The 61,447-nt window shown below is 34.9% G+C and overlaps 3 protein-coding genes and 1 long non-coding RNA gene across 5 annotated transcripts; 3 read left to right on the top strand and 1 right to left on the bottom strand.

The window, feature by feature from the left end:
- Window positions 1-3,733: 3,733 nt before the first annotated feature.
- On the top strand, window positions 3,734-10,293 carry LOC130648807 (uncharacterized). Its single transcript, XR_008982964.1, has 2 exons — window positions 3,734-4,675; window positions 8,903-10,293. It is a non-coding gene; the product is annotated as an uncharacterized LOC130648807 (long non-coding RNA).
- Window positions 10,294-23,437: 13,144 nt separating this feature from the next.
- On the top strand, window positions 23,438-34,370 carry LOC130648793 (glutathione hydrolase 1 proenzyme-like). Of its 2 annotated transcripts, none has more exons than XM_057454900.1 (9): window positions 23,438-23,566; window positions 25,061-25,223; window positions 29,023-29,251; window positions 29,914-30,109; window positions 31,283-31,587; window positions 32,061-32,215; window positions 32,348-32,535; window positions 32,978-33,215; window positions 33,538-34,370. In XM_057454900.1, exons 1-9 carry the CDS (start codon window positions 23,553-23,555, stop codon window positions 33,799-33,801), a joined length of 1,752 nt encoding a protein of 583 aa, XP_057310883.1. In that variant the 5' UTR covers window positions 23,438-23,552; the 3' UTR covers window positions 33,802-34,370. The 2 variants fall into 2 exon arrangements, with proteins under 2 accessions (XP_057310883.1, XP_057310874.1); XM_057454891.1 differs by having other exon boundaries at window positions 32,016-32,215.
- A 19,734-nt stretch (window positions 34,371-54,104) lies between these two features.
- Window positions 54,105-57,105, top strand: LOC130648774 (uncharacterized). The gene is made up of 3 exons (XM_057454871.1): window positions 54,105-55,485; window positions 55,611-55,833; window positions 55,933-57,105. Exons 1-3 carry the CDS (start codon window positions 54,484-54,486, stop codon window positions 56,691-56,693), a joined length of 1,986 nt encoding a protein of 661 aa, XP_057310854.1. The 5' UTR covers window positions 54,105-54,483; the 3' UTR covers window positions 56,694-57,105.
- On the bottom strand, window positions 56,699-59,417 carry LOC130648783 (uncharacterized). Its single transcript, XM_057454880.1, has 4 exons — window positions 57,291-59,417; window positions 57,088-57,208; window positions 56,906-57,010; window positions 56,699-56,829 (listed from the first exon to the last, which is right to left on the bottom strand). Exons 1-4 carry the CDS (start codon window positions 57,488-57,490, stop codon window positions 56,764-56,766), a joined length of 492 nt encoding a protein of 163 aa, XP_057310863.1. The 5' UTR covers window positions 57,491-59,417; the 3' UTR covers window positions 56,699-56,763.
- Window positions 59,418-61,447: the final 2,030 nt, after the last annotated feature.

Here is a 61,447-nt window from a genome sequence, read left to right as displayed (position 1 = left end):
TACGCAGCTTGACACATTCGATGTACGAACGACCTGAAATAAGCGATGTGATGCCTTTTTGCCATAATTGGCCGTGGGGATTGTTCTTCAATTCGCATAGCGGCTTGCCGTCAATTGTAGCATACAGCTGGTCGCTGAAGCGGGGGTTCTTCCTCATCGCGTCTTCGGGTGTAGCCTCTCCAAGAATTCTCACGCACCTAAGTTTTAGGGTGTTGGTGGATTCGAGCGCCAGTAGAGCCTGGATCGCTGCATCTGAGGAATCAGCCATGTTCGCTATGCGTCTCAGAAGCATCATTGGTATTGTTAAGGCGCAGGATGGTAGGCCTAGGCCACCGTCTTTTGGTTTCGTATAAAAAAGGACGTTGGTGTGTCCATGGGAAGGCCAAGGAGATCCTTGACCCACATACGTACGTTAAGGTCGAATGATGTTAAAAGACCTTTAGTGACACTGCCGAGTACCATTTGATGCTGAAATCGTGGCAGGAGGTTGTTTCTCAGAAGCTCGAGCTTCTGGTAGGGCTTGAGAGGCGCAGACTTCAGTCGATACAGTAGGGTTGACAGGTGGTTTAGATTCGGTCTCATCTTGCCATTCGGGTTGAAGTGTATCCCCAGGTATTTAAATGACGTGTCATAATCAGATGTTGAAAGTGCGACGCCATTGATGGAAAAAGAAGGCTCTCTAATGACGACTGTATTGCGATCCTTCTTCGCGGTGGTCATTCGCATGGAGAAGCATTTCTTGGTGTTGATCGTCATGCCTCGATCATCGAAAAAGCGAGATGTTTTACTGAGGAGTACATCCATACCAGTCTTCGTCTCGAACAATAGAATAAGATCATCAGCGAAAGCCAGGTTTTTGAGTCTTCTATCTGGAGATAGTAGTGCGCCAATGTAGGACGGCAAGGAGTCTAATAACTCGTCCAAGACCATGTTGAAGATAATGGGTGACAATGGATCGCCTTGCTTAACCCCTCTGGAGATGATGACATTCTCGACTGTATTAGGACCGCATGAGATGTCGGTTGCAGCACCTGTGTATGAGTCGAGCACATAGCAGATTGTCTGCTGCTCGACACCATGTCGGAGCAGGGCTCTATTGATGGAATTAATGGACACGGTGTCGAAAGCTTTAGATAAATCGATGCCGACCAAAGACAGATTTAGATGACGTTTCCTCGCGTTCTGAATGATGGCGTCGAGAAGGAGGACGTTTTCGGCGCATCCATCGACGGGGATGAAGGCCTTTTGTCTTTGATTCAAATTGATGGAGGTACTGATGCGGGAAGCTAAGATCTTGTGTAGGAGACGTACGAACATGACGGAAAGCGTAATCGGTCTCCAGTTGCTCGCATTTTGGAGGTCATCCTGTTTCTTCGGGATTAGAATAGTCTTGTTCCTTTTTCAAGACGCTGGCTGGGACTGTTTCCACAGCACGACGTTTACGATGGTGAGGATGTTTCTATGGTCGACATTCTTCAGGTGGAATAAGGTCATGTTGTCCACGCCAGGTGACTTGTGCTTCATCGATTTCAAACACCCTAATAACTCATTGGCAGAAACCGGGTAGTAAGTGCTACCTGAGCGTTTGGGTGTTGTTATCTCGGCATCGTCACGAGGACTGGTTGAAGAGTACAAGCGACCATACGTGTCGTTGATGGCCTCCTTGGAGGGAAAGACAGATGCCTCTTCGGTGTTGTTGAATATCATGTCTGCCATGTGCTTTTTATTACGTCGGTACATTTGCTGGAATCGTGCAAAGCGTCGAAGTTTGATGCGGCGTCTCTATCGAGTGGTGTTGGATCGATTTAACGGCTTATTTGACCTTTTGTTGTACGTATAGTGGGACACCAAATAAGCATCGAGGTCGGAGACATCGTTAGAGCCAGCAATCAAATTGCAGACAAGTTGGTGGAGTTCAGGATTATGTTGAGATGATTCCATAATCGCATTAACGAAGTCAGCGTGTGTTCCCGGAGGGTTCACAGTAGGTGTTACTGCAGTGGTACCCACGTTAGGTTGAGGCTCGTTGTTTATAGCTGGTTCCTCGACAATTAGATGTAGTTCTTGTCTGAGTTCCTCCAGACAAGCTCGATATGCAGCGCTTTTGTTTCGTGCTCCTTTAATACTTTCCAAAGATCGTTCTGGAAATTTCGCCATTAACGCTTGATTCACGAAGCGAGTATCAGCAGGAAGATCAAGTTCGGCTCGTGCCAGGATTTTAAGCTCCTCGGTGGACCAGCGTTGTTTGCTCCTCGCTATTGTCTTATCGGATTCGAATTCCTTCGGGTGCTTCCTCCGCTGATGAACACCCAGACCGGATTTGGTCTGGCAACGGAAGTCGCACCACGGACAAGAACAGTCATCCATTAAAGCAGGTGCTTCAACGGGGACAGCGGGTTTGCAACGACTGGCATGAGTGCTGACGCTTCTGATGGAGATGAAGTCTTCTCGATTACATTTGGAGCAGTTGTAGCGAATCACCTGGTTCTTGTGCCTCGAGGACACATGTCGGAGCCACTGGGAGTGGTTATTGTACGAAGTGCCACAGCAGGTGTTGTCGAGTGACGGTTTCGCATAAAAGTACAATATCTGGTTTGTTGCCAGATCCGTTGTGGAAATATCCGTTTCCGTGCCGGGTAAAGTGCCAGTTGGGTTACCGGTTAAATTAATTTCTTGAGTACTTTTAACAACAGTTAAATTTTTGGGGCAGCTGGGATGGAATCCCCCCCAAGGACAAGAACGGGGCGTTAACCCGAGCTCACCCTAGAGTGTTGAATTTAGAGCCCACCCGAAGGTATCAACTGGGCACTTACACCAAACTGCAGCTGCAGCAGAATGGCGACACACCACAAAACCGCAAACCAGGCATAGGACATAAGTCCTTCGAGAACCGGCTGGACATGTGACTCTTCATCGTCTGAGTTAACAGGCCGCTGACACGCAACCCCACTTAGGGACAGAACAGCCTTATCCACTACACGTGATGCCAAAAGACGAGTAGCACTCCGCAGTAGAGACTAACTTAGAAAAACTCTAAGTCACCAACTTAAGGGTTTCGCTCTCTCACGAAGTTTCTAGCGAGACGTAACAAGAGTCTGATGCACAACTCCAAGAGAACTTTCCTCAGGAAGCCGTTTGAGACTTAGACTTTACAACTACCCCGTTGTAGTTATTTGCGCATATCGGAATGAAAAAGCCGCAGACTCCAAGTCGCACCGAAGTGTAACAAGGAGCCCGCGGTCATCCCAACGACGCAACACTACAACAAAGCAAAAGTAGAGCTAATACGAAACGCCTATACTCCTAGAATTGTTATCGCAATAGAACATTGCGCTCCCTAAGGAGAACTAATTACTAGAAGATTCTGACTAGCAACAACAAGGTTCCGATGCACCAAACTAATTGAACACGTTTCAAAGAGCCGGATTGGGAACTAGAGACGCACAACCAGAGGATAAACGCCCAAATGTTGCTAGCATCCTGCTGTACCCAGTCGAAAAGGATACCACCCGGCATGCATTCTTGGCCACAATAGAACACTGTGTTACCAACTCTCGCCACGAGGAGGCGATGCAACCGAGGAATTAGAGATTCACAACCGAGGAATTAGAGATTCACAACAAGGATCCGATGCACGAAGCCAACGCACCACGTGTGCGAAGGAACGATTGGGACCTGGGAGAGGGAGAAGGAGCAGAAACATCCCATCCCAAAACCAATGTGAACTCCTTAAGAGAGTCATAGTTACTCCCGCCGTTTACCCGCGCTTGGTTGAATTTCTTCACTTTGACATTCAGAGCACTGGGCAGAAATCACAATGCGTCAACACCGTTTCCGGCCATCGCAATGCTTTGTTTTAATTAAACAGTCGGATTCCCCTTGTCCGTACCAGTTCTAAGTTGATTGTTAATTGCCTGCCGAACTGCTCTTGTGAGCATAGCTGGGCCAATCCACGACCAGTCCCTTCCCAGTCCAAGTCCATCCCCGAGAGGACGAAATAGTCCGGGTCGGATCCACTCGCTTCAAGTCTCAGCCCGACAGACCCAATCCTTTTCCCGAAGTTACGGATCTATGTTGCCGACTTCCCTTACCTACATTGTTCTATCGACCAGAGGCTGTTCACCTTGGAGACTTGCTGCGGTTATGAGTACGAACAGACGCGAAAATCAATCTTTCCCTCGGATTTTCAAGGGCCTTCAGAAGCGCACCGGACACCACAAGAAGTGTGGTGCTTTACCGGCTGTTGAACCATATCTCCTGGCAATCAGATTCCATGGTGTCAAGCCGTTAACAAGAAAAGAGAACTCTTCCCAGGGCTCCTGCCGACGTCTCCGAGTTCAGTTGCGTTACCGCACGTCCCCCCCCCCCCCCGAAGGAATGGAATATCCACGTCCTGGTTCGGGAATATTAACCCGATTCCCTTTCGATAAACGGTCCGAGATCGGACACTTTGAAACGGAGTTTCCCTATCTCTTAGGATCGACTAACCCATGTCCAACTGCTGTTCACATGGAACCTTTCTCCACTTCGGTCTTCAAAGTTCTCATTTGAATATTTGCTACTACCACCAAGATCTTCACTAGAGGCCGTTTCACCCAGGCTCACGCCAAAGGCTGCGTCACGACCCCCACGCCCTCCTACTCGTCAAAGCTTAGCTACTTACTTTGACGGCTAAGTATATTATTATTATTATTATTAACATTTATTTGGGTTCAATTTTGTACAAAATTGTTCTTCTCCCTAAAATGAAATATAAAAATAAAAAAAATTATAGATTAAGAATAAATAAGTGTTCAAAAAATAAATTTTTTTATATACATTAAATAAAAAAGAAAACCGCGATGAGAAAAACTGAAAAGGCTTGAAAGAAATTGAAACGCTTGAATCGACGAGAAATTAGAAACGATATATGGAATCAACCTAAATTGTAACTTGACAAAAAGCAGAGGAAACGATAAATGGCCTTGAAAGTAAGGAAAATATAAATAAACTATAAATAAAGAATAAATAATTGTTCAAAAAAATATTATCTTTTTATATATATGCATTATAAAAATCGCGATGAAAAGCAAAATTAAAAATAAACTTGAAAGGCTCGAAAGAAATTGAAACACTCGAATCGACAAGATAAATAGAGACGATATTGGAATCAACCTAGATAGGAGTAACTAAAAAAAAAAAACCCAGAGAAAACGATAAATGGCCTTGGAAGTAAGAAAATATAAATAAACTAATTTGGCTAGTCGCAAAAGGAGAAAAGGCAAAAGTAAACACAAGCTGAAAATGAGTAAGGGTAGATTGTGAACAGGTCGATTGAATATTGGCACCCAAACTTCGGCGAACAGAATTCAAACAGACAAGACTCTAGCGACTGCCTTATTTAGATAAAATTGTTTTGCTTCTTTAGTAAATTTTTTTAGAGTTTCAATAATTTTTATACTATCCGGGATTTCATCGTAACACCGTGCTTGGTTTTGAAAAGTGCCATTTCCAACATTTTTAACAAGAGGCTCCTTCGTAGAAGATCTCAAATTTCGTGTTGGTACAACAAACTCTACGTTTAGATAGCTTGGATGGTTGTTATCAATTCTCGATTTGTGTACAAGTTTACTTATACTGAATTCAATATGTTCTTTTACGGGAAGCCATTTTAGATTCGTGACTTCTTGCAGATTAGCATAACGGCGGAGAACGTAACCAGCAGCCATGTTTTGGATCTTTTGTAGCCGACATATCAGATAATTAGGTATTTGCGAGAAGACAACATTACCGTAACTTATCCTTGATAAGATCAACGTTTCCGCCAAGGTTTTGCGTACATGGAAAGGTGTGAAACGACTAAACTTTCGTAGAGCACGTAGTGTTGAGTGCGAGGATTTTATAACATTGTTTATATGGCAGGTCCATGATAGATTTTGATCGAATTGAATGCCAAGTAACTTAACATTTTCTTCCTGCTCGATTGACATACCAGCACAACGACAAAGATAGCTTCGGTCAGAATCAAATGCTCTCAGTCGCTTAGAATGGAATATGATTAACTTAAGCTTGTCACTGTTGAACAAAAGATTGTTTTCTTTTGACCAAGCTAGAAGGTTATCTACATCCTTTTCCATATCTTTGATTGATTGAAATAGATCTCTGACTTTGCAGTGTTTATATAATGTTGTATCATCAGCATATTGGATACTGGCGGAGTTGATTTGATTTGATAACTCGATGACGTAGAGGTTAAACAGGACAGGGCCAAGTATGCTACCCTGTGGTACACCGTAAAACATTGATTTTAAAGATGAAATTTTGTCTTCAATTTGAACGTATTGTTTCCTATCTTTCAGATAACTTGATAATATCTTTAAAGCACGAAATGAAAAATTCATATCACGTAGTTTCAGCAGCAGATTTTTGTGATCAATCGTGTCGAAAGCTTTGGAGTAATCGATGAGGATAGAGAGTGTCACTTCACTTTTCGCCATTGCTTTTTTTATGTCGTCACGAAGCTTAAGCATCAATGTGGTAGTCGTATGACCTTTGCGAAAACCGGATTGTGTTTCATTGTAAAGTTGATTACTTTCGATGAATTCACATAACTGAGATAAGATTACTCTCTCGTAGATTTTTGACAATACTGGCAGTACTGAGATTGGACGATAGTCCTTTGTGCTAATTGGTGTGTCGATCTTTGGTATTGGGCATACACGAGCAATCTTCCATTGCTGGGGAAATATTTCTTTGTTGATGCAATTGTTAATAATATGGACCAGAGGGGATGTTATGAATTCTGATACTGGCTTGATAAATCGTATTGGAATATTGTCATGACCACTGGAGCAGTCATTCTTGAGGTTTTTTAGTATTTTATTTATTTCATTGTAAGTAGTATGTTGAATTTTGAACGATTGTTCGTTTTCAGTAGTTTTGATATCATCTGGTAATGTAGACTCGACGTTTGATTTCCCAGTTAGGTTTGCTGCTAGATTGCTAAAATATTCATTCATTTCTGAAGGATCGTGTTTGATTCGTGTTTTTTGATTGCTCAGAATACGATGAATAGTATTCCAGACAGATTTTTGATCCTTTGACGATAACGATTTCTTGAAGAACGAGTTTTTTATTTCCTTCAATGTCTTTCGATAATTAGTGCGTTTTTCTTTATAGTCATTTTTGTAATTTGGATCTTCTTGGGCTTTTTTACGATAAAATTCCAGTTGGTTTCGACTGTCTTGGATGGCAGGGTCTTTCATCCACGGAGCGATCGGGCGTGTTAGCTTTACTCGCTTCAGTGGGGCATGACGTTCAATACAGGATAATATGAGATGATTCAGTGTATCTATTTGTTCATCTGGATCATCGAATGTAAATATCAAACTAAATGGTAATTTTGAAAAATCGTCGATATAGGAATTCATATCCAGATTTTTTTCGTCATGAACGAATTTATATCGCGGTTCGAAACGTTCTTTTTTAATGCTAAGTAGAATATATGGCGTGTCATGATCACTTATTTCGTCAGTAATAATCACGTCACTGTTTGTCACTTTACCAGAAATGTTAGTAATAATATGATCAATGAGAGTAGCTCCCTTTCTGGTTGGTTTATTGACATGTTGATACAAATTGTACGAATTTGGTATGTCTTTATAACGTTTGGTGGATTCTTTTTCTTGGCCTTGAAGGTCAATGTTCATATCACCGGTTACAATAATGACACCGCTCCATTTAATAGATATTTCGATCTTTTGCTCTTCCTTTGAGCTTGGTTGATATACTGTAATTAGAAGGTAGGGTGTATTTTTGTTCCGACCACGAAATTCGACGCATAAAACTTCCATTGAAGAATGTTTTGTCAAATCATCTCTCGATTTAAAGTGTAGAGAATCTTTGGCATAAATCCCAACTCCACCCCCTCGAGATTTTCTGTTTTTGAAAAGTGTCTTATATCCTGGTATGTTGACGTAATCTAACTGTTCCTTGTTGTCTTGAAGCCAAGTCTCGCTTAGGGTTATGATGTCAAAGTCATAAAAGTTTAACATTAAAGAGAATTCTGTGAATGTCGATAAGAGAGATTGGGTGTTTATATGAGCGATAGACGTTTGATTGCGATGCTTGTTTAAAAGCTTTAGATGACTGTTCTCGGTAGTTATTGGGTCATCAGTAGTGTCTGTGTTAAATGCGATATTACGTACGCCAAAGTAGGGAAGCTCTGATAATATACATCCACTACATGTCCATTTAACAACAATTCTGGATGTCATACGATTCTGTTCGAAGATGGGAAGGTTAGAACATGATGCATGTGTAAAACATAAACACTTAATACATTGTAAACGTTTTCTACTTGTTCCAACTCCTTTATTACACTCAGTGCACTTGGATGAACCAGGTCCTGGATTCTCTTGAATATCTCCTGACAAAATTATGTTAAATGTTGATACAGAGTTCGCATAATAAACGATAGGTGATTTACCTCTCTTTATCTTTGTACGAATAACATTTGCTTTATAAACGTTTGTATTATCTTGAGATGCAACATCATTAAATGACAAAGTGTGAAAGATGCCAATTAAAGCAATTAAAACGACGATATTTCTCATGTTTATAAAGTTATAAATGCCTGGTTTCTCCGTTCGATGTTATGAGAGAAAAAATGTGTTTTGAGTGTAAAAAAGATTTCTCCAACATGTAAGCAAAAAGTACATAACTTGAAAAAAAATTCAATATTCACCACAAAAAACAAGTCAAAACCATTAAGCATGACTAGTATAACCAGTAGCGTTATTTCGATCGATTTCGTCAAAAATATTCAAGTTGAAGTAAATCGAATAAACAAAACAAATTTATAACAACTTTATAAAACCAGAACACGTCTGCTCTCTCCCAAAACGATATTCAATGGATCAAGTATAGGCACGACGCTTAAGCGCCATCCATTTTCAGGGCTAGTTGATTCGGCAGGTGTGTTGTTACACACTCCTTAGCGGATTCCGACTTCCATGGCCACCGTCCTGCTGTCTAGATCAACCAACACCTTTTGTGGGGTCTGATGAGCGTCGATTTAGGCGCCTTAACTCAGCGTTCGGTTCATCCCGCATCGCCAGTTCTGCTTACCAAAAATGGCCCACTAAGAACTCTCATTCTGTGCCCTACTTCAATTAAGCAAGTCGGGCTTCTTACCAATTTAAAGTTTGAGAATAGGTTAAGGTTGTTTCAACCCTAAGACCTCTAATCATTCGCTTTACCTGATAAAACTGTTCCGAGTTCCAGCTATCCTAAGGGAAACTTCGGAGGGAACCAGCTACTAGATGGTTCGATTAGTCTTTCGCCCCTATACTCAAGTTTGACGATCGATTTGCACGTCAAAATCGCTACGAGCCTCCACCAGAGTTTCCTCTGGCTTCGCCCTACTCAAGCATAGTTCACCATCTTTCGGGTCCCAACAGATGTGCTCTTACTCAAACCTTTCTAGGAGTAGAATAGGTCGGTCAATGATGCGCTCCTCGCCGAAACGAAGAGATCTCACCTCAGCTGCAAGCAGCCTTTACTTTCATTGTGCCCGCGGGTTTCAATCACCCAAAGACTCGCACACATGTTAGACTCCTTGGTCCGTGTTTCAAGACGGGTCGCATGAAACCATATGACCGCCAACAACCTTAGCACAATGTGTGCATTCATCCCCCCGACAGCCGGCCACAGTTCAAACGCACTGCACGCAGTCCGCTATGGTTGACAACCGACTGGGAAGAGAGAAGCCAGCCCAAAAGAGCATGTGCCGCGACGCCTCTGTCGGACCCGAGCTCGCACACCACAAGCTATAATACTGACCGAAGCCAGCTACCTTCTTGCGGGGCTCTTCGCTCGGTTCCAACAGCTGTTGACGCACGCTGCCGGGAAATGCGACAAACAACTGCTAGTGACGAACACCAACGGTCCATTCGGATCCGTAAAACGCCCGTACCTGCTGCCGATCATCTGAATCTCGACAGCGCATTGCTAATTCCATGCGCTTCCCTCCTAACGGTTTCACGTACTATTAACTTTCTTTTCAAAGTGCTTTTCATCTTTCCCTCACGGTACTTGTTCCCTATCGGTCTCGTGCCAATATTTAGCTTTAGAAGGAGTTTACCTCCCATTTTGGGCTGCATTCCCAAGCAACCCGACTCATAGAAAGCGCATCGTGAACAGTACACAGTGCCACGCACGGGATTGTCACCCTCTACGATGTGCCGTTCCAAGCAACTTGAGCACTGTGTATCCGCCTTGAAAACGCTTCTGGAGACTACAATTCGCCGTCAACGCCAAGCAACGGAGATTTTAAGAGATTTTCAATTCGCCAAGCAACGGAGATTTTAAGTTTGAGCTGTTCCCGCTTCACTCGCCGTTACTGAGGGAATCCTTGTTAGTTTCTTTTCCTCCGCTTATTAATATGCTTAAATTCAGCGGGTAGTCTTGTCTGATCTGAGGTCAAAAGTTGGATTGCGCTTTTACATTTCTAATGAACAATAATGACTCTTACTACCACAGAATTAATTTATGTACAAATAATGTAAAATAAATATTATCACGACTTGATGTTAAATGGAAAAAAGATACCGTTTCGGGAAGTATTTTCTTTAAGGGGAATAGAAAGTGCAGTATGGCCAATCATGTACTACACAAAGTCACTGTTTGAAAGCTTAATTGATGGTGGTTCATCACACTTGTCAGCAAACAAATTATTTATGATAAAATGTGAAAATGCAATATTATATTTTTTAATTCATTTTGAGTTACTACAGTATCAATTTGATAGGTACATGTACAAGACCATACCAGGTTAGTAATTCGTGTGTTATTTTACATAAAACGAAACTATATTCTCTAAATTGACCATACTAATTAATGATTTTCTTAAGGTGCAATAGCCAGTGGCAAAAATATGGGTACAACGCCAAAAGAACCTCTCAGTACTAAATGGTTCTCACCGCAATACTGGCAATGACAACATGCATTTCTTATTGATGCTGTCAGTCAATTTGGGTATCCTAATATGTTCATTACAATATCTCTATCAGATCATGGAGTTTATAGTTAGTGGTAGAGCATATATTTGAATATGGTCATTAAATAGTAATTTGTTGTCAATAGTAATTCCTAACAACACCACACTATTAGTCTTTTTGATGGAAATTTGATTTATCTGTAATGTTATCGGCTGCCTCACTTTTCTGCTTAAGATCATAAATTAAAATTTTTCAGGATTTGCTTTAAGTGAGTAAATTTTAAACCACCCCAGTAAATGTTTTGTATCGTGAAGCAGGCGGTTAGTTACAACGGATAAAATTACATCGCAAGAATAAAGGAGTTGGCATCAGCGAAGTTACATATATCAGTTTTTTCAACGAAAAAAAAAGGTCGTTAATGTAGATACTGGAAATCAATCGCTCAAAGAAGCATCGATTTTTGCTCTCTGTTTGCGAGAGGATAAATAAGTTGAAAGCTACTTTTAAATAAGTTGAAAGCTACTTTTATTTAGACCATAAGCTTCAAGTTTAGCTATGATTAAGTCATGGGGTAAGCAGTCGTAAGCTTTAGACAAATCCATTAGTATTGTCCCCACAAAGCCTCCATTATCTAATTCACGTTGCCAAGCTTGTAATAATTTAAAGAGAGCGTGTTGTGTCGAATGCGTTTTCCTAAAACCACAAAAAGGTTGTTCAGTAGGGGTTCAATATAATTTGATAGTTGTTTGCATAAAAGTTTTGCATAGACCTTCGACAGAAGAGGTAAAATACTAATTGGTCGATAATTCGATTTTACTGTCTTGTCACCCTTTTTTAATATGGGAATTATGTTTGCCTCTTTTAGGCAATTTGGAAAGCGACTATTTTTTATAATTTCGTTTATACAATCACGAAGATTTTTAAAGCATTGACCAGACTCTTATAGAATTTTACAGGAATTTCACCATTTGTAGCTTTGTTTGTAGATATATTTTTAATAACTTCTGTTACTGGATTAAATGCAAATTTATGATTTATGTAAAAATTACTTTTTATAGCTACTATACTGGGATGGTTCGCAATGGTACCTACCTCATCTGAAGGTTCGTTTTCTGGAACTATGGGCCATTTGTAACGGTCCAATGAGTTCACAATATTTTCAAGAAAGGAATCAAAAATAACGGCAACGTCTTTATTTTCCATTATAATTTTATCGTTTTCAATTAATATAATATTAGCATCACCCTTTGCACGCTTATTAGAAAAATATGGTTTTAATGTTTGCTAGAAAGGTTTTGTGTTTTTACGAATATCAAGTTTACTAAAATTGTCTAATTTAGCGAGTTTGTTAAGTTTTACCACATGGTTACGTTGTTTGTTAAAGCTTATAATGTGCGACGTGTTTTTTGTTTTATTGACACGATTTTTAAATTGAGATCGTTTCATAATGACCTGACGTAACTCCTTGTTCCTGTGTGGTTTTTGATTACCACGTATTATTTATCTTTTTAAGGAGCATGTTTATCAAGCACACTCCTTAATTTCTTGTAGCCTCTTTTTTTTGAAATGATGTTTTCAACATTGAGTAAATCATGTGGTGATGATCACTGATCAATATAGAGTTATCGTAAATGCGAGAGAGATGATCAAGTAAATTTAATGATGCCTCAAGGAAGTATCCATTGTTTTGCGAAGGAGATTAGTAAATAGATATAACAAGCCATTTTTCTTTCCTTAAATTAATTTCAAATGGTAAAGCTTGAATGTCTGAAGGTAATTTATATTCTAGTAAGGCTCGTGTAGGTAAAATAGCTTTCGCGTAGACAAGTAAACCACCACTTTTGTTACTAACGTTAAAGCGATAAGGGTATCAATGGGCATTTAAGGCAAGGGGCGCAAAGTATTTGTACCATTTACAACGTGAGAAACTCAAATACAGAACTTCAGTGAAGAAAACACTAATTCATAAAGAAACTCGAAAAATATATAATAAAATCTCCGTGTCAGCTATTAAGACTATCAGGATATGAACGAAAGTATACCATGTAGGGCATTTTGTCCAGCCCAATCCGCATGACAGGGTTAGCCACTATCCTCTGTATGCTCTTATGCTTCCAAATTTGCAAGGCTCCTTTATGCTGTTAAATTAGAAAGAGTGAATTACACCTCCCTTACGCTGTTGCATTACAATGAGTAAATAACAGCTCCACTTACTGTTGTTCTTAAACAAGTGAGTGAGTTCTCTTTTTCGATGAGTGTTACAAATGTTTTTGTTGTTCTTTAAATGAGTGATTTCAATCCCCTTTGTTGTTATTTTTCTAAATAAGTGTTTTCTATCCCTATTTTTTTTATTATTGTGCAGACTGATTCCATCTCCTCTGCTTTCTACAAATGAATTTATTTTCCTCGTATGTTTGCCAAATTAATTCTGCAGTTAAAAAGGCGTCTTTCGTTATGTCATATAACAAACACAAATCGAGAGAATATACACGAAAGTATATTAAAAATATTTTAATTCTTTTTCTTCTTATTATGTTGTTTGTTGGATAATGGTTTGGGTAGAGTAGAGTGACGTGTGGTGAGATATTGCAGTTTCAAATAAAAAGTTAGAATAGTAATCAATTACGCTCTTAAAGTTTCAAATATAGTTTATATTAAAGTGTAGTTCGTTACGACAAGTGAAAAGTCATATGAAGGCTTTAAGCAACTTTAATAACAGTCGACGGTCAAACTCGCGTTGACACTACGCTTTAAACTAACATTAAAAAAACTATTGGTTTTAAATTAAGTGTTAAAACACACTAAATCTCTAAAAATGAGGAACGAGATAAAAACTGTGAGAAAATAATAATGTTAAAATAACTTTTTCTTATGCTGGGCTACAAAAATTCAATTGATGAGAATTTGATCGTAAGATTTTCTCGGAAACAAGGCCATCCAAGAACTAACTTCTCTGGTAGCAAATTTACAATTGTGCCTTTTTAAATGTAAGAGATGATGTGAGATGTCACTTGATGCTACAAGTGACTGGTAGTGACAAGTAATAGTAGGTGACTCGTGATGCAGAGGTCCAGCAATTATGATTAACACGTTTATAATGGATTTATAGATTTATTATCATCGAAATGTTTAAAAAATTGCGCTTTTCCCACACTTAACAAGTTGCTAATGTCCATAGATGAATTTTGCCGAAAAATGCATGTCTCAAATGCAATGAAAATCGACAAGTTATACGTCACACAGTCAATTACATTAATGTTATGTTAAAGAGGCTAAGGCAATATGCACTTATCATGATCAGAGGTCTGATCGGGGTGAAGCATTCTCTCGGATGTGCTATGATAAATATTCACCTATATGGATTGTACACAATAAATTTAACGAGACTTTAGAAAGAACATTTGCGAGCGCATCCTCGAAAATGGAAATGATAACATATAACATCTACAGAGCTTACAAACATCTACGTGCTCTACAGAATGATGTAGACGAGAACGTGCTGTTTGAATGTTTTTGTTTGCTTGTTTATAATAAGTGTACATAAGGTCTTCATGAATGTTTCTGTAAGCTGTGCAGGGTGTGCAGTGATTTCCTTGAAAAATCTAGTATTATGGTTATTTTCTTTTTATTATCTTTCTATGTTGTGTTTTAATTTTGTGGTTGGTGTAAATTGGTCAATATTTTGGTACTATGTATAACCAACTTGAACCAAATAATAAATAAATAAATAAAAAACTTTTTCTGACGTCAGAAAAAGTTTTAACCCTTATGTCACCTTAACTATTCGTCAAAGCTACATGTTTCTATACATCATTTTGATCAGCGTTCTAGCTCTACACAACAGGCGCAGCGGGTAGACAAACATCTGAAAATATGTGTTAATTCTATTTATCATTGAGTTAAAAAGATCAGACGGTCCAAAGCGATGTCCTATTTGCACCTCCTAAAGAATTGTCAATGCATTATTTTGTAGAAGTAGTTTTTCTTTAATTCGCTATTTTATGACAGTCGCGTAATATTTTTACACTCTAAACGGTTGCCTAGAATCAAGACCCTATTATATTTGACGGAGGGAAAATGGAGAAAATTTGCGATAAAAGGGAAGCTGTTTACATGTCACATTTTTAAACAATAATCAACACGCATGATAGAAAATTATAATTAAAATTTGTTTATTTTTGCTTGCTTACTACATTACATGTTTGTGAATTGCAGTCTGCGCGTCAAGCCTTTTTTAATTCATGTTCGCTGCACTTTTTAGTGCAAAATGACGCTCTTATCAGATTGTCAATTATTCCATTTCACGGATGCTGTTCTCGAAACTATTTTACAGATATGCATCTGTAAAATATATTTCCTAATATATAATAAATTACTAGTTGTATGTTACGTCGACAATAGCTTATAACATATAATAATTAGTTAGTTAATGCTCAAACAAGATTTACCAATTTTGTAAACCAAGAAGTCTTTAAAAAATCTGAGAGCATGGTAAAAAAACACGAAGTGCTCTCCTAATAAAGAAATATTATACTATTTTTTAGTTGGTTTGGGACAAAAACTTCGTTTTTAAAAAATAAACACATTCACTTTTTTGTCCCAGACAGACACTTATTTTTAATTTGTGGAGAACAATTGTGTTACTTGCTGGTGTTTATTACAAAGCGTGACCAAACCATTTGTCATGGTAAAATGTTTCAATGTCATCAGAATAACCGAGAACTGTTTATCTAACACCAAGACACTATTTAAATATCGTCATGAAAGATATGGTGTGAGCGAAGCAATAATGACTTGAATCTGAATTATTACGCACAATTATCATTCGGCAAGCAGGACTTGAAATCGCTTTGCTTTTGATAAACGTGTGTGCATCAAACAACATAGAGCACTTCCATCAAATCAGGTTATAACCGTAACGTAAAGACTCTGAAACAGCTTAGCAAATTGGTCGCTGTTTGATACACCATTAATTGATCTTGAATTCAAAAACTCCGTCGTAATGTAACGCTTGCACAAATTTCCTCACAGGTTGACATTTAGTTTCTTGTACCCATAATTCTTGATATAAAATTGTAATCGTAACATATTATACTTGCAGATACACGTATTGACCATATGATCGGATCTTTGATGTCACGATATTTGTTTGTTTCATATTTTTATCTAAATAAATACAAGATAGTTTACAGATTAAGAATTGCACAAATGTTACACAGGAAATATTTTTATTCAGAAGAAACAACACATTTTCACATTTTAAAAACAAACATTAATTTCTTCTCACCTGAAAATGCTTTAAAAAAGTGAAGCATCCATGAATTGAAAACCAATCTGTTTAATGTTGAGAAAATTTTGGTGTTTAAAACAAACACAAGACGCGCAGACTGCATTTCAAAAACTTTCTTCGTATATGTTGTAGACAAGTCTCTTTTTTAAAACAAAACTACAGCTCGGTTACACAAGCAAAAGGCCTATATTCAACATTATAGGTTTTCTAGTAACTAAAGAAATTAATTTATCAGCTATTTGTTATTGTTTAATTATTTTAAAAATTACCTTATCCCATTGTTGAAACGCTGATCAAAAAATGTATAGGATCAAACGTTTTAAACAAGCGGTTTGACACCGGAACATGTCTTTTTAAAACGGATGTATTAACCCGGTTAACCCAGTTTTAAAATATTAATTTAAGTCGTTGTTATTTTTATTCGTTCCATGATATTTAGTCTGAAATGTAAATGTGCAATGCAATGATTTTGTTTTTAGCAATAGGCGTCAACAATTATGTGCTCGCCTAAATTTTTAGACCCCACTAAATTGGGGTCAAACCAAGCTGGAAAATTCTTTTTAACGGGAAAATTACTTTTAGAATTACAAACCAACAACAAATTGCACCCGTCTCTTAGTAGAAATTAAAAATATATCATTTCTTTCGTGTAGATTAACCAATCGAAATGCGAGAAGAACTCAACCATAAGATGAGTACATGATATTTTACGTAGCTAAGATTATATCTGTATAAATATTTTTTTTAAATAAATCGTTTTGAACAATTGGGTGCCATAGAATCTGATAGACCCGACGCTATCTATAATTTCTTTAACGGAATGTCAAAAAAAACAAGTGTAAGTGATTATGTTCTTATGTAACGTTTGATATCATGTTAGAGCATTAGAAATGCTTTTTATAGAATTTCCCAGTACGTTAGTGTGTATAAAGTCAAGTCACGTTGTAAGAAAACATTGTCCATGTCCTCCTGCAAGTCGCTAGAGGAATATTGTCAGGAATCAATGACTAAATGACGAAAGAAGGTTCGTGATCTTTTTCATGCAGGCCAAACAAATGTGAGTTTGATATTTTACTGATTCGAGCTCCAGAAATAGGCGACTTCACACATTCACATGTTGATTTAGGTAAAAGATTTTAAAAATGTTAACATCAATCGTTTTCACGTCAGATCAATTTCGCTGCAAAACGGATGTGCAATTATGCAATGACGGAAATATGTTGTTGTCAATCTCACCAGTTACGTTACAAAAACGAAAGAGCATGTTTTCTCCTTAAAATAATTTTTGCTTCGTTTGTGACTAGCTGCAACAATTCCTATTGCACTTAAGTGAAAAAGGTTTACAAAGAAGCACTGTACACAAACACAAAAAGTTGTTTAAGCTTCCTTTGATAAAACAGTTTATCAAACATTGTTTGTTGTAACAAGATCTATCATTGTGGAAACTTTTAAGACACATTTAAGCCCCCGAAAGGTTGAAAATAGTAAAAAAAATATTAGAGGAGTTCTACAAGTGTGTCGATATTGTTAAGGAAAGCGGGATACTTTCGTCAATTATAATTTTTGTGCGCGGAATATTAATTTTCAGGAGACATGTGAAAATATAAATAAGCGAATATACAAAGTGATTTTTTATTTTTGTAGGACCAGCTATATGCACAATTGTTCTAGAGTTGTAATGCAGGTTGACATTTAAAAAAGGGGGTTAAGTATTTGACAGCCATAAAAACGGTACATAATGATTCTATTCTACAAAGCCTGCAAGGAGCGCGCAATACTTAAATCTGTCCTAAAGGCTTGTTACGGGAAAATAAATACGCGGGTAATTTATATGTTTGAGTGTATCGCAGTTTGCTGTTTAGCGGGTAGCGGCCGTGCACGGTTTTATAGCACACGATACGTAATATATTAAAAAGTAAAAAAATCACATACAGCAATCCAGATCGTCAATTCCAACCTCTTCTGGGCTCCCACAATTGCTTTTTCCGCCTTTCCATAAAATGCTGGTAAACCAAACTAAAAAAGTGATACTGCAAGTTATAACTTACAAAGATTGTAAGATTGTTCGAATTGTAAAAATTCGACTTACCATCCTTCAGTGTGGCATAATTTCTTTTCTTGCTTCTGAAGTTTCTTTTGTCATTCTATAAATAAATTAAAAACAGATGCACCGTTCTTTGGATGAGGTAAACGAAAAAATAGATAATCAGTAAAAACGCAACTTACCATCGGCTACTACACACTTTTTAGCCAGTCATGTTACTTTTTCTCATCGTCAGAAACACTTTCCTCTCGCTCAACATGGCTTATCTCGACAAGGTGTGGAATGAAATCGTTCTGGTTAATTAATTTATTTTCTTAAAATATCGTGGGATATCAGTAACCGTATTATGAATTCCCTACATGAACAAGATACAATGTCATTATTAATTATTATTTGTCCTTACTGGGTAGTTATAATAAAACCGAAAAACCATTAAACTTACGCTTGGGAAATATGTTTTTATAAGACACAGAAATTTGAATTTCATAATTGAGGTAAGCATTCGGCGTTAATGTTGTAATACTGTCTGAAAAAGACGGTTGAGGACAATCGTCATTATCAAAGTCAAAGTTTTCATTTTTTTGTGTAAAAAGTCGTCGTGACACTTCGTTAAAAAGTAATGAAAATTTCTACAAACATTCTAATCGTGTTAAATATTAAATATACTCTTGTCTATGTGCATCTCCTAAACATAGTAATGTAATCTAATATAGTGATATGTTGAGTCAATAAATGTTTTCTTTTAAGAACGACTAAAGTTTAGCAGAGGTCAGATGTGCTTATTGTTTTAATACTTTTTCAACTTTATATATATTCTTATTGTGTTGTTGTTGTTGTTTTTGAACACATCGCGGGACGCGAATACTTAGCAGGACACGCTGCGTTTATTTTTTAAGGCATGATATTACTAATTAAGTGTGTATAACATGGTTTAAGGAGGTTTGACCATGTCCCGCTATGTGCTGGATATTGACTACAACAGACAAAATTTCCGTCATTTCTAGACCTAATTGTGCAGTCTTCAAACGAATGTTAATCATGTAAATAATAATTATATTGCAATACACTTTTCCCGAATTTATTTTCTTTGGTGTCCCGCAGCTCTTTCTCAACTTTTTAAAAGAAAATGAATGTAATTTCCGAAATCCTCACAATTGACAAATCGTGAAATTTTCATATTCACACATCAAACAAACAACCTGCTACAACATTTTTTTTTTTATTTCACACAAATATCTGAGGGGATTGCTGCAATGGCAAAATTTAATAATAGTAAGATATTTGATTTCCCGGGGAAGGATAAGATTATTAACTTATTTTTAGACCCAATATCAAGGCGAATGAAATGAATAGTATTGACCTTCGAATGTCACTATCGACTGACCATATATTGAAGCCTCGAAAGTCTATTGGCTAATATCGGCAACATGCCAATACATTTATTCCTTTTTATTATTTTAAATGATTTTGGTCAAAATATTCAGTGGTATCTTACATGTGAACATCACATGAAAACATTGCGTCGACACAACACAAATTGCATCGAAATTCTGTCAAGGCAAAACTTATCAAAGGATGTAAAATTAATATATGTGTTATACCTGTTGTGTTGAAGAAAACTTTTATCACCGTTATTTTTTCCTATGAATAAAACCCCATTATTACTTACTGATGAACGAAGTCACTGTTATTTTCGACAGAAACTTGGGCGCTATTTGGACCATGAGAACCCCTTCCCCTGCTGAAATATTGGAAAATATTCAAAACAATTAACAAGCAATGTAATGATAATCAATTAAAGTTTATAACGAATGGAAAATATGTCTGGTCAGGCGTTAAAAGGTTTTCTCTTTGAAATTACGCCATGACAAGGAGCAAAAGCAACTGAAGCCCTCCATCGATTATTCAACCGCAGCCTACTCGGAGGTGCCACAGTTATGTCTTCCGAGCTTTCTGAAATTGTGTTGACTGTAATCTTTCATAATTATAATTAAAAGAAAGTGGTTACAAACACGCATGCAACAAAATATTGTTCTGTCTTTGATAGTACGTAACAATTTTAAAAAAAGTGGTGTTGCGGAATACATTGCAGTCTTCGTCTTCATGCACATAAGTCACTCAGGGAAACGGAAATGGATCTAATAGCTGAAATCCTGCCAGTTTTTTCAAGCAAAAAGTGTAAATTGTGGAGCTTGTCATTGTTAAATTTCAGGTTGATGTACTGGAAGAGATGCAATGTTATTTCATTTTTTCAATTGTCAAAAAAAAGTTGATTCATCTGATTATTTGAAAGATAATTTGCTTATTTTCAAAAGAATAAAGGATGACAGCGTGACTGTCAAGTATTTAACTGTTTTCAGCCATTATCAACCAAACAGTATTCCTGACTTAAAAATGGAATACAAAAGTTATGTGCTGCTAATGCAGTCAGGTATGCATTAAATACTTTAGATTGTTTTCTGTGTTTATTTCAAAAATAGATTAAGAACAGCTTCTTAAAATGTTTTTTGGGAATAGTAAATTAAAGATTTTTTACCGATCTGTAGCATAGTTGTAGCTCCATTAAGTGCTCCTCCAGTTAAAAAAAAAAATTCAGACTAGCAAAGTGACATTATTTTTGTGCGGAAAACCTATACACCCTTCACGGTTCCTTATATTTGGCTGATTAATGAGGAAATGGACTTCGCTACGCTGCGTTCGCTGACGCTTTGCTCCGCAAAAAACCCTGGGGACATGAGTGCGTATTGTTTTAGGCGTGTTAACCCAACGATAAATAATCCTTGTAATAACGTTGTTTTACGCAAATTTTTCAATGTTTAAGGATGTCACAACCAGAAAAGGATTTCTACCTAAAACACAATAAACCTAATTTTATTTCGGTTTTCCACCGAACACTCCCGCGTTTCCTACCTAGAAGGTTTGAGAGGGAAGTGTATATCTAAAAATAGTAATTTGCCGAACTTTTGAAAACATTCGTCGCGAAGGCTTCATTTTTATTCATTTATTGGACCGCATTTGACCCAGCGCGTACAATATATAATAAATCAATTTAAATGTTACAGGCATCATAACAAAAAATTTTCGGAAACAAAGACTATGAATGTTTTGATATTAAAAATGTTCGTAGAGTTGAGGCCGTTTCATATTAAAGCAATATATTGCTGTAATGTAAAACAGCCTTTTTCAAAAATTTGTATTTTCACGTAAAAAAACAGTATTTTCACCTAAAACTTTGCAGAACGACAACACAGTAGACCCACAATATAAAACAGTCTGACAGATAGATATTTTTTATACAGGTTAAACTTGTCTTAGCTGAATTAAAATACAATGAAATATATTTGTCTTTATAGTGATGGTCACGGGTCAACACGCATAAAATAATGAAACAAGAAAAAGTTAAAGATCAAAATAGCAAAAATGTTAAACAACATGTGACGAACTAGCCGAGTTAACTAAGCATTCTTTAAGCATATCAAATTCACTTTCTATCAAACGAAAGATTAGACGCAAACACATGTCAAGGTAAAGCCCTAAAAATTGAATGCACCTCATAGCAAACCTTGAATTATATTCAACCAATAAACACAAAGTCGACGTGGTCACATCTTACCCTCTTAATAATGCAAGAATTAATTATATTCGTTCGGGTGAGTATATGCATTCACGCTCAAAACAAAGGATTTCTTGATATTGACCACGTGAGCAAAGAACAATAGAAATAACCAATCAAAAAGCGCGGTTAAAATTCTGACTGCAGAAAAATTGTTTGTAATAATAATTGAGCATCTCATCATCGTGTCGTAGAAAAGAAACTCAAACATGAAAGAAATATTGTTGTTAGTCATGACTACGATGAAGACTTGTCTCTATTTATATACCGATATAAAAATTTTTGACACCCTGAAATTTTGAAAAGATAACCTCGTTGTCCAGTCTACATAAAGTAATCTGGAAGACCTTGATTTGCCTAATAATGCAATTACTGTAACAGGGTGGCCTCAATAATCATTTTGATTTCGCAAGAACTCTCGTATTCATGTTTTTCTGTTTTTCTTTGTTTCCTCGTTTTCTTGAAGACGCGTTGCAGCTAAACAAGCCAAATTCGTGCAAGTTAACTCATTTTCTGTTATTTATATATCTCCCATTTTAAAACTTCTCTATTGAGACACTATGTTTCAGTAAAACTTGTCGTGTATCAATCTTCAACATATTCTCAAGCATATTAGTCATGTTACTACTTTTGAAAATGTTGCAGAAAATGTTACCCAAAACGTTATCGTCTATCAGGGCCTTAACTACGTGCTCAAAAATACTATTTTAATATTTTTGTTGTAGATTACATTTGAAAAGTGGTAAAAAATTATATTTTTGGAATGGCACAAATTTATCACATTGTCAACTTTTGTTATTGTTGAGTTATTTTTCTTGCAGAGTGATAAGAGAGAGAGGTAACCATAACATACAAGTTGATTTGCACAATTGTCAATGGCGAAATTGTTTATCTAACGAATAGCACTCAGTAAGTGTATGGTGTAAGTCTTCAAACTAATTTTAGTGAATGTCAGGATGAGACAGAAAAAATATTATTCTTTCATTGAACAAGTTTAAATAAGTCTTTAAAAAAAACAAAATAAATTTGATTAAAAAACTTCCAAGCTGAAATCTTTGGGAAAAATAAGGATAAGGCGGCAACGTTGGGAGGCAGTGTGGTGGACATGCGGCCTTTATTAAAATTTATTAAAAGTGCCTTTTCTGTTGACATGGAAAAACACCTAAAATGACAGGCATGTCAAGGCCATTTTAAAGCGTCTAAAATTTCTTTCATTTATATTGACTAACAGCTTTACTTTTTCCGCAAGTACATCACACTGTTTGACATGTAAAAACAAAACATAAACAAAAATATAATTTAATAAAAACATCTGTGTGTACTACCGGATGTGCACGTGACGCACTCATCATTAACGTATTGAAAATAAAAAGATGCCATACTAAAAGGTTATCTTAATGGATTTACAATGATGTGTTAAACCCAGCTGGAATTCTGTTTCTCTATTTATTTTCTGTTCATTGTATTCACAAATTCAATATGTAGAAAATATTACTATATGTTAACGGTTGGGAAAGCGAGTCGTTGCTAGGTTTGTTTTGATCAGCACATTCTTTAAACGTTAACCAAGTTAGTCATCTCTTTTTTTCTGGCAGACAGAAGCAGAAGTGTGTAAACATAGTAAAAATGGAAAAGAAGCAGTGAGTTTTGTTTATTCATGCTATATATTTTTTTGATTATTTGTTCCACGGCTTTAAGCTGCTAAGACTTTGAAATAGGCTCCATGTTTGTGTCTCTTTATAATACCGAGACTGGTGAACTACGAAACGGTATAATTCTTGAGTATCATGCTACGGAGACCAATAGTAGGTTTGTGTTGTAGGCCGAAAAATCTAGTTGAACAAGATACAAAAACATTTTTTTTAAATAAGTAATTTTGAAATATTATTTTCTGATTAGTTGGCTATGGAGCCAGATTTTCATTTGCCAATACAAATTTTCCGAACATTGACGATGTTTTATTTCTATTCAAAGTTCTATGAAGATATTTGTTTTCTTTATAAGAAGTTTTAAACTAGCCGAAACTCGTAGGTAACTAAACAATAAATAGTTGTGTCTATTGATTTTTATGTTTTATAAAAATAAAATGTTTAAAATCGTTTTTGAGTTTTATTTGTTTCTTGCTTTCCTAGTTGTTAAAAAAACTTCTTCTACAGCCTTTAAGCCTGTAGAAGTTTAAAATACTCTTTTTCGCCGTTTTTAACACAAAAGACTAGTGTATCAAGAAACATTACGAGTCTAGCGTAGCGGTACGGAAATTATAAGTTGTAGAGTGTTGTGGTCAAAACCATCTTGTTAAACAAGATAAAAAAACGTAAACTTTATTTTTGCACTATCAGTTTGAATTATTATTTTGTTTCGCACATTTTTCTCGGGTTTAAGGCAATAAATAACAAACTAAATTTGATAAATTTTCTTATTATTTTGTGTTCAGTCGGTTTGGCTTGTCAACATTTCAGTGATCTTAATTTTTTTAAAACTGGATTTTCTTTCATTTTGAGAAAAAGTAACTATCCCAATTTCGTTTTGAAAAAGAAATTAAGTACAAAATTTTTTTCATTGATTCTGCTTCATAAAGCAGTGGTTCACAAACTCAAACACATTTTCAATCTTTTGTGTTGCTTGCCATTTCTTAATAATGAGAACACATGTCGCTCACAAAATGGTCAAGTACAAACCAATACACTACGTAACGAAAAAGTTTATGAAAGAAATTACCGTCAAATCTCCTCAATTTTATGACGCATTCCTTTCTGGCCAGCTTTTAAGATCTGCCAGCGGCATTCTTGAGCACATCCGAGCAACGAAATGTTTATACCCACAAACGTCTCGAAATTTGGGTGTTAAGTGAATTTACCAAGATCAAAATACGTATAAAACGCTATGTAATTCCTTGTGGCACCAAGTTCAAAGTTAACTGTCTTGCTTGATAGCGACGGGCAAATCTCTGATGTCTTTTTCCTTGGCTAGTTGATTCTTATTCAGGAAATCCGTTATTTGACCAATAAACTTTGAATTGAGCAATGGTGATAAAACTTATCAGAGTTTTTACCAGATTACGTCACGTGTCAAAAAGCACAAAAACAAGCATTTTCGCTGCTGATCTTTGAAACTGTTCTCAAATTTACTTATAGTATCATAATCGCGCTAGTGGTTGTCATTGTCGTCGTAGCTGTCGCCATCACTTTAGGCGTCACACTAAGCAAAGATGACGACGGCGATGGAAACAATTATGCTGCTGTAAAGGACTATTACACAAATGGTGCTGTCGCAACAGATGCTAAAAACTGTTCAGATGTAGGTTTTATTTATTTCTAAACTTCAATAACCCTATAAGAAGTATTTTAACATAAAAAAAGAATTCAATACTTTACTTGTTTTTACACGTGTCACTGAATTTCATATTAACCAAACGGTATGCAAATCAGCATAAACTGTTAAACGGGTCTGTGTCTTTAAAGAGGGAAGGGCACTAGAAAGAGGACATGCGGTAATAAACAACAACGAAAAATTAAACAAATGGATGTTCAATATCTTTTAAATATATATTTAATCTTTAATCATTCTTTGGTTTATACTTAGTTAGAAATTACTTTAATTCTTTGTATTTTCAAATGAATGAAACGTTCAAGTTCCTCTCTTGCAACTTGATGAATTGTTGATCTATGAAAAAAACGCATTATAGGTTATAAGTAAACAAAACCTTTTGCATTTGGTATATACTTTTAAGGTAGGTTTCCATACGACTGCATTTTCCGCTTGAGCGGAAAAAGCTCGCGAGCTTTTTTCTCTCGGGATTGACGTGAATGGAAATTAATTTCCCGCTTAAGAGAAAACGTGCTTATTCAGATTCAAATGGCTGCCGTAAACAGAAGATATGTTTAAATTTAAAATTAGTTATAACTTTATGTGGCACCGTGTAAAAAGAAGCAGAACTTTAAAAACATAAACAGAAAAGAATGTGGATAAGGAGATTTTTCCAGGAAAGAAGGACCAAAGGGTTGTACAATGTTTTAGTCAAAGGTTTATGCTTATTTGATAGTGAATATTTCTTTAAATCGTTTCGAATGACACCAGTAAGATTTGAACAGTTACTCTCTTGGATAGCCCCTGTCATCGTCAAGTCATCTAAAATCAGGGATGTTACAAGTCCTAGCGAGCGTTTATGCATTACATTGTGGTATTTAACTACAGGAGATTCTCAGATTACAATTGGAAGTAGCTATAGAGTCAGCCCTCCAACTGTCTGTCGCATTATACGCGAAACGTGGGAAGCAATATGGGATCAATTGCAGAGTCATGGATTATTAGATGTTCCTGACACAGAAAGCAAGTGGAAAGAGATTCAAAGACCGATGGAACTTTCCACATTGTTTAGGGGCAATAGATGGCAAACATGTAGTAATGCAAGCACCAGCCCGAGGTGGTTCAGACTACTTTAATTACATAGCATAGTGTTGCTTGCTGTGTGCAATGCACGTTACAAATTTACGTTGTTAGACATTGGTGATGCTGGGCTTCAAAGAGATGGAGCAAAACAAAAAACAGCAAAATTGGCCAGGCCATAGAAACAAACTCAATTAATAGACCACCCCCAGCTAAAATAAAAGATGCAGGAAATAAGCTATATCCATATGTTTTTGTGGCTGATGATGCCTTTCAATTAAAACCACATATGCTAAAACCATTCGCTCGTGTGGATTCTTGCATTAAAAAGAAAATATTTAACTACCGTTTATCATGGGCCAGAAGAATAATTGAAAATTGTTTTGGCATATCAGTAGCAAGGTTTCGCATTTTTAGACGTCCCATTATTGCACAGGTTGAAACTGTGAATTTAATAACAAAAGCAGTAGTTGCTCTACACAACTTTTTAATGAAAAGCCAAGAAAACCATGGTAAGTGCAGGTACTGACCACCAGGATTTGTGGATACTGAAAATGGCGCGGACTGACAGCTTAGAAACTATAGGAATGAAACCAATGGATATACTGGCTTTTTACCTATTGGTACTACGCGATCAAACAACTACACGAAAAATGCAAAGGATGTGCGTGAAGATTATAAAGATTATTTTACCACACAAGAAGGAGCTGTAAGTTAACAGTGGGACTATGTATTCAGAACGATAGACCCAAGTGCAAACCAACAAAATTATTTGCAACTATATATAACTATATACAAGAAAAAAAATATGGAAATATATAACTATGTATAAGAAAAAAAATATGGAAATATATAACTATATACAAGAAAAAAAATATTGAAATATATAAGTATATATTTTTTTTGAAATATGCAACTAGATACACACTTTTTATAACGATTATGCTTTTTGGTTTAGTGATTCCTAAAAAATCGACATCTTCGCTCTTAAATTATTTTTAAAGTTATTTTTAGACATGTCTGAAGTAACGAGAGAAAAGCCAATTAAAGAATCAACATATAAAACAAGAAGGTAACCTCTCTTTTATAAAAATATTTACAATAATGTAACTTCTATTATCTAAAAAGTGTGTAATATATATACAAGTAAAAATGTTGAAAATATAAAATATATGTTAAAAAAATTTTAAGCTTAGCAATTTTATTCTTTCGAGCTGCTAATTTTCTGTTGGCACAATACTTTTGGCAAAAAGCATATCTTCGTCGTCTTCTGCATCGTTTGGAAGTAGGGCAGCCCTAGTCGTTGAATTTATGTCCTCCAATGTTTTTAAAAATTGAACGTCCATTTCAGTTGCAGCTTGTACGCGGGGTCTTTTATTACTCTGACTTTGTCGTGGCTTCTTTGGAATAGGTTCAATAGTGCTACTAGTACTATCCAAGTTTTCTTCTTCATCATTTTACGAAAGGCTTGAACTAGGGGTCATCATGCCATCACTTGTGATTGGTGAAGGTGGGGACATAGAAACATTACTAGAAGTCTCTTTATTCGTGACTTTGTCTTGTACGAACTGCAACTGTGAGAAATATTTACATTTCGGCAATATATGTGCTGTTGCACCAGATCGTGTCAATTCTGCACGCCTTACCACGCATCGCTTTAGGTTATCACGCAGGTTTTTCCACTGCGATTTCAGGAATTCAACTAAAATAAATAAATCTTTAAGTGTATCTAGATAGTTTGATTGAAAAACAGCATTTAAAAATATAGCTAGCTAACCTAATGCAGTAATTGTTGATAAATTGTTCTGTGTCTGCTTAGGGTTTATATCGAGTATTCAATGTACGATAATACTCTAACCTGGTTTTACAAACTTTGTTGCCAGTTGTTGCCATGCTATCTTTCTCATGTTTTGGTCATGGTGTGACCTGGTTGAAGTATTCCATAAGCATGGGAAACCTTCCATCTCGTTTATGAAGATTTCAACGTCATAATTGGCCACAGTGTTTTCTCCTGATACTTGTGAGAAGTCAGTTACAATATCATCCTCATCTTGTCGTGATGACTGTTGATTCTGTTGTTGTATCCTGATTGATCCTGTTCGTAAATTTATCATATTTTAACCTCTGGTTACAAAGTCGTTGCTTCGTCTCTGTACATCCTCGTTCACTATATCTCCTTCTTCTGCTATACTGGCTTCGTTAGTTTGTGGGCGATTATAAAATTGAGCCTATTGAGTTAAGTTTTTCTTGTGAGCTTTCAAAAGTACGTCTCTCTGCCATCTTGATATTTCCTTGAGCTTGTTATGAAAAGGAATTGCGCCAAAATTTATTTCACTAAAGGGATTACGCGATGTTTACATTTTTCTTAAATTTCATTGGCCGAAAAGCTTGAGAGAAATACGCGCTGAAAAATTTGAATGAGTTAAACTTTTTCAGAGTAGCTGGGGAGCATCTTTTTACGTCGGGTCAGCGGTCATTCTACTTCCTTGCACATGCTTGTGGAAAAAGCTCTTAAGATTTTTCCGCTCGAGCGGAAAATGCAGTCGTATGTAAACCTACCTTTATTCTTCTAATGTTGCTGTCTATTCTTCACATCATAGCCGCAACATTAGTTCAAAAAACTCTCACTAATGCATTAAATGCAATTAGTTTTAACAATCGTATATAATTCATAACGTCAACCTGCATGCCACATAACATATCTCTTAAGATTGGTTTGGAAATGTTAAAAGCAGGAGGGAATGCTGTAGATGCTGCTATCGCAAGTTTAATTTGCGTAGGAGTGGTAAACCTGCACTCTACTGGTATCAGTGGTGGAGGTTTTATGACGCTGTACGATAAAGCAAAGAAGAAAACTACAGTGTTTGACTATAGAGAAACTGGTCCAGCTGGCTTACATGCAAACTCTTATGCTCATGACAAAAACGCCGCAAAAGTAGGTATGTACATAGTAATTTAACTCTATTCAGGTCGGTTTTGTGGCCGGGTTACCCCTGAGAAATGACCATGACAACAGTCGTTTAAAAAGACAAAAGTTGTTTAAAAAAATCAGCTTTCCTGAAGGCAACTGAAACTTACAAAAGTCGCAATATTTAATTCATGCATCTTTTCAACAAAAATTTCAGAGCGACAGATTTAAAACACTTTTAATTTTAGCACTTTTGAGTAACATAAACTTCATACCATACCATTTCACTGATCTTTCAGCTTAATTTTTTTTAACTTCTGGGTATTTTTGTAAGCATGTCCAAATTTTTCAAATCTTAACTACAGAAATAACCCTGGTCAGTAAGTTCTGTAAAACTCTCTGTATACGCATATAACTTTAACGTTTTTTGTGGGCTTTTGGTGAGATTTTGTTTAATCGTCTCTTAATGATACTTATACATCAAACAACATCGCTACAAACAATTGAAATCAAGGATAAAAAGCTTTGTAAACACATATGACTGAAAAATTTGTTGTTTTTTAGAATAGCGGTTTCTTCTGGAATAAATTGGTCCACACAAACGATGTTTTCTTTCTGTTTTTTGGTTTCAAAATCTGACGTTGTTATAACACTAAAAGCTATATTGCACAACCCTCAGAATTTTATTTTAAGGTGGATTAGCAGTCGGCGTTCCTGGAGAGATCAGAGGTTTAAAGTTAGTTCATGGAAGGTATGGAAAATTAGCTTGGTCCCAATTATTTGAACCATCAATCAAGCTGGCTGAAGAAGGTATCACGATCGGAAGGCATATGGCTTCGAAATTATCAAGTTCTACAAAGAAAGCAATCATGGCGGATCCTGGATTGAAGTAAGAGACGACATATTTATATTTAGAAAGATGTACCAGAAATTTCTAAGCAAGCTGCTTCGAAATCGTAGTGTTCTTTGACTTACGTCAAAATTCTAACCAAAATCGACGAAGCAGTCGATACATAAAATTCGGATTTAGTTTCTGGTTTTTAACATGTTAACATGCTCTAACAACCTCATTGGTATTTTGATTACAGTATTTCACTTGCCAATAGGGAAAATATATCAAGATATGTTATAGATATATCATAGATAAATCATAGAACCCTGGGCAGCAAGTGTTTACTCCTAAAGATTACTCTGATTCAGTTCAGGGACTATACCCACTTCGTACCCAAGACCAAACAGTTTTCCAATGTCTTAAAAGTTCTACGATAATAACTTTAGATTTAACATCCATAAAAACGTTTATCAAGTTTAGTAAATATTCTTCAATTGAATAAAGTTAATTGCATATGAAAGAGCTTGAAGGGGTGTCTAGGAATTTGAATATTTTTTTAAAAATTCTTGATTGGTTCTTTAGAAGATTCACTAATTATGCATGATGTCATAAGTATGCTCTGCGAGAGTGTTGTATGTAACATTTCGGACAAGCCATATACAGTTAAGAAAATTCTGGCCGTTCACTTTGACGCGTTTCAAACATAATTATGCTGAATGCTAACTCATGACGTCATAATTTCGCATAATTAGTGCAACTTTTAAGACAAATATCTCGATAACGGATATAGACTTTTCAAAAAAATGAAAATATTTCTAGAGAACTTTCAAAGATCTTTCATATTTGCTCAACTTGATTTTTCGCAGGAGGTAACCTTTAAAGCCAAATAGGCTTCGCCCACACTTAGCTCGTTCTGTAAGAAGTACTGTTGGCAAACATCAAAGCGTGAAAGAATTCAACGCCTGTAAACTTATGCTGTGTTAAGTATCAAAAATCGAGTTTCTATTATTAAAAGCTGCATTATTTGAGGACGGAGAATAAAGAACTTGGCAACTAAGGTTAATTGAGGTTGTTACAGTCTCAAACAATCTCTGTATTTTTATTGCCTGTACTCTCTTATATTAAAACTAGAATTTTATTCAAAATAATAACCGAATTACAAATATGGGCCAAAGGTACACATAATGGTGACCGTAATATGTAACACGGGCGAACCGTGTTTTTTTCTAGAGAAATTCTAGTAAAGGAAGATGGTACGTTCAAAAAGGCGGGAGATATTATTGTTAACAAAAAATATGCTGATACACTCCGAATACTTAAAGACAATCCAGAAGATCTTTACACAGGAAATATCTCAAAGTCATTTTTAAGTGATGTCAACAGCAATAATGGTAACATGACGGCGGAAGATTTGAAAAATTACAAAGTTTTAGAGAAAGTACCTATAACCACAACATTGAATGGATGGACACTTCATACAACTCCTTTACCAGGAGGTGGTTCTGTTTTAATACACATCTTAAATATGGTAAAAGGTATGATTTTATTATTTATTTATCGGTTGTGTATTACGGCATTGCTAAATAAAACAACAACAAAACTTTTTAACGTTTGCGACTACGAGAAAAGGGATTTCTTTTAATTCATCAGAGAATCCAGTCTCGTTACCTGAGTAAATAAGATAAAAAACTCTTTGCAACTTTTTGTTTTCTCATCTTAAAATGTGATCGCGTCAATGTAGTAAAATATGGCTTACACAAGAATTAACGATATGTTGCAGAAAGCATCAATTTTCAACTTTCATTGCACTCTCCAGGTTACAGCTTGGTTTGTGTAACTGTTCTGGAGGTTAAAAAAATAACAACTGTGCCTGTCACCGCTAATAAAACATGGTTACGGTCATAGGAAAAAAATAATACGAGACAGACAATAGGAACTAACTGCGGTGTTTCTTTTTTTCTAGTGCCAAAGTGTATTAGTTTGGTTGCATTTCCTTACGTTTGCATAGGGTATAAGTTCAACGCATCATATTTGGACACAGTTGATGAGAAAGTGTTAACATATCACAGAATTGTGGAAAGTTTTAAATTTAGCTATTCGAAACGTCCACATCTTGGTGATCCCGATAAAGTACCTGTTGAAAGTAAAACCGAATTCGATAAAGTAAACATTCAGTTGACTTTATACATATTTTTGCGGTGGAAGTTTTTATTTTCATTCCTTAAACAATTTATCGCATTTTTAACTTCTACTCTCCTATTCAATGAAAGTATAATCGCGTGCGTTGTATTTCAGATGAAAGAAGACATAATAAGTCTAGCGAAGGCTGAAATGAATCGTATGAAAGTGAATGACACTTCCACGCAAAGAAATAGTTATTACGATCAATTCTTTACGACAACTGAAGACGATGGTACTACACATGTTTCAGTGATTGATAAAGATGGGAATGCTGTATCAGCTACGGATACGATCAATTTTGCGTATGTCTTTTTTATTTAAATTTTTGTTTAATCTCTTGATGCCTAAACCCGCATCGTTTGTAGAAATTTCAATTTATATTTTTCAAGAAATGCGGTTCTTACCATTAACTTGATTCTTTTAAATTAAGACAACGGTAAATAATCTTCTTAAGTATTATTTACGAATGGCTCACTAATTATTCATGTGGTGTGTGTTTTTATGAATTTTCAGCAGGCATTCAAGTTTTTTTTTTTAATTTTATTTTAAAAAAACTTGATTTTGTCACATGCATTTTTACGTACCACCTGCTACTTTAACATGCAATAAAGTAACTTTCACATCCAGTGAAACAATCATGATTTTTTATCTGTATGTCTTGATCGATAAATGTTATACTTCACTTTAGTAAAAACTCACTTTTTTCATTGCTTGAATAGCATAGTTAAAGTTCCTCCTTCCTAGGTTTGGCGCAAAATTTCGATCAATGAAAACTGGTATTATATACAACAACGAACTAGCTGATTTTTTCTTAAACTCCACTTACGGTGATAAATATCCAACGCCGGTATATAATGCTCCCGGTGCTGGACGCCGACCTCTTTCATCGACCTGTCCGTCAATTTTAGTTGATAAAGATGGAAATGTTGTGATGGTGGTTGGTGGTTCGGGAGGTACCAGGATAACACTTTCTACCGCTTGGGTAAGAGTTTAGTAAATAGCAATTATATTTCTATACAAGAAGCATAACTTCCATTTATAAAACCTCCTTACAATTTAAATTGAGTTATAAGAGTTTAAAGCGCGTCCACACGCAGTTTTGCGGCAAAGCATAAAGTATTATTAATTAGCGCTATATTATTACTCAGTGTCCTTCCAAAGAGGTCTTTATAGTTAAGCAAATTTATCTGGAAGAAATAATGAGATAATAAGTGTCCAAAAATTAGGTTGTACTCATCGAAAAATTTTTAATTGCATTGCTTGCTGTCATAACTTTCTTTTTAACATTCTAACCCCTTTTTTAGGTTATCATCAAGAAGTTGATGTTTTCGTACAATCTAACTTCGGCTGTGGAAGATGCTCGTCCGCAACACGCATTTTTTCCAGAATACATTCGAAATGAAAAAGGGTACCTCCTCTCCGACGATATTGTGGAGGGATTGAAAAAAAAGAATCACAGAATTCTACAATCCAGTCTTAATGCTATTGTTCAAGGTATATATGTTGACGGTGGGAAAATTTACGCGAAATCTGATACCAGAAAAGAAGGTGTGGCAGCTGGATATTAATTTCGTACACGAATACAATGTTACCATATTTAATGAAAGTTAGAAAATATGTTCACAACATTCTAATTATAATTCTACATTAATAACACAAACACCGAACCAGCGACATAAGAGACTGAGAAACAGATTTTTTATTTTTTTATAAGTTTTAAATAATTACACGTCTTATAAATCTTAAATATTTTCCTTGATATTGCTTTTATGGCCTGTATAATGCAATGTGCAGCTTTGTCTCGCGGTGAAGTAGGAAGCGTGAAATTAAGACTTTCGCGTCTAGTTTTATTCGGGAAACGTTTTGAATAAAAAGTGGCAGAAAATCAAGAGTGAAACGCAAAATTTTGACTCTATGGATTATTTCTATGGTATTCCAGGGAGTTAGGACTTCTATAGAACACCGAAAACATTTCAGCGGAACAATTTCTAGTAGTGAGAAATTTAATAGATGACACAGGTCTGTTAAGCGCTTGATTGATTAGCAGAACAATATAGCTAGTAGGTGAAATAAATGTTCTTTTTCTTCAATATGTTTTGATCTTCTTTAACAACTGACAACTAAATTTCAAACTGTATTTTTGGTATTTTTTATTCAACGCCACAAAAATATGATTATTCTGAAGAAATATCTAAAGTACTGTACATAACAGGGACATATAAAATGAAATCAAGTCACTTTTAGGCGCAAAAAAAGTGTAATAAATCTTTACCATATGGAAGTAAATTGTAGTCGAAACAAAAGAAAGCCTAAATCATCGGGGGATTCGTCATCAGACTTAAACTACCTAACTTTAAGCAGGAAGACCACAACTGAAACCATAAATCTGCTAATCGAAAAGACGAAATGTTACTACAACCTTCCATTCTTCACAAGACATAAAAAGAACGATTTTTACAATTTTTTCGTAATGAGTTATAATAGCCACTACCATCGTGCAGTCACTGAATATGGTCGCCACAAGCCGGAAAGTGGGTCGACTTTTTTTGAAGTAGTTTAATATCCCTTGGTGACTTCAAGGCTGCTAGAGCCTTACAAATTAACTTTTGTCCTGTGTCCATGAGAGTATTAGTCCACCTTTACTTTCTATATTTCCTTATCACCTTCAGTGAGCTCATACAGCTCATTGGTGAGCCATAAAGACGTACATGCTCCTGTTTCCCAAAGGATTCGAGGATGAGCCAAGAAACAAGGTTATAAATCAGCATGAAGGTGGAGTACTTGACAAAATAATGTTGACCAACGCAATAAACAAAAAGAATATTCTCAATGATTTTCGGCCAGATTTTAGGATTACATTTCAAAATATTCAAATGAGTTCTTTATTTTTCGATTTTGACGTTCTCCTAATCTATCCACGTAAGTGCGATAAGCAGACTTATTCGACGCCTGTTAATCTTTTGATTTCGGATAATGTAAATCTCTGATTTACGGAGAGATACAACGCATCCTCATAGATAATATTAATGTATAACATGAAAGGTACAAAACGGTCTAGTATTCATGCCATACAGTAAAACTTTTAAGCGGTAAAAAGGCCTGGCAATAGCCGATGCAATATTGCGGATTTAGCTGCACGATTTAATCAGCCGAAGCTTTTCTTTGTTAGAGGTCGTTGCGTTTCTGATTAGCTGACGTTTTGTTCTACTATAGTAGTATAATCACAAGATCCTACAAGATAATGGATAATCAACAAGTGACTAGAGATGTAAATATTGAACAAAAAACACTTTTGACTGTAGTGATGGCTGTAAAACTGCTGTTGGCGTAAAAAAAAACCTGGTTAGTATTATTATATTACTTTTTAATTCCGTAGCTAGCTAGCTAGCTATTTCTTAGCCAGAAATCTTAACTAGCTAGTCAGCGCCTATAAATTCGGCTATTAACCAGCTTGCTATTACCAGGGTTCAAGCAGACTTTTTTTACTTTCCAAACAAATGGCTTATCACCATGTGTTGAAGCAAGTGTTGTGTAGCTAGCTATATATTTTGGTTTGGTCAGTGATTTTTTTTGTGTGAAAATTTAGGCGGTCATCACCCAAATTTTGAATACTCTGCTTATTGGAGAAGCATTACGTCCAACTTAGTTCACAGTTCTTTCCTGACTGATAGCTAGCTATAGATGAGTTGCGAATGTTTACGATATTTCTTATATGCGCGTGCATCTAGACAGGCAAAAAAAGAGGATCACATAGGTCAAATTGGCTATTTACGTTAATTTGTTGATTAGGAATATAAGATTAAAATTACATTGGAATTGTTTCTCAGGGCAGACTTTGGTCTGTTGTTTATATTTTTGCCTGTACACAAACGTGGATGTCCTTTGTTCTCGATACAAAACTTAAAACAATACGTCATGCCGCAACTCATGTATTATGAGCTTTTTCAAAATCTAAACACCCTGCCTACTATCAATGTTCTACTATATATATAACCTCGTGGTTTTCTAATTTCGGTTTCTCAGAATTTAGACATAACTTTATTCTCAAGTTTATCCTGTGCTGCAGTAGAGTAAATTGAGCAAGAATGGAAAAAGGCCCAGATTAAATCTACTTTTAAAAATAAAAGTCGATAATTTCCCTCAAAAGTTTAGGAATGACTCAGAAAATTCAGAAAATGTATACAAATAAAGTCAAAGTGTTATTAAGATATTTTTTTGCAAAATGGATATTATTTCTTCACACACATAATATATGTAGTATATATACACTAGATGTTAGCAAATTTGTGTTTCACATTGGAAATTTATATTTTGTTATGTGAAGACACACAAATTAGAGAGAAAATGAGAGACAAACATTTTTTACTCTTTTACAAATAAAAATGCGTGGCACAGTTTACGGTTCATATTAGTTTACGGTTTATATTAGTCCCTTCACTGGTAACAAAGTTATTTGCGTTTCGACTTTGGATCCCCCGGCTAGTTTACACACAAATTATTAGTTATATAATTCAAGACAAAGCGGCTTTTACATATGTGCATATCAAAATGCAAATCAATTTACAGTTTATGTCCAGCAGTCTTGTACAAACCAGATGATATCGACATATCTTGCCGGACAGAACAACAATGTCATATAATACGAAGCTTTCGTCTGTCTCGCTGTGACTTTTGCAAAGTGGGTTATATTTTTCACAGTTTTATTTAACAAGGTTATAAAACATCATCTATAGAATTGTTCTGTAATTTACCAAATTTTGACGTTAAAACAAAGTTGACGTCAAAGGAAAGTACACAAAGATTAGTGAAGCCATTGCATTGCACTTTATAAATTATTGCATTGCACTTTATAAATTTAAGGCTGCAAAATTGGAAACGAGTGGAAATAACTGACGTAATCTCCGTTGTTTTTGTTGTTTAGAGTACACACCATTCTCACTTGATCATTCTCATCTTAAAGCAATATATATTTGTTTTACTACTGTTAGCGTTAAACTAATTTTTCGTCTTTAGGTCCTATTAAATTGCTACTTCATTTTCTTGTTGTCGCAGTTGTTATAGTGGAAGAAGTGTTTATTTTATTTCTTATTATAGTTTTTATTATAGTAAAATAAATTTACCCAGGTGCGCTTCTTCTACCTTGCGTTTAAACGATCCCTAAATGTGATGGCAGACCCTCTATGTGCGATGTTTGTTAATTGTTTTAGTATTTTCTCCTTATATTTTCTTTCTGTGTACTATGCTCAGTTTTTGAACTGAAGAACACAAGAAAGAATACAAAAAAGAAAGTTTATTACTGAAAGTCTTCTAAAATTCAGAATTAAAAGATAAAATCTAAAATTGAAAATCAACATACAAATTAAAAAAACCGTACATATCAATTCCAAATTTTATTTTTTTAAGGACTGAATATTTAAAATTCAAGAATCTAAGGTGAGTCAAATTGTTGAATAGGTGTGGGTTTTTTCAATTTTTTCTTCAATCAGAGTTTGAATTTTCTGTTACTTCTTTCTTTATCAACCACGTTTACATATAGGCGAACAAGCTCGGAAAAAAAGAGTGTTACGGTGCTGCATACGTTAAACCCACTGGCTTTATAACAGTGTTGACTTTTCCTGCATGCTTTGGCTACCATTACTAATGTTACGTAAAAACAACTATTTTCATTACTAATGTTACGTAAAAACAACTATTTTTTCGGTCTCAACAACGAGTGACCATCTCAATATGTTCTTGCGAGAAAAAAATTGACATTGAAACTAAGACGTAAAAACAACAATTTTTTCGGTCTCAACAAAGAGTGACCATCTAAATATGTTCTTGCGAGAAAAAGAATTGACATTGAAACTAAGACGTACAATAAGTTTTTGTCGCATTATTTTGTTGAACATCATACGCATAGAAAGACAAGAATAATTCTCTCCACTGTAAGTAGAATTTTCACATTATTTTTTTGACAAAGTGCAATGATAATAAAAGGATTATTCTCAAGCGTGCTTTTCAAACATTATATTAACCCCACATGCTTTCATCCCAAGCCTACGACTTTTCGCTTTTGTTATAACTACCCAGTAATGAATTGATAATGACATTGTATCTTTTCATGTATAGAATTCATAATACGGTTACTCGGATGTCCCACGGCATTTCAAAAAAATAAATTAGAATCTCGTGACTACGGCCACTGTAGATCGGTTTCTCTAAAAAAAGACTTGATTTTCTACAAAATCAAACTGTTTCTGCCGTAAGTTTGATAATATACTTCTCTTTTTTCAGGAACACGAATAAGAATATATATAAAGCTGAAAAAGTAAAACAATAAGCACATCCGGCCTCTGCTAAACTTTAGTCGTTCTTATAAAAAACATTGACCCAACTTGTCGCTATATCAGATTAAATTCGGAGCAGTGATGTTATTCTCAAATTACCGATTACCTAAGTTTTGCACATGTTTTGATAGACGTTTTTTGCGAACAACATTGATCTTACCGTCGGCACATCATAGCTATGTATAGGAGATGCACATAAACAAAATTTAGCATTATTTAGTATTAAACACGATTGAAATGTTTGTAGAATTTTTCATTACTTTTTAACGAAGTGTGATGACAGCTTTTTACATTAAAAATTTTTAGAACTTTGATGATGATTGTCCTCAACCGTCTTTTTTAGACAGTATTACAATATTAACATCGCATGCTTTCCGTAATTATAAAATTCATGTTTCTATATCTTATAAAAACATATTTCCCAAGCGTAAGTTTAATGGTTTTTTGCTTCAATTATAACTACCTATTAAGGAATTAATAATGACCTTGTATCTTGTTCATGTAGGGAATTCATACCGCCATTACTTTTTAAGAAAATTAACCAGAATTAATTAACCAGAACGATTTTATTCCACGCCTTGAGAGGAAAGAGTTTCTTACCGATAAGAAAAAGTAACATGACTGCGTAAAAAGTTTATAGTAGACGATGGTAAATTGCGTTTTTACTGATTTAATATCTATTTTTTCATTTCCCTGATTCAAAGAACGGTGCATCTGTTTTTAATTTATTTATAGAATGACAAAAGAAACTTCAGAAGCAAGAACAGAAAATAAGCACTGAAGGATGGTAAGTCGAATTTTTACAATTCGAACAATCTTCCAATCTTTGTAAGTTATAACTCGCAGTATCACTTTTTTAATTTGTTTTACCAGCATTTTATGGAAAGGCGGAAAAAGCAATTGTGGGAGCCCAGAAGAAGTTGGAATCGACGATCTGGATTGCTGTATGTGATTTTTTTTACTTTTTAATATATTACGTATCGTGTGCTATAAAACCGTGCACGCCCGCTACCTGCTAAAGAGCAAATTGCAATACACTCGAACATATAATTACCCGCGTATTTATTTTCCAGCAACAAACCTTTAGGACAGATTTAAGTATTGCGCGCTCTTTGTAGAATAGAATCATTATGTACCGTTTTTATGGCTGTCAAATACTTAACCCCCTTTATTAGATGGCAACTTGCATTACAACTCCAGAACAATTGTGTATATAGCTGGTCCTACAAAAAATGAAAAATCACTTTGTATATTCGCTTATTTAAATTTTCACAGGTCTCCTGAAAATTAATATTCCGCGCACAAAAATTATAATTAACGAAAGTATCCCGCTTTCCTTAACAAAATCGACACACTGGTAATAAATTTGTTGCTATTTTCAACCTTGTGGGGGCTTAAGTGTGTCTTAAAGATCTTGTTACGACAAACAATGCTTGATAAACTGTTTTATCAAAGGAAGCTTAAACAACTTTTTGTGTTTGTTTACAGTGCTTCTTTGTCAAACCTTTTCTCACTTAAGTACAATAGGAAATGCCACAACACAAACGAAGCAGTAATTATTTTAAAAAACCAGTTAGATTTTGACCTAGTTTTCTGTTTTTGTATATTGTTAGTTTTTGTCACTGAGTGCACTATTAAAGCTTGCAGTTAGCAAAAATCTGAAACACAAATAAAGTAAAGTCGTGCCTTTATGTCCACGTCATTTTTCGTAAAGTTTCATAAAACGCAGAAAGATGCGCAACTTAATATATGCTTATCCTTTGAGGAAATATGCTCTTTGTTTTTGTAACGTAACTGGTGAGATTGACAACAACATATTTCCGTCATTGCATAATTGCACATCCGTTTTGCAGCGAAATTGATCTGACGTAAAAACGATTGATGTTAACATTTTTAAAATCTTTTACCTAAATCAACAGTGAATGTGTGAAGTCGCCTATTTCTGGAGCTCGAATCAGTAAAATATTAAATTCAGATTTGTTTGGCCTGCATGAAAAAGACCACGAACCTTCTTTCGTCATTTAATCATTGATTCCTGACAATATTCCTCTAGCGACTTGCGAGAGGACATGGACAATGTTTTCTTACAACGTGACTTGACTTTATACAAACTGACGTACTGGGCAATTCTATAAAAAGCATTTCTAATGCTATAACATGATATAAAACGTTACATAAGAACATAATCACTTACACTTGTTTTTTTGTCATTCCGTTAAAGAAATATTAGGTAGCGTCAGGTCTTTCAGATCCTATGGCACCCAATTGTTCAAAACGACTTATTTAAAAACAAATATTTATACAGATAAAATCTTAGCTACGTATAATATCATGTACTCATTTTATGGTTAAGTTCTTCTCGCATTTCGATTGGTTAATCTACGCGAAAGAAATGATATATTTTTAGTTTCTACTAAGAGACGGGTGCAAGTTGTTGTTGGTTTGTAATTTCAAAGGTAATTCTCCCGTTGAAAAGAATTTTCCAGCTTGGGTTGACCCTAATCTAGATAAATTAAGTGTTAAAAAAAAAGGAAAATCATTGCATTGCACATTGACATATCGGACTAAATAGCATGGAACAAATGAGAATAACACCTGGTTTAACCGCTTGCTAAAAACGTGTGATTCTATACATTTTTTGATCAGCGTTTCAACAATGGAATCGGGTAATTTTTGAAATAACTAAACAATAACAAATGGCTAATAAATTAATATCTTTAGTTACTAGAAAACCTATAGTATTGAATCCAGGCCTTTCCTTGTGTAACCGAGCTGTAGTTTTGTTTTACAAAAGAAAACTAGTATACAACATATACGAAGAAAGTTTTTGAAATGCAGTCCGCGCGTCTTGTGTTTGTTTTAAACACACAAAATTTTCTCAACATTAAACAGATTGGTTTTCAGATCATGGATGCTTCACTTTTTTAAAGCATTTTTAGATGAGAAGAAATTACTGTTTGTTTTTAAAATGTGAAATGTGTTGTTACTTCTGAATAAAAATATTTCTTTCTGTGTAACATTTGTGCAATTCTTAATCTGTAAACTTTATTTATCTTGTATTTATTTAGATAAAAATATGAAACAGACGAAATATTGTGACATCAAAGATCCGATCATAGTGTCAATATGTGTATCTGCAAGTATAACATGTTACGATTACAATTCTATATCAAGAATTATGGGTACAAGAAACTAGATGTCAACCTGTGAGGAAATTTGTGCAAGCGTTACATTACGGCGGAGTTTTTGAATTCAAGATCAATTAATGGCGTATTAAACAGCGACCAATTTGCTAAGCTGTTTCAGAGTCTTTACGTTACGGTTATAACCTGATTTGATGGAAGTGCTCTGTGTTGTTTGATGCACACACGTTTATCAAAAGCAAAGCGATTTCAAGTCCTGCTTGCCAAATGATAATTGTGCGAAATAATTCAGATTCAAGTCATTATTGCTTCGCTTGCACCACATCTTTCATCACGATATTTAAATAGTGTTTTGGTGTTAAATAAACAGTTCTCGGTTATTCTGATGACACTGAAACATTTTACCATGACAAATGGTTTGGCCACGCTTTGTAATAAACACCAGCAAGTAACGCAATTGTTCTCCGCAAGTTAAAAATAAGTGTCTGTCTGGGACAAAAAAGTGAATGTGTTTATTTTTTCGAAACGAAGTTACCAACTAAAAATTAGTATATTAATTCTTAATTAGGAGTTTTTCGTGTTTTTCTACCAAGCTCTTCAAACTTATTTCGCAAAATTAATGAGCTATCTACGTCCACCCGTTCTTTTGACTGAAGTTAACAAACAGATTTTTTAAAAGACTTCTTGGTTTACAAAATTGTAAATCTTTTTGAGCATTAACTAACTAATTATTATATGTTATAAGTTCGACTTAACATACAACTCAGATATGCTTAAGTTTCGAGAAAAGCATCCGTGAAATGGAATAATTGACAATCTGATAAGAGCGTCTGTTTGCACTAACAAGTGCAACGAACATAAAATAAACAACGCTTGACGCGCAGACTGCAATTCACAAACATGTAATGTAGGAAACAAGAAAAAATAATTTTACATCTAGCATATTTATGCAAATTTCACAACATAAGTGACATAGAAGTGAATTATAGCCAATATGCACACCTATTATCAATACAGCAGATGACGTAAATTATTTCCATGTCATTTGGCCTGAAAGTGATAAGTGCATATATAGGTGAATATTTATCATAGCACATCCGTATTTCATTCTCAACAGAGAATGCTTCACCCTGATCAGATCTCTGATGATAAGTGCATATTGGCTTAGCCCCTTTAACATTACATTAATGTAATTAACGGCGTGACGTTTAATTTGTCGATTTTCATTGCATTTGAAACATGCATTTTTCAGCGAATTTATTATAGTGTTAATCATAATTGCTGGACCTCTGCGTCACGAGTCACCTACTATTACTTGTCACTATCAGTCACTTGTAGCATCCAGTGACATGTCACATCATCTGTTACATTTAAAAAACAATTGTAAATTAGCTACCAACAACTTAGTTCCTGGATGGTCTTGTTTCCGAGAAAATCTCACGGTCAAATTCTCATCAATTGAATTTTTGTAGCTCAGCATAAGAAAAAGTTAGCAAAATTTTAACATTAATATTTTCTCACAGTTTTTATCTCGTTCGACATTTTTGAGATTTAGTGTGTTTTAACACTTACTTAAAAAACGATAGTTTTTTAATGTTAGTTTTAAGCCTAGTGCCAACGCGATTTTGACCATTGACTGTTATTAAAGTTGCTTAAAGCCTTCATATGACTTTTCACTTGTCGTAACGAACTACACTTCTAATATAAACTATAGTTCGACGTATAGTTCATAAATTTAGAACGTTAAACTGTCTACTGTAATATCTCACCACACGTCACTCTACTCTACCCAAATTATTATCCAACTAGCCGATTTCCCGTGGAAGAATCCACTGAATGTACATGTATACAGCATAGTAATTTGGTAACTTTATATTTATACCCGTTGAAACCAAAACGTTGAAATATAAGCAGGTGCAACAACAACAACAACAAAAAAAGCAAAATGCAATATGTCCAACAAAATCAAAAGGCGTCCAACAACCGTTACTTAAAGCGAAATCTAAAATTTATACTTGCTTTGCCATGCCAGAAATACAACAGGGAAAAAAGTAATTATAAAAAACAATTATACAAATAAAGTTATTACAAAATTTCCACACTGTACAGTTTGTAAGACGTCATAATCAGATAATCAGTCTATTGCATACAGCAACCCTTTTAAAGTTATACACAAAATATAATGAATTAACAGTTATCTGAATTCCCGTGGAAGAATCCATTGAATCTCTCATTAAACCGATGTAAGAGATACGAAACAAAAACATACAACACAGTTATTTGAATTTTCAAAACTCACATTTCAACCTCGACCCAGGGCTATTTGTCTCCTTTATAACGGGATGGGATAAAGAAAAAAGCCCTATTATCGAGGTTGCTCACAATCTGCATTATTCTATGTTTATAAACGCTGTAACAAAAAATCTAAAAATATAAGTATGTGCAACAAAAAATAATAAAAAAAAAATATAAATAAATAATGTCCAAATAAATCAAAGGCGTATAACAACCGTTACGCAAAAAGCGGAATACGCTAAAACTATATAATTGGTTTATCATTCCAGAAGTACGCCAGGGAAAAAGGGAAACCAAACGTTAAAAAAATACAACATTTTTCGTTAATTCATACACAATCAGCTATTCAATCTATTGCATACGACTGCAATACCAAAGTTATACTTAAAATAAAACAAATTAAAAAGAGTAGCTGAAACACATAAAAGAAAAATATAAACATTTGAATCATTTTGTATATTGTATATCTACCGAAATATTTCAATCCAAATCAATATATTCTTAACATGACTATGGCCTGAAAACATATAATAACTTAATAAAGAAAAGCATGCTATAAGTTACTATAGCTAGTTAATGGCAATTCGGCTACATGTAACGGCCCATTGCTCGGACAAAAAAAAAGTTTAGTTCGTTTGATATACAATAAAAAAAGTAAACTTCTAATCAATTTTGTGCGTCATACAAATGTTCATATTTAAAGAGAATTATTTCTGATATATATCACAACCAAATCTCGGTATAGGTTACGGGAAATAGCAAAGCATGGTTTTCCTTTGTTACGTGGTGTCATTCGTAAAGAGTGAGCCAATGACATAAATTTTTAGGACTTACGTACAGGGCACTTTGGTTACACTCATAAGCGCAAGAAATGAACACATAAAATTTGGTACTTATTACAAAAATACCAATGGGTTTGTTTACAAAAGAGAACAGTCGATGTTGTTTGATGTTGTTTTTACAGGTAGCTTAGCTACTATAGTTACATTTAGGATTAAACTAGCATTTATTACTTAATACTCAGTAAAATAGGTCAAGTTTGAATATTAAACTTTTTCGCTATAGCTAGCTAGACTACATTTTGTAAAGATTATGCTACACATATTTGAGAACACTTGCAGGAAAATGCATTGTTCATCAAGTTACCCCATATGGCTAATATGGAAGATTTCTTCCTAAAAAGCATCACAAACCTTTTTTATGTGGATTACTTTTACATTAACAAAAATTTAAAATTTGAAGATAAACGTCTGCGATTTTGTCATTTATTAGTTTTCAAAATTCTCGCTGGAAATTTTTAAGGTTTAAAACCCATGTCTCACAGTAACTTTTTCGTTCTTATCCTAATGTTAATACATAAGCTATGCAACAACTTTTGCAGGAAAATAAAAACACATCAAGAGAAAAAGTTTGTTATTAAAATATTATAAACTAGTCGATAAGGCTCGTGGAAAAATCCACTTAGGCAGGAGAACAGAGAAAAACAACCGTCATTTAAATTTTGATGCATAGTCTTTATCAAAGAAATTTTACCCACTTTGCAAAAGTCACACACAGACAGAACTGACGTATTATTAGATAGATTAATTTCAAACCGATTAGTCACTGCAGTCATTTTGGTGTCAATGGTATGAAAAACTATGCTAAAAGTATGCTACGTAAAAGTTCTATTACTTCAGTAAAAATGAAATAATGACTTGAAACTTAGTATTACATGTTTTTAGACCAGTTTAATGAAATGAACCCAAAATTTTTTTTACTACTATCATAGCTTCTGCGTTCTTAATTTTGGCCATTTTTGGAGACGCAGATAAACTTTTTTTGACAGCATATCAATGTTGACAAGCATGTGTACAGAAAACATTCTAAGTGATTCTCAGGATTAAAAATAATTCAAACAGATACAATCTGTCCCAGGTATAGGACCAAATACCTTATCCAGCTCAGAGAAAGTGGGAATGTGCTTCTAAAGCACAGTGCTAAATACATAATCTAAATTTCTTCCGTATAAATACAAATACCTGGATCTGCAACACGTTTACTTTGCACTTTATCACTTAATTATTTAATAACAAATGTGCCCTGGAGTGCTGGCATGGTACTGGCTAGGTAGCTTAAAATCACAAAATAAATATTATCCAGATGTGACCACCCCTTATCATCAGACATCGGAATGGCGTTTCTGTTATTAACTTCTCATTGTGGGGTACCTCACATTCTTGTAAATCCAATGAAAAAAACTTACTTAAGAATTCCTCTTCTTTCCCTTGCACTACTCGTGGCATTACTTTGCACGCCTTTAGTTTCAAGCCGCAATCTTTCAGCCGCGTTTCGGTCATAAGTTTCAGCGCTAGCCAAAATGACGGACAACGTCGAGAAATTCTGGGTATTTTCGAAAAAAATGTGGTTCTGCCTTATGATTTTCAGATATTTGCTGCTGATAACAGCATATTTTGGCCCTCGGAAACAAACCATTAAGCTTAGACATATTTTTAGGATATTCCAAACTTCTGACCCATTTTTTAGAGTATGTACTTACAAAATAAGTGCTTAAAGAAAATAATCTCCGACTCAAGACACAACAACAAACTTAATATTTAAGAAAGATTTAGCTCTGAAAGAAACGGCTAGAAACTCGTCATACACCCAAGTTCATTTCTCTACTAAATAATCTAAACAACGCATCTGTTTTCTTTTACTTCTCACTAGATAGCTTTCTAGCGTTCTCCTAATAAAACTCCAATCAGTTTTTTACTTCGAATACTAAACTTTGTTTCATCCCAAAGAGAACGAATTGAAGATGTATACAATTGCCTGAAAAATTTCCAATCCGTTCTCTTTGTGATGTTAAATCATCGCACGTTAGAAATATTTACCTCGTCCCAGAACACAAAAATGGAAATATAGAAAAACAAATATAAGCTTTAATCCAACCTGATGATGAGTAAACATTGTTTGAAATAACTTTTTCCAGAGTTACTTCTTTGCTGCACATTTCTTTTTTCAGTTGATAAAGAACTTGTTTCCGTTAGATGCAGCGTGCACGTTAATCTGGGGGTAAAATTAAATTATTCTATGCTTTTAAAACTCTTTTTTTAACTTGGTAAATTTTAGCGTAACGCATGGACACCGAAGGTTACCTTGCAACTGGCGTCTACGCACGGGGCGTCAGCTGTAACATAAGATAAGCTGGTGACTTTGCACGCCACGAGAAACCGAAGGTTACCTTGTAACTGGCGTCCACGCACGGTGCGTGAGCTGTAACAATATTTTGAGGTTCCAACAATTTTTTTGAATTTATTATATTCTTTAAATGCGCATTTAACAAAGAATCACACTTAACTGTACTATAAGTCATTAAGATATTATAAAGTAGACTTTTTAATTCGCCATATCGAAAATAAAAGCATTTTAGTAATGTATATTAAAAATAATATTGGCGGAGCGCATTATCCATGATCATTAGGAAAACATTAGTACGGGAATAAAACATACAAAGTACATTGTTCAAAAACGTTTATTGTAATAAACTACACCTATCTTTTTCATAAACACAACATATTATTCTACTCTTTCGTTTTCTTTTTCTTTAAAAATGCTACAAATATAGAATTAGTAGCATTGCACTAATTTTGAGAGAACTAAATTTCGAAAAAGTTTGCGGAATTCGTGAAAAAATAATTTGGTTTTATTTAGGAGGCATAAAATAATAAAATTTAGATTTGTGTAAATTATTTTTAAAAAAGGAAAAGTTCGATGCAAATAATTCATTTTCACGAATTTTGCAAGTAGCAAATTCTTTAACAATTTTCGCAAGATTTGCGTCATCATTGTATTTGTCACTGATATGGTTACGCGCAGGAAAATTTGTGATTAAAAACCCACAAATTGTTTTATAGAAACTTCATCCAGCAGCCACAGGCTTTACACAATTCAAGCGGAATGTGTCAGCAGACGGTTATGTGCAAGACATTGCAACAGCCTTAGGGGCATTAAATTTATCATCACCCACTGAAAAAAAAAAAAGTACAAAATAATCTATAATAGGTGTTTAAAATCTTGTTTGAAAACTTGATATTGCTATTTAAAATTAAATAATTATTTCGGGAAACATGACCACGTCAAGATAACAAGACCATTTTTGTTAGCTATTATGTAGTTTTATTTTTTCTATTTGATCATCATGTTAAAAAGACCAAAAAGTGGAAAAATCCAAGAAGCAGCAAAAGTTCTTAACTGGTTTTGAGTAGCACTTTGTCGTTACAGAAAGTCCAATTGTCCAAATGAGAAAATATCTTATGAATATATTTACCTGTCTACTCTAGTAACTCAACTATGTAAAGACGAGCACTGTCTGCTCCAGTAACATTACTGAGAGAGGAGCAAGCTCAATTCGGAAAGTAGAAGACCAGATGATAAAAAAATCAAGTGCGGAAAGTTACCTACAACTGGCTTTAAAGTACATCTAACTTGTCAACGATAACGAAAAATCTATATGTTTAGCATAATCGTAATTATGGGATAAAACATGATCAATGTTCGAGAATACTGACGACGTTGAAGAAACTGGTCTTCGGTTAAATACTGCAGAGTTGCGAATTTTCTTCCTTCCAATGCAAATGTCGGATCTGTGCATAATACTTAATTAATTTAGGATTTATTTAAACAGTCAATTTTAATTAGTCTTAATAGACTAACCATTTTCTCCAGTAGTCTTACATGTTTTCTAGAGAAAGGGTATTTATTTATGATATTTTATTATTTTTCTTTTTATTAGTATATTTTAAATCTAATCTAATATAAATCTAAAGCGCAACCTACATCTCCACTATGGAGTTTAAAGCACAAGCCGGATCCAGTTTTTATTTTCACTTATTTTTCTAAACTAGTAAAAAGTTGTAATATTTTTGAAAGGCTGGCTGACCAACAAACTGAGCTACTTTGGTATAACACGTGTTACTTTTCACAACAAACATTTAAATTTATAATTCAAGTATCAAGGTTGTTTACGGAAATATAACCAGCGACAACATAAACATTGTCGTAATCGTCTGTCGCCATTTTTACTATTGCGGATTGAAATCATTCCGGAATATGTGTACAGGCTAGCTTAAAAGGTGATAACATCTTTAATTCTACGGATACTTATCCTGCTTCTTAGATCATTGAACTCTTTCTGTCTCTCAGACTGGCGTTACACATCCACCTAACCATTCTTATATCATTCCTTTTTAAAAGGTCAAGATCTTCCTGCTTCACTGCCCATGCCTCACTACCGTACAACATAACACTTCTTACACAGGGCAATGGTAATATTTACTTACCCATATGGAATCAACGCCAAAATATATCTATATCCATCGACAGCAAAAAGTAATACCAACATCTTGTGGATAGTTTCTGTGTATGAAATCTGTACAATAAATGAATTTCCAAAATTACTTAAAATTTATGAATTTTTGTACACACGCTATTTAGTAGGTAAAAAAGCAAAACCACAGAGGGCTAAATGAAATGTAAATCGTAGATTTTTTAGAGGCAAGATCTAAAAGGCACTGGATTTAATCTTTTTAGTAAATAGTTTTTTTTCGATTTATTTCTTTGATTACTTTAATTTTTTGCTTAGTCATTTAAACAATATATACTCTATTTAATTTATGGACTACTTATTATTATTGAGATACAAAAGGGTAGAAGAATCTGAACCGAATAAAGGAAAAAAAGTTTTTGGAACCTAGGGGTCATGGACCTGATCCTCACATTATATAGGGTAACCTCTATTTGCACATCAATCATTTATATTTTGTTATTTTTGTTTTAGTCTAACATCAAGCACCAGCAGGTATGTGTGAATATGCAGTTTGTGATGGAATTTATTCATTACAACCCGATTGTAAGAAGAACAGCAAAATAGCATATTATAAACATGAAAGTCGTTTTTGTTCTATGGTAATAGTTGTTGTGATTGTTATAAATAAATATATATAAAAATGAGTAAAATTTGAAAAACCAGAAAGAGACGATTGCTGTAATAATATCTCCTATATAATTTGAAAAAAGTGCGTCTGGGTGTGAGGCAAGGTAAATTATATTTTCTACAATTTTCTTTGCCTAAAGAAACATCTTCTAAAACTATGTTCTGTATTTTGACACATGATAAAATGAAATAATTTCATTAGCTGAGAATTTTGGCAGTTTTACCCTAATTTAAATTTGCTAAAGGTTTTTAAAATGGATTCTTATTATACGAATTTATGTTTTGCGTTTGAATGACGTATTTATATGTCGAATATCCCAAATAGAAATTACTATCTGCAAGGAATCTTTTTACTCCTTGATGGTTACTCATGTTTCTAATAAAATATTGGTAGAGCTTAGAGATATTTTATAATTTTGTTGTTTTATTGTCGTGAGTTTTGTGAAAAATAATACCCTAAAATTTTGTTTTATGGTAAAGAAATATTGTACACAAATTCGTGTTTTTATTCTTAACACCAGCATGTTTAATGTAGTTATATTTCCGTTTATTAATTCGACCTTTTATCCCCTTTCACAGATAATGGACGCCATAAGTGCGGATGAAGTAGAATATGATGCAATGCTAGCATCATTAGAAGTTCCAGAGGTGTTAGTTGAAGACATGGAGGTTGCTTGCAATGTTATTATTGACAGTGGTTTAGAAGATACTAATTTCAGTATCACGTCAACAGATCTTGCCAACTCGTGTAGGTGATCAATATACTGTCAACTCCCGAAACTCTAAACAACTCGAAATTTTAAAACCTCCAACACTAGCGTCGTTATCATGAGTATTCCGTAAAATTCCTGATAATACTTACCCGTTAACTAAGCCTACTCTTAGTTATAATGTTCAGTAAATCGAACTGTTCACTGAGGAAAGGAAAAATTACTAAAACGACGAAAAGAAATTATTGTAAACATCTTAAGTGTTAACTTTCCGGTTGGATATAATGTATTACATACTTACGCAAAGTTAGTACGCTTTAAGATTATCATGCTAAACTGTATCAAGAATGCATTACCATACATAAAATTGAAGCATGTTCCACTTGACACTAAAAAGATTAGAGTTAGAGGGAGTTGATTGTAGTTTACATTTTCTTCAAAGGAAGCAATATATATATAAATATTTTTCATATTTTCCCACTTCATATCTTGCGACTAAAAGATGGCAGATTTAAGAATGTTGATACATATGGTCAGTAATGTTAACCCATCGTTCACTACTTTGCTAACATGACAACAGCTAAACTTTGCGTTGTCACCATATTAAAAGAATTACTGAGTATTGTGTTCTATATCATATTTACCTTGTCATATTTAGCCCATTCAGTGGAGGCAGAGACAGATAAAAAGAAAATCGCATTGGCAAATTTAAATAAATGCCACGAAGCGTTAGATTTGGAGACTTCAATAACAACGGCAATGCTTTCATCTTGTTTTAAAGCGAGCAACGCGATAATAAAAGCAGAGGACACTTGCTCGACAATGGCAGCATCTGGTTATTATGATGATGTGATTTATTGCTCTGTTTTGCAAATAGAAGTACCAGTTGGGAAAGTTTATGTGTGCCGCCTTTTTGAATCTGGTGGATTTCAAGGGTATTTTCATAACGAAGGGCAGTGTTTTATTCAGCAACGCTTAGGTTTAACGAATGATCTGTTACCCAACCATGTCTATACAATGGATGATGTCAACATGGAAAAAATGAGATCTAGAAAATTATACCAAACAATGCGCAATTCTGGTAATTCGTATTAAGTAATCGTTATTATAATCTGGTTGAAGAGTGTTTTAAATTTAAGCTAGAATAAAAAAAAAGTTGCAAGGCTTTTTTTATTTCCCAATCCATTTTAGAAGGGCAAGTTGATGTATCGCTGCAGTTTCTGCGTATCTTGGACGAATGTGCTTTTCTTAACGCATCATACTTTCCAATAACCAAGTTGCGATTGCGTTGTCAGATTATTGAAATTAGAAACAAACTTTTGCTTTCGTAAATTATAATTTAAAGAGCCGTATCTTTATTTCTTTAGAAAATTGCAAGGAAAAAAAAAAGAATGTAACTTCAAGGAATATAAAAGGCAACAAAAATAGTTTTTACAATACTATGAGTTCGATTATGCCAACCATACAATCAGAAAAAGTGAAATGTCTATTTGTTTTTGGTATTACGTTGCACAACAGCCAAAAGTTTGAGGCAAATAAAAATAAAATTGAGAATCGGTACGTATGTAACCTTGCGCGCATGCGATGAAATGATTATACTGAATTATCCTTCTGATTCCTTAATATTTCTGTGTTTTTTTTGTATTTTAGTCATTTGTTCAACACTCCAACCTCAAATTGTCAAATATCGTTCCAAGTCAACATTTTCACAAAGCATACGGAGATGTCTCCTTCAGCAATATCCCTCTGTGATTTCTCTGAACGATCAGTTTTCTATTATTTCATCTTTATCAAACCACCATCGGTGGGACTAGCCTGCTAGTTCTTTACAATTGAAGTATGAACAACGGTTTTCCACATCTATGAAGTACTATCCCGGGTCACCAAGAAACCGGATCATACAAGCATGGTGTTACAGAAATGACCCAGGAAATATAATTGACGCGTGCCTGAACAATTTGTTCGGTTCCAAATGCGAAATTCCGTATTCAAAAAAGAGGTCTGGGGAACCTTATCGGAAACGATATCCTGTTGCAGTAAGGTCAAAACAAGCGGCAACTATAACACCAGCCATTTATCCAAACTTGGCAGATGATTACGGAACAAATCTTTATAAATATTTCTGTGGTGAATTATTCCGTCACAACCGTCTTCACTAGAGATTAAGAAACGAAAATAAACAAGTTGTTGCTATGGGTGGTTACAACAGCTACAGTGGAGACTTTATGGTAACCTTTTCTTTCTCTTAACGTTCAAATTATTTTCAATCTGTATAAATTTAGCTGTTTTCTACCCTCTATGTAATCGCTATGTACATTTTTTCAGCTTCTTGCAATCATTACATAACAATATACGCCAGACATAGACGGACGGTAACAACAGACACGGTTACGAGCTATTAATTGTTTTTCCAACTTTTATTCATACTGGTTTTTTACCTTAAAACGTTCTTCATCTATAAATAACATTTTAATGTCCGTTATATTTCTCGAATTTTTAGAATTATGAATACGTTAAATACGGTAAAAACGGAAACGACAACGATAATTACATGCCAATGTAAAATCTTTAGTACGTTGCAAGCCTCAATCGATGTTGATCATGGAAATTATGCAAATGCGAGAGAGAGGGTCACGTGTTGCCATTGTCGCTTAATGAAGGAATTAATGATATTTGTAGATTTTGACGGCTTGAACGAATCAGCGATTATTCCAGAACATATTAACAAACAGGTGTGTTTTGTTATATTCATTTGTAACTACATTTGTAAGAAATACCGGACAAATTATTGGATAGCATAAGGGTTCAAAATTTGAAAATAATCTTCTTAATTAACTATATGTGTTGTGTCAATAAGAAACTCTGACAGAAAGGGTTGTTATAAATCTGTGTAAGTCTGTTTTAATTTTTTTATTTTAAATCTTAGATTGTTCTGGAAGCTCTTGCATGTACGAATGATCAAGTCATTTCACTTCCCGCCAAAACAGGGGTTAAACGTTTTTCTATTGTTGCAGATCAGGTTGAATTTGTTACAGTGTGTAATGTTGACAAGACTCACAAACAAATCGCAACATGTCACTCAACTCAATGTTGTTTATCAAAGAACCAATCAACAAAACGAAATGTAAGAAATTTAAGTGATTGTTTATCACTTTGTCAACATCTTAAATTGCTAAAAGAAAATTTTGACGAAGTGCCAACGAGGATGGAGATGGATATCGTGGTTGATGATGGTAACTATGGTGATAGCAGTGATGAAGATGATACTTTACCCTCTGAAAAGATTGTTAGTTTTACTTATTACAGCCAAACCTATGTACTTATAAAAGCAGACTTAAAAAATAATTTTTTGAGGAAACAAAGCAACGTTAAAAATTGAGAAAAAAGTAAAAAAAAAAATCCTTCAAAGTTTAAGGTAGCGGTATGGTAAATAATTACTTTTTTTTACATTTTTTTTTTTTTAAGGAACATTTTACTATTAAAACTGCTCTTTCCAATGAACTAATTTTTATTCCAAAATGTTTCCTCAAAATTGAAGGATTTAGCGTTACAAAATATTCCACTCCATATGTCTTTGTTCTGGCGATCAAATATTTCTGTGCACGAAGTGAGTTATGACTCACGTTTACTAAAAATAATGTGACTTCAGCATTGAGAACTTTCTGTTTACGCTATATTTATGCATAAGGTGTGAGACATAAGCGAGACAAAAAGCACTGGAAAAAAGTTAAATTATATAATATAGCATTTCGTCATTTTTTTTTATTATTATAAGTTTCTTTTTGTTATCGTGAAAATGTCTTCGAAATCGTCAAATTATCGTAGAAATCCATTCAAAACTTCAAGAAAAAAAAGGAAAAATAAACAACGGAAATTTGATTCAGAGAAACAAAAAGAGCTAAAGGTATTGGATAAAGGATCTTGGTATGATCAAGATAAATTATTGCGAGAACAAGGGATCCGAGGTAATTTTGAAAAGGAAAAAAAAGCTTCTGCCAGTCAAAGCAAAATTGGAAGTTATGAATTCAGCTCGTCTGACGAAGAAGAAAAATCAGAAAGTGAAATCGAGGTTATGGATGATGAACAATTTTCCAAGGCCGTTCATCACTGGATAATATCAATCGAAGCCTTGGAAAATTACTTAAGCGATGTTGCTGTATGTAAGATGTGCCATGATAAATTAGAGGTTCGGGAAGAAAAATCTTACAGAGCGGGACTGGGTACGAAGTTCCATTTCATTTGTGTGAACAAACATTGTATTAGTTCAGTCTCGAGTAAGGGATTTTACACAACTGAGAAATCTAGTTATACCTATGACATCAACAGACAAAGCGTAATTGGTGCAAGAGTTATTGGAAAAGGTAGGAATGGGTTGGAGAAAATATGTTCTGTTTTGGGTTTAGCAACACCGTTATCGAAGTCGTGCTTTGCAGAACAAACAAAGTTACTAGAATTGAAGGCTTTTGATACACTTCAGGAAAACCTTTCAAATGCTGCGAAATATACTAGAAAAGTAGAACTAGCGGGTGTGGAAGATACAAACGAGCCCGTGAACGTCGCTATGTGTTTTGATGGTTCGTGGAAGAAAAGGGGTTGGACATCTTTTCAGGGAATTGCTGGCGCAATAGCCGATAGTACAGGGCAAGTCCTAGATGTTGTTTTCAAAAATAGTTATTGCAGACTCTGTAATCAAATGCAAGATAAGAAAAGCACTAATGAAATAAGTCAACTGGATTATCTCAATTGGTATTGTGATCATGAACCTGATTGTTTTTTAAACCATGATGGAAGCCCTCATGTAAGTTGTTATTTAGTGTGATCAACTTTGTTCCCAGGGATTGTTTTTAAATACTTCTAACTAAATCAATGGGGAAAAAATTTGGAAGTTTGGGCTGTAAATAAATGCTGTGTTTTTTTTCTTAGAAAATAGAATCAGACGGAGTCGTCGAGATGTATATGCGGTCATTAGAGAAACACAACATTCGTTATTTACCTTTCATTGGCGACGGTGATAGTTCCTCATTCAGATCGGTGGAAAGTTTGATGCCATATGGACCTTTGGTGAATATCGAAAAACATGAGTGCGTGAATCATATAACAAAAAGAATGGGAACTGGATTGAGATCACTTTTAAAAGAATTTAAAGGTGAGAATATTACATGGTCTATGTGTCATGTATGATTTCACCGTGACCCGTGTCTAATCAAGTTTTCACAGAGTGGAAAGATTTTATTTATTATTTTAGGCAGAAAACTTTCTGATGGAAAAAGTCTTGGAGGCAGAGGAGGAGGTTTAACAATCGCCAAGTGTGACGTTATTCAGAATTTTTACGGTAAATCAATCCGCGATAATAAGGGAGATGCAAAAGCGATGTCAGAGGCTGTTTGGGCAATTCTAGAGCATTATTCAAGTTCCTCTGATGAACCACGACATCAAAGATGCCCAGTCAGGCCCACATCTTGGTGCAGCTATAACCGTGATTTGTGCTTAGGCACTAATGCTCATAAACCGTTGAAAAATCCACTGAGACCTGCTGTTCGCGAAACTTTGATTCCACTGTTTACGCGTTTAGCCAATCAGGAGTTTTTAGAAGGTGTAAAACAATGCTATACACAGAATCCAAACGAATCCCTCCACCACTTAATTTGGACAATCGTGCCTAAGGAGCAAAACAACTCTCCTGAAGAAATATCGCTTGGAATCAGTCTTGGTGTATGCATCTTCAATAGTGGTATAAATTACACCCTAACAAGTTTATTCAAAAAATGTTCCCTGCAGTACACTGAAACCATGTCAAACAAGTGGAAAGCAATCGATAATGAGCGCATAAAGAATGCTGAGTATAAGAACCAAGAAACTGTAAAACTACGTCGGAAGGAGAAGAAACGTTCGCGTTGTAAGAAGCAGGATGCATTTCAGCGACAAGAGGGTACTCAATACAAATCAGGGGCTTTTCAGTCAAACTGTTCAACAAGAGGGCGTGGCTCGAAACGAAAAAAGAAATAATTGCGTTTATGTATTTTATATTTTTCATGTTTGAAAAGTAACCTATTTTTTATATATATTTTTTTATATTTCATACTGTTATTAGGGGAAGTTCTAAAGAATCGCAGAATTCTGTCATTGAAACTTTGTATGCGTTCTAAAAGAAAAATAGAAATTCTTTTATATAAAACAGTGATACTTCAATTTCATAGTTTTAGCTTCATTTTACTAACCTCTCTAAATTCGCCTACTATATCTCCTGGACAGAGGGATCGAAGATAGGATAGTATCGAGGGTGGAAATGAATACTCGGGATTTTCCGGTCCTACTTCTTTTCTCTGAAATGAACAATAACATTATTATTATAATCTTTTTAAAGATGATAATAAAAATGTAATCAAATCATTTTTTTTACCAAGAGGTTTCTAGCCCAATAGCAATAAAAAAAAAATCGAATTTTTCTTGGTGTTTTCGATCTTTTCTTTCTAATTTTTACGGCATCTTTTAGTGCAGAAATGAACAGGCTGCCATCGTATCTAGATAAAATAAAAATTGAATTATTTGAAAGAATGTAAACAAGGTGGAAGCTTGTTTATTGAACAAATCAAAACTGCTTACCCTGCATCTCTCATGTTTTTTCCAACTTCTTCTTCCAACGAAAAAACATTGCCTGGGTTTCCCTCGCTGTTTTTTTTCTGCAGTGTTTTATTTGCTTTTGGCATTTTTATATTCTTATTGTAACAAATATTTTCACAAAACAAAAATGAAAGTTGAACAGAATCGTATTCTCGATTATTACATTTCCTGTTTTTGAACATTTATATTCATATTTTACCCTCAAACCCCCTGACGTGAGAAAAAATATCATCATATTAGAAACAAATGCTTTGAGAATTATTAATTTTGCTTTATTATGACGGGGGCATTCTTATGCAAAAAAAATGTTGAATAAGAGTTCCGCAAGTTCACTTTAAATAACTAATGAATAATTAAATATTCTCTTTTCAATTTCTTGTAAACAATCACAGGTCGAAAGAAAAAACTTCGTTAACGAATATCTCTGAATAATTTTTTCGTAAAATTTTCGGTTGCGTACTCTTCTTAAAAGGGATCTGTCTCAAAAATACATTAGATGACGTCATGAAACTTTCGTTTTCGGCTTCACGAGTGTTTGATCTCTACTCGCGTGTCTCATTTTAATTTTTGGTCAGCGGATTCGGATGCAAAAGTGATTGAAAGAAAAAGGAAAAAAAATTGAGTGTTATTTTTATGATCTTATAGATGTTTTACGGCATATTTTTAAAACGATTAAAGTTGAGAAAAAAATGAGACACGCGATTTAAATTCAGACTATGCTGAACATGTGGACATATTTTTTTTTCTGAAAACTTGTATACTTTTGAGACAAATCCCTTCACAGTTGGCCACACCCACTTTTTAAGACTTTCGACTATATTTTTTTTCTGTTACAATATTTTAATTTTTTTTTTCATAATATTGTAGAACAAACTTTTGTTAACAAGTACATATATACTTTTATAATGTTTTTTTAAAAGGAAAGTTGGAAAAAATGCTTTATACAGAAGAGGTGTAATTTACCATACCGCTACCTTAAAGATTATGCTTCGTGGAGTTTGGCTTGGAGCTATTATCTTGGGTGTATGTTCCAGTACTTACCACATTTAACTCAGCAGTTAGTTAGATATCAGACATACATCGCCCAATCTGCACAGAATACATCTGGCAAATGATACAAGCAAGAGGTGGGATGTCATTGATGACCTGTAATACAACCAGCACCTTAGAGGCGCTCCTGTGTTGCCAAAAAGGGATGCTGTTGCTTGGGGGAAAATCTTCATCTACATCTTCCAGGTTGAGCTATGCATGTTTTTATCTGCAATGAAGTAGGGCACTTCGCTAACCAATGCCACACTCGAAGTTGACGGTTTGGGAAGGCCGATGAGCAGCATTTTTGGAATGTCCCCCAGCAGTTTTGAAGTAATTCCGAGCAACTATGGTGAATTTAATAGAGGACTGAGTTGCACATACACCCATGCACCTACTCTCACAGGTGTTCTTCATGTAGATCGTCAGGACACCCAGCACTCCATTGCACACTCAGGTCCTCTAGGCCAAGTACCAAATGAATTCTGTCCTGTAAAATCGCTTATTACAACCCGGTTAAGCTTGACGTATTAGAGAGTCTCGTGTATCGTATCAGGTTTTCGATATGGATTCAAACTTGGTTTTCAGGACAATGAGTTGAAATCATGCATGAGTAACAAAAATCTTCCATAGAGTATGAAACCAAAGTTGATGAGGCGATTGTGAAAGAGCTGCAGAGGGGACATACGGTGGTTCCATTTGCTTCATCACTATTTACATTTCATTGTTCTCCACTGGGTGCTGCACCAAAAAAGGACGGGATGGCGCGAGTGGTATTAGACCTTTTTTCACCACACGAACATTCAGTTAACGATGGCATTACCAAAGAGGACTATTCGGTCTCCTACTCATCATTTGATGATGCGGTTGAAATGGTGAAAAGGTTGGTTAGAAATTGTTACATGGCTAAGTTGGACATATAAAGCATGCTTTCAGACTGTGCCCTGTGCATCCTAGTGATTGGCACCTATTAGGTTATAAGTGGAAGGGAAGATACTTTTTGACGTAGTTCTACCTTTTGGTGGGCGTTCCTCTGCTTTCATTTTTAACAACTTTGCTGATATTCTAGAGTGGATATTATTGTGGATTTATTTTGTCAAAAATCTCTCACATTATTTAGGTGATTTCATCACAGCTGCCCTGTCTAAAAATTATGTCAGGCTATAGTAAAGTTGATTAAGGACGTTTTTCAGTTGCTTGGTGTTCCGTTGGTTCCAAATAAGATGGTAGGCCCCTGCCAAGTAATTACATACCTGCACTTTGAAATAGACACAGTAAATTTTGTTGTTCGTCTCCCACAAGATAAGTTCACGGAATTACAATCTCCACTTCGTAATTGGTTGCGGAAGAAGAAATGCATAAAAGAGAGAACTGTTATCTCTTATAGGGTTTTTGTCTTTTGCGTGCAAGGATGTGTAATGTGGTCGAATGTTTTTACGACGTCTTATTGATCTCTCCACTACAGTTCGTTCCTTACACCATCATACTTCTATTACATCAGAATCTCACAACGATATTCAATGGTGTTGTGAGTTTATACTCACTTAAAATGGCATCGCTATTATCCACACTGAAACCTTAGACTTCACTTCAATAAATCTTTTTATTGATGCTTCTGGAGTAGGCATAGGAGGATATTTTTCTGGTGCACGGTTTTCAATTGCCTTAAACCTTACTCATAGGTATAGAGTATCACCTTCATTGAGTGATCGGCCATAGTTGTAGCAGTTTTTTCTTGGGCAAAGCATGGAAAAACAAGCAATTAGTGTAATACACAGATAATTTGGCTATTGTTTATGTGTGGTCCTTTGGGTCGTTAGGGTTGTCCAAACATCAAGCATCTCGTAGGTTTTTATTTTTTTACACAGCAAAACACAATATAAACCTCCTGGTACGCCACATTAACGGCCAGCACAATACTTACGCAGATCTTTTGTCTCGATTGCAGGAAAACACTGCAAACGTCTATGCCCAGAAGCCAAGCAGATCCAACACCAATTCCTTTATCAATACTACAACTCTTTAAAGAGATTTAAGTCATTATTTAGAGTCTTCCATTTCAACAAACACCAGGGCAACACATCGGTCAGGATATCTCTCGTTTAAAAAATTTTGCGAAGCTACATCTGTACCTACCTTTCCTCTGACAGAAATACCACATCAACTGTCATATTTGGCAAGACGCGACAAATTTGCTACTATTAAAGTCTATCTTCGCGGTGTTCAGTACGAGAGTGTAATATGTGGCTTTAACACAAAGATAGCCCACATGGGTTGCCTGTACTATGTTTTGCGTGGCATTAGAAGATGTCATCCAAATTCTCTTTCTCAGAGACTACCAATTACACCAGCTGATCTGCGTAAAATGATAATGTTTATTAAAAACTCTATGTTTTCCAACCGCGACAAAGCAATGTGGACTTGTCTTATCTTAGTGGCATTTCTTGGCCTGTTAAGAGTGTCAGAGTATGTTTGCCCCTCAAGTCAATAAGCTTGCCTAACAATATTAACATTAACACACATAGTTTTCGCATTGGTGGCGCTTCGGCTGCCGCTTCCTGCGGGATACCCGATTCCGCTATTAAGATTTTTGGACGCTGGAGTAGTGATTGCTACAGAAGGTACATTCACCTGGCAGACAACGTTTTGACAGAATAGTCTACTCGCATAGCAGACTTAAATGGAATGACAAAAATCTGGGACATTAAGTTTGTGCTTTAAGCTCAGCTCAACTTGTATAGTATGTAGGTTATTACGATCCTCTAAACGCCTGTAAGAATACTATAAACGTCGCACTATCCTTTGTATATTTTTCAATAGGACAGCAGTTTATTAGCTGCCGATAATTATTTATGATTAGATGTTGTGTTATATCATAGTATGTAGCTAATGTCATACTTATAGAAGACTACATAGAAGTCAACTCTTGGTTTTTCAATCTGGGGAAATTTGGGGGTGCTGGGCTTCCTTCGTCAGCCAGCTTGGTGCAGATGTCTATTTTGTTGACAGTGATGGAGTTGATTAAGTATTTTGAAAGTATAGAGCGTGTCAGTTCATGTCAGTCCGTTATAATGAGACAAACGTTTAATTGTCATTAATTGTCATGTACT

Source organism: Hydractinia symbiolongicarpus, chromosome 1 (genome assembly GCF_029227915.1).
Source record: "Hydractinia symbiolongicarpus strain clone_291-10 chromosome 1, HSymV2.1, whole genome shotgun sequence".
Taxonomy (NCBI): domain Eukaryota; kingdom Metazoa; phylum Cnidaria; class Hydrozoa; order Anthoathecata; family Hydractiniidae; genus Hydractinia; species Hydractinia symbiolongicarpus.
This window is presented reverse-complemented; position numbering and strand designations above follow the sequence as displayed.

What these genes read in the sequence shown, in the direction of transcription:
- LOC130648793 (XM_057454891.1), top strand. An exon ending in CAAAAACGCCGCAAAAGTAG is followed by an intron (nt 29,252 to 29,913) that starts GTATGTACATAG and finishes TTTTATTTTAAG; the next exon opens with GTGGATTAGCAGTCGGCGTT. An exon ending in TAACACTTTCTACCGCTTGG is followed by an intron (nt 33,216 to 33,537) that starts GTAAGAGTTTAG and finishes CCCCTTTTTTAG; the next exon opens with GTTATCATCAAGAAGTTGAT.
- LOC130648774 (XM_057454871.1), top strand. Translation starts at nt 54,484, where the DNA reads ATGTCTTCGAAATCGTCAAATTATCGTAGAAATCCATTCAAAACTTCA. An exon ending in ACCATGATGGAAGCCCTCAT is followed by an intron (nt 55,486 to 55,610) that starts GTAAGTTGTTAT and finishes TTTTTTTCTTAG; the next exon opens with AAAATAGAATCAGACGGAGT. An exon ending in ACTTTTAAAAGAATTTAAAG is followed by an intron (nt 55,834 to 55,932) that starts GTGAGAATATTA and finishes TTATTATTTTAG; the next exon opens with GCAGAAAACTTTCTGATGGA.
- LOC130648783 (XM_057454880.1), bottom strand. Translation starts at nt 57,490, where the DNA reads ATGTTCAAAAACAGGAAATGTAATAATCGAGAATACGATTCTGTTCAA. An exon ending in AAAAACATGAGAGATGCAGG is followed by an intron (nt 57,209 to 57,290) that starts GTAAGCAGTTTT and finishes TATTTTATCTAG; the next exon opens with ATACGATGGCAGCCTGTTCA. An exon ending in ATTGGGCTAGAAACCTCTTG is followed by an intron (nt 57,011 to 57,087) that starts GTAAAAAAAATG and finishes TGTTCATTTCAG; the next exon opens with AGAAAAGAAGTAGGACCGGA.